Raw genomic sequence first — 63,839 nt, 5'->3', positions numbered from 1 at the left:
AAAACTAAAACACGTTCTTCAAATGCATGCCAGTGCCACTCATGATACACCTTCCTGATAGTCATCCTCACCCAATGCACTGTATTCATCAGATGCACACATGCCTCAGAGCCACTCATAGGCTTGTCGTGCCACTTTGCAGGAGGGGAGAGCACAGAATGTCAGTGGAAGGGTGAGGACCAGAGATGGAGCTTTACACATCAGAAGAGGCTGTGGAGATTATTCACATATCTGTGAATACAGCATCAAGGATGGCGAAATTATAAGTGCATTGGAGCAGGATGACAGCACTAATCTCTCAGACTCACATTTCCTACAAGATAAAGTTATCTTGAGTTAAATTCTGCATTTTATCAAATAAGATCACTTTAATCATATGTATATCAACATTTGTAAAGTTCCATGTCTAAACCTTATCTGTTTCTTCTCTCCTGTAGTGCCACCATGCAAAGAAATGAAGCATGTACCCAGAAATCATGAGGGCCCCTCAGAGGACCTCATTCCCACAGAGGGCACGCCATCAGAGGTCACATGCTTTGTGAACACTAGCACAGATATGAGCACGTCAGTGGGTTTTCTAAAGCAGTTAGGTGGGATGTCACCTCTCGCACAAAGTGAGCACGAGCAGAGAGTGATGGCAGGTACAAGTGTGGAGAGTCTGCATTGATGGGCGCAGCCCTCTAGAAACTCTGCTCAGCCGGACAAAGATGCTGAACCCAGGAGGCCATGAATTAAAAGGAGAATTTTAGATGCTCAGCAGCAAATGTGCAAGGTACTGGCACGACTGTCAGACACACTTTCCACAATGGTATAGATATATAGAAGGTGGCCAACTTGAAAATTTCGAAGATACAATCTTCCATTGAGAGTGTGGCTTCCTCTATGGAAATTGTGTAACAGTGTAATAATGAGTCCTTGCAGGCCTTGCAAACTGTGAACACCAGCATGTCACAGGCTAACAGATAGATTAGAAATGGGCTTCCAAGGTGTTGCTGATCTCCTCCAAGCTGCTGCAGAGAGGCAGGGGTGATGTGCCACTGGCCCAGGGGAGGGAGGATGGTGATAAAGGAGATGAAAGTGCACATTATACTCATAGTGTCTGCATGTACCTGCATCCCACTCAACTCAACCAGTACCCGACATGCTGCCTTCTCTCCCACTGGCCCAGTCTGCCCTGCAGAAGTGCAGGTGGAGCAGTCATTACCAGAGCCCTTGGGCTCCAATACCCACATCGTCCACAAACACCTCAAAAGACAGAACAAGGAACGGAGCAGATTGCCACTACCTCTGCTGAAGCCACAGGGATTGCATCATGTAGATGCCAGAGAAATGGAAGGGTAAGCACATGGCTGTTTTTGAATATTTAACATAAGCACATAAGAAATAGGAGCAGGAGTAGACCATTTGGCCCCTCGGGCCTGCTCCACCATTCCATTCAGTTATGCCTGATCTTCTGCCTCAACTCCACTTTCCCGCCGATCCCCATATCCCTTGATTCCCTGAGAGATCAAAAATCTGTCTTTCTCAGCCTTGATGATTAAGCATCCACAATCCTCTGGGGTAGAGAATTATGAAGATTCACTACCCTTTGAGTAAAGAAATTTCTCCTCGTCTCAGTCCTAAATGATTAACCCTTTATCCTGAGACTATGCTCCTTCCCCCATGTTCTAGTTAATTTCTTACACCACATTAAATGTATTATTTTGCATCACTTACCCCATTCTTGAATGAGGTGTACCAACTCTGCTTTTCATTTGTTTGGTGTTGAATGTGAAGACATTAATTGATTGATACCAGTTTGTGAATGAGTGGATGGATAGTTACAGGACGGCTTTCTGTAATTGGGGACAGAAGGATGTGCTAATTACTTTGCTACAGCTTGCGTGACTAACTGAATCCCTGAGCTATTAGGGTATCTCTGGCATCTTGAGCAACAATGTGATTGGCTGCTCTAGCATTAGATTCCCAATCATCCTCTTCATCCTCCTCCCCCTGACCATTGAAATGCTCATCAGCTGAGGAGTGTTGAGCGGCATGTATCTCCTACACCTTTACCCCTCGGTGCTATGCTGTGTTGTGCAGAACGCTGCACATCACCATTTAGTGGATGGAGCCCCTCACTGGTGAGTACTAAAAGGCATCCCCAGATCTGTCCAGGTACTGAAACATATTTTTACCTAACCTTCAGCCCTGGCAGACAATCCAACCGCTACCACTTATGTGTAGCTGACTGTGAGACCCTTGATATGTCTCTGGTAATGCCCTGGAAGGAGCAAGAGGCAAAGAAATTGAGGGTGGTGGTGACTTGCCCAGCCACAGATAACACATGGCCACCAGCTCCAGCAGGCAGTAGTAGGTCTTCTTTTAGCGGGCTGCGGATGTCTACAGCCACCTGATGTGCCAACCTCAGCCTGCGGTAGCACTGCTCTTCTGAGGTCAAGAAAGGTGCACCTCTGTCTGTACACTCTTGTTGTGCCTTCAGTGAACCCTTCAGTGCTCCCTTCTCTGCTGGCCACTTGCAGCTCCCTCGCCGCTGATGCTCATTCTCTTCCTTGTCCAAAGTCCAGTCAAAGTCTGATGGTGCCACCCATTGTAATCTTCTCTGTCTAAATAACCCATTCCTAAATAAGTCTCTCACAATAAAAGTACTTCCATCAAACAATGTCCTTCAGAGAACTGAGAAAGGACCTGTGAATGCTGCACCTTTAACAACAGCGAGCCTTCTGACCTTTAACCGTCCAGATAAAAGTACAGGTAAATCTCATTTTGAGTTTCTGACGAATTTCCCAAACCCCGGGAAACAAGTACAGCAGCCATTAATTCCATATCAGGCTCCCAATACTATAGGAGCCTAATTTTTCCTTTTCTTTGGCCTCCTTATCTCGAGAGACAATGGGTAAGCGCCTGGAGGTGGTCAGTGGTGTGTGGAGCAGCGCCTGGTGTGGCTATAAAGGCCAATTCTAGAGTGACAGACTCTTCCACAGGTGCTGCAGAAAAATTTGTTTGTCGGGGCTGTTACACAGTTGGCCTAATGGACATTTATTAATGTCTGTGCCACCCCTCCATGGCGGGATACTCTGATGCCCCAATGTACACCACTGTAACAAAGCCAGAAGGCGCGTTTGCAGCAGGTTGAGGCTGCTCCCCCGACACCCCTCGCCCTTTGGAGGGTGAATATCGGAGTATTTGTGTCAGTGTGAATTAAATGTCAAAACTCTGATTGACTTTGAAAGGAAGCAGAGTCAGAATGCCATCTTCAGGGATTCGTCCTGCTCTTTCTACAGGTGTTAGATCAGTCTCTGATTCCACTTGTAATTTACATTGTATAAAAGCAATCTGAAATAAAGACAGAAAGTGCTGGAAATACTCAGCAGGTCTGGCAGCATCTGCGGCGAAAGAAACCAAGTAACGTTTCAAGTCGATGACCTTTCGTCAGAACATTATTTCCATTGTAACTGCAGCATTCATGTGAAGCAAAAACTGCTTTGTGCTGACCGTTTAAATACACCCATAAACTGGTCATGCCGACATGCGTAACATGAAGAGTTTCGTGTGGGCGATTGCGGGCCACACAACAGTGAATCATATTATTCTAAAGAGGGGAAAAAAGTTTTTCAAACTTGCATAACCCAAGAACGTCAGAGTGTTTTCAGCATTTTTATGTTTTTACATCAGCTGAATCTGCTTTTGCCGTATTTGTGGATTTTTTTTAAATTTTCACACGTAGGTATAAATGCAACCCTAGCGCTGAACTATCTCCTAAAAGTATGTAAACACGATGATTACTAATATAGCAATGCGGATGTGGCCCGGTTGTCACGCACAAGCAGGTTAAGACATTGGAGAACTTTGCTGTCAATCATGTAGATTTGCCTTGTTTCCACCTCAGCAAGTGGATGTTGATTAGAAACGGTGCTTCCGCTTGTGGCGATGACAGTGTGAAAGTATCTCAGCTCCACAGCGAGGGTTAACTTGTAGATGGAGTGAAGAGTACAAAGTGCTTTCGGTATACTTACACCTATAGACACCGACGAGGGCACAACCACATATTATAAGGAAAGTTTGGAGTGTGAAGTGTACAGACATAGTGCGCACTGGAGGAAAACGTTAACCGCGTAAAACTTATCCGAAACAAGGCATCCTTCCATCTACAAAAGATGATCGACACATTAGTGAATGAAAATCAGGGGAGAATGCAATTTGTAATGCAGTTTTAATGATTCATTTTGGTCTCCTCAGCCTGTTCAAACGTAAGTATGTCGATTGTTCCACGTAAGTACTATAAGACTTCGGATTCTGGCCTGTGTTTGATAACTTTATTAATATCCGATATTATTAGATATCTAATATCTTAGTTTCTTTAAGGAACAAATACTAGGTTCCCTTAGGTGGAAGTTTTATTTGGTTATAGGCAATACAAGGGCAGACCATACTTGCATTTTTATAATATTTTGAAAATCCTGTTACAACATTTAAGACATTTGAAGACCTGCACCATGAAGGCCAATTCAGTCAGCACTTGGATCCAGCTCTAGTCTTCATTCCAACAACCCTCTGCCCTGCTACATAGATTGTCAAGAGGAAGTATCACCGATTTAATCCAGCTGTTCCAGGATGCCTTGGTAGTGTTAAGTTGGCCCAGGTACATGAATTGTTGGAATTCCAGAGGAAGCATACAGATTGAGAAAGCGGTTTATTAATCATACAGAATCCTGGCCTTTACAAATACAGGCAGTATTGTGTCAGTATTCTGAGCACCATACTTTAGGAAGGATGTGAAGGCATTGGAGAGAGTGCAGAAAAGATTCACGAGAATGGTTCCAGGGATGAGGAACTTCAGTTACGTGGATAGGTTGGAGAAGCTGGGGCTGATCTCCTTGCAGGAGAGAAGATTAAGAGGAGATTTGATAGAGGTGTATAAAATCATGGGGAGGTGGGGTGGAATCTGGACAGAATAAATCGGGAGAAACTTCCTGTTGGAGGAACGATCGAGAACCAGAGGACAGCAATTTATGGTGATTGAAAAAAAATCAACGTTGACATGAGGGAAAAATTTTTTTACAAGTGATTAGGATCCGGAATGCACTGCCTCACAATGTGGTGGAGGCAGATTCAATCGACGCCTTCAAAAGAGAATTGGATAATTCCATGCAGAGAAAATATTTGCAGGACTACAGGGAAAAGGTGGTGGAGTGGGACTAGGTGAGTTGTTCTTGCAGAGAGTCAGCACAGACATGACAGGATGAATGGTCTCCTTTTGTGTTGTAACTATTCAATGATTCGATTCTGTGAACTTGCATGATTTAAAGATTGTGGCCACATACAATCTGTGCACCAAGTAGTGCGAACCCTTTTTATTTATGTGCACCATTGTTGGACAGTGCGTGATTGGCAAATTGAATGCAGCCAATGAACCTTAGGGAGCCAAGCAAGTCAGTGGACGACTGACTATATTTGAAATTGCAGGGTGATATTTACATTTCAGAGTTTTAAGATTAATCTTGTAAATTAAAGAGAATTTAACACCATTATACAGAGGCAAAATCCTTGTGAATTAGAAGGTTTTACAACATTTCAGAAAATGCTTTGGTCTGTTTCATGCTTAATTTTATTTTAAAGTAACACACTAAATGATGAAAATTAAGATTCTCTACCTTTCCCTCAACTCAGGTTTATTTCTTTAGTTCCTGAAATTCTCGGCTCCTTAAGAAGAAGTGATTCACACCAGACCAAGTGTTGGCTAGTATGATGGAAGTTGTCCTGGTTGACTTCTCAGATGTTCACTATAATTACATTCAGAAGTGGCTGTGCAGTGCTGTGGACGTAATGAGCATGTGCAATCTGATCGAGTGTCCATATGTGTTCATAACGTACAGCCAAAGAAATACAGACATTGTGAATAATGACTTCCAGAGCTATTTGTATCAGTTGTCAGAGCACGTTGAAATGCCAAAAGGAAATGTTGAGGTTTTGGTACAATCCAGTTTCGCTGGAATCTTGTACACTATCAAGCAGAAGATTGATAAATGGAGCCTCAGCATCATTAAGGTCATTGTGTCCACAGAGAGGAGGGCAATACTAGAGCTCTATATAGAGCAGCTCTTTACTGCAATTTATAAATTCACCTTTGAGACACTTGTGATCGAAGGTGAAGGAGAAATAAAACTACAGTTGCCGGTACCTACCATTAAACAGCATTTTCTCTTGAGTCAACAAACAGCTGATATCTGGAAGGACATCTGGGCATTCTTGGCACAGCTCAAAGGAGTTATGGGACGGATTGTCATTCTCAAGTCTCTGCTAATCCCAGGTAAACTTTTATAAATATCAAAAAAAGGTAAGAAAATGTCAGCCGTGCTACCTAGCATTTTTATATGTGAAGCACTGTGTTGTAGTATTATTTTGGGTTATCGCATTATCCTCAATGATGTGGGAGCCAAGCATGTCAGTGCAAAAGACAAGGCTGAAGCATTTGCAACCATCTTCAGCCAGAAGGGCCGAGTGGATTATCCACCTCGGCCTCCATCTGAGGTCCTCACCATCATAGATCCCAGTCTTCAGGGAATTCGATTCACTCCACATGATATCAAGAAATGGCTGAAGACACTGGATACAGCAAAGGCTATGGACCCTGATAACATTTCAGCTGCAGTACTGAAGGTTTGTGCTCCAGAACTAGTCGCGCCCCTACCCAAGCTGTTCCAGTACAGGTACAACACAGGCATCTATCCGACAATGTGGAACATTGCCCAGGTATGTCCTCTCCACAAAAAGCAGGCCAATTACCACCCTATCAGTCTACTCTTGATCATCAGCAAATTGATCAAAGGTGTTGTCGACAGTGCTATCAAGTGGCGCTTACTCAACAGCAACTTGCCCACAGTGCTTAGTTTGGGTTCCACCAGGGCAACTGAGCTCCAGACCTCATTACAGAAACACAAAAGCAAAATACTGCAATTGCTGGAAATCTGAAATAAAAACAGAAAATACTGGAAGTGCTCAGCAGCTCAGGCAGCATCTGTGGAGAGAAAAAACAGAGTTAACATTTCAGGTCTATGACCTTTCATCAGAACTGGCAAAGATTAGAAATGTAATCGGTTTTGAGAAGTGAAACGGGGGAGGGACAAAAGAGAACAAAGGAGAAGGTCTGTGATTGGGTGGAGGGCAGGAGATAATTAATGACAAAAGGTTTCATGGTGCCAGGCCAAAGGGATTGGTAATGGGAAAAGTAAAGAGGCAGAAGATGTGGCTGTATGAGGTGTAAATGGCAGGGTAGCAGGTGTCTGAACACAAAATAAAGGGATTAAGAAAGAAACAAGGGTGGGCGGGGGAACCAGCTAACACGAAAAAAGAAAAGAAAATGGGGCAGAAGTTATGTTCTAAAATTATTGAACTCAGTGTTGAGCCCAGAAGGCTGTAAAGTGCCCAGCCGAAAGATGAAGTGCTGTTTCTAAATCTTATGTTGAGCTTCTTTGGAATACTGCAGCAGGCCAAGGACAGAAAGGTCAGAATGGGAGCAAGGTAGAGAATTGAAATGACAAGTGACAGGAAGCTCAGGGTCATGGTTGTGGACTGAATGCAGGTGTTCCACAAAGTGGTCACCCAATCTGCATTTGTATTTCATTACAGCTTTGCTCCAAACATGGACAAAAGAACTGAATTCCAGGGGGGAGGTGAGAGGGATTGCCCAAGAGTTCAAGGTAGCATTTGATCGAGTGTGGCATCAAGGAGCCCTAGCAAAACTGAAATCAGTTGGGAATCAGGGGGCGAACTCTCCAGTGATTGCAATCATTGAGTCATTTACAGCACAGAAGGAGGCCATTTGGCCCATCACGTCCATGCTGGCTCTCCATGGAGCAACCCAGTCAATTCCACTCGCCCAGCACAAAGGCAAATGGTTGTGATTGTTGGAGGCCAATCATCTCCGTGCCAGAACATCATTGCAGAAGTTGCTCAGTATAGTGTCCTAGGCCCAACCATCTTCAGCTCCTTCATCAATCACCTTCCCTCCAACATAAGGTTAGAAATGGGAATGCTTGCTGATGATTGCACAGTGTTCATTGCCATTAGCAACACCTCAGATACTGAAGCAGTCTATGCCCATGTGCTGCAAGACCTGGACAACATTCAGGCTTGGGCTGATAAGTGACATTTGTGCCACACGAGTGCCAGGCAATGACCATCTCCAACAAGAAAGAATCTAACCATCTTCCCTTGATGCTCAATGGCATTATCATTGCTGAATCCCCCATTATCAACACCCTGAGGGTTACCATTGAGCAGGAACTTAACTGGAGTAGCCATATAAATACTGTGGCTACAAGAGCAGGTCAGAGGCTGGGAATTCTATGGCGAGTAACCCATGTTCTGACTCCCCAAAGCCTGTCCATCATCCACAAGACTCAAGTCAGGAGTGTGATGGAAAACCCTCCACTTGCCTGGATGGGTGCAGCTCCAATAACACTCAAGAAGCTTGACAACATCCAAGCCAAAGCACCTGACTTGATCGGCACCCCATCCACCACCTTAAAATATTCATTCCCTCCACCACTGGCACACAGTGGCTGCAGTGTGTACCATCTATAAGATGCACTGCAGCAACTCACCAGATGCATGCGAACACCACCAGCTCCAAGTTCCCCTCCAGGTCGCACACCATCCTGAGGTTGAACTATATCATTGTTCCTTCACTGCCGCTGAGTCAATATTCTGGAACTTCCTTCCTAACAGCTGTAGCTGTTCCTACACCAGATGGACTGCAGCGGTTCAAGAAGGCGGCTCATCGCCACCTTCTCAAGGACGATTAGAGATGGGCAATAAATGCTGGCCTTGCCGGCGATGCCCACATCCCAAGAACAAATTTTAAAAATTATTAAATGGTAAATTGAGGGGCACTGACTCTGAGACATTCTTGTGTAGCTTCAGTTGTAAAGTGAATTTGGAACAGACTGGGAAGCAGGTTGCCATCCTTTCCTGTAGGTTATGGAAGTGGCCTCTATTGCGAGGGAAAAATCTAGATGTGTGTTAATGAATGCAAATGTCTTTTTCTAACCAATCTTTTCAGTGGAGCATTTAAGATTTAACTGATGAACCAAATTGATGTAAAAGCTTCACATTCTGAGATTATTTTATTAGATAGGAAGTGACTGATGTGGTTGAGAGTATGTAAGGAGGGCACAAATAGGTACCCCAAGCTATTGTACATGGTTTGGGGCGGATGGGAGGTGGTAGTGGAGGGGGGTAGATATTAACCCCCAGCAGGCTTCGTGCAGATTGAGGGGTGAGTGCAAAACACATCCATAGGCCTAAATTTGAGACCTGGGGTATTTTAACCCACTACCCGTTCTCCTGGCCCCACTAAGGAAAGTTTTTAAACTGATGTTGGAGGCTCTCTTTGTACCCCTGACAGCTGTTGACCTGGTTTTACTTGACGGAAAAGTACAGCAGCTTTCCCACTTCGACTGTAGTTAAAATGCAGTCGGGTTCTCATTGACATCATAGAACTCTGATTTTTCTTTTCTATTAATACATGAGGCCTGGGTCCAGTGGGTGCCTCATCCACCACCAAAAGCAGCAGTGTTCAAATCCAGAACTGGTGGAAACAGAATGCTGCCTGCTTCATTCTCACCAATCAGCAAGAGTTAATGTTTCCCTCTGGAGTTTCAAGCCAGGTGTAGTGTTCAGGTAAAGTGAAATTAGAGGGTGGGCGAGAATTGAACCAAGGTGTGCAGATGTAGCTTAGTTCTCATTTTAAGGTCATACATTCTCACCATGGACTGGTTGGGCCTAATGTGTTAGAATTTGTCTCAATCCTCAGGGCAACAGCTCATCCTGTAGGTGTTATCTTTACAACACACATGTTTATTTGCTTTTCTGTGTAATAAATTCCCTATTACTACTGTCTCTCTGTGACCTGTAGTTTGTGTCTTTGTTCAGGCTCTCCGACCATCCCACTTTTTATAGATACAGTTCATTCAAAGGTTTTCAAACTGAGTCCAGAGGCCCTTAGCATAATGTTTTGAATTTCTATCGCTATTGTGTATCCTTAGTGGTGAGTGTTCCCACATTCTAATGTTACTGCACTGTAAACATAAAGTTATGTGTCACATCAGACATACTGGGATGACATTTAGTGTTCTGTAGGAACCTTGTACTGAGACCCCTTTAGTGCAGAATCATCTAACATCTGGAAAAAATTGTTTTCCAGGAATAGTCACTGTCCGCAAGCGCAACACCCACCCTGCCAATGGTGAAATGTTCCCCTGAAACTGGCCCACTAAACCAACACAATCCCACTGAATCAGAAGTTGTCTGTCACTTCCAGGGGCAAGTAACCTGGTGACAAATCCCCAGCTCTGGTTGACAAACATTGCCTTGTCCCCTCCACCTTCCCTCCCTTCGTCTATTCCCCCCCCCTGCTGTCTCCCCTCCCATGGATCTTGCCTCTTATTCTTTAGTCCTCCCCAGAAAGGTGCCCTTGGTCTTCACTCCCCATGTGGAAAGCCATTGGAGATTGACCAGTTTTAAAAATAAATGCAATGAGGCTACAGTTTTCCTTTGCATAACTTGTGTTGTTCTTTGGAGGTTGGAACAGGTGAGGGGTCCATGGTTGTGTAGGGATAAGGTCACCCCTACTGAGCACTTAAAATCAGCCAGAGGACTTACCTGCTAATGTCCCACCTGAATCCCACCACTTTCATTTTAACCTACTCTTCTGAGCTGGTGTTGTGACTGGAATAGGTGCTGGGTGTAGTGGCTGAAGCAAATCTGAAATTGGAAACAGTGAATAATGGCACAACATGGAAGTGAGTGGGCTCAGGACACTGCACTGGAGGAGGTCCTAATGGAGGAGAGATGTCCTGTGCCTGCAGAGGGGGAGGAGGCCCTCCAGACACATGGTCAAAAGGGAATGGGACCACATCGCTATGGAGGTCAATACTAGGAGTCTAGCTCAAAGGGCTTGGATCCAGTTCAGTGATCTCACCCAAGTCGTCAAGGTCAGTGAATGCATCTTCAAATGCCATATAATACCAACTGCACTACGATCCTCAGCCACTGCTCAAATCACCATACCCCCGTCACTCACATATCAACAATCAGGCCACAAACCTAATATTCATATGCTCCACCTCACCCGCACCCATGTTGCACTGTTGCAAGCCTCACGCCCATATCTCACAGCCTGCACGCATTGGCAGCTATTCAACCATGATGGCCCCATCAGCCAAGCAGATTGCATAGCACTCACTGACATGTTTCCCTTTTCTTAAAGGACACTTCCCTTTCTCATTCAGGACAAGGTGGCGCACAACTGGAGACAACAGGAGCTGAACAGAGGGTGGTAGGCACACCTGCATGTCCTAACCCCCGTGGAGGAGATGGCACAGGTCATTATTAAAGTGGCCATTGCTGAGGCCATGGCCAGCAGCGGAGCTGAAACCATCAAAGATGACAGTATCCTTAAACGTATCCTCTCCTCACATCCTACCTTCCCCTCATCCCACACACTCTTCTGATTTACAAGATGAAGATGGTGTAAGCATATACCTGTTACTTTCCACCCTCCCTACACCAGCACCTTACCCTAGTGCCTTTCTTCTCTCAGATACTTAAGAGTTGCAACCTGACCAGGCAGTGGAAGAACACCAGGAAGATAGTGATGATGAAGACACAGCACCATCACTCTATGATAGTGGTTTTCAAACTTTTTTGTCCGTGGACCACTTAGGCGGGTCAGAAGACCCTGTGTCCTACCCCACCCACTTTTGCTTGCCACTGCAAAAAAACTCATCAGAATTAATGGGAAGAATAGCCACTATAGTGTATATGCTAATGGCACTATAAATATTTTGCTGCTTTTTCACTACTAAATGTAATAAATTATACATTTTTAAAGATCATAAGTAAATTATTAATTCATGCCAGAAATAAAAGTATTAACATTTTCATATGATAAACATTAATACTACAAGGCTTTAAACTAAATAGTGGGGGGAAAAGAGTTCAATTAAAGGGAAGTTTAAAAAGTCGAAAAGTAACGAGAGAGCAGAGGTGCAGGGTAGTGAAGGGACATAGATTAATGAGAGAGTGACAGGAAGGAACAGAGAATACAAGCATAAGTGTACAGCAGAAATTAGAACCAGAGTAGGTAAAAATGGTAAAAAGTCAAAGCTTAAGGCTCTTTGTCTGAATGCACCTAGCATTTATAACAAGATCGATGAGCTGACAGCACAAATAGAAAGAAATGAATATGGTTTGATAGCTGTCACAGAAACGTGTTTGCAAGATGACCAGGACTATTCAAGGATATTCGATGTTCCGGAAGAATAGGCAGAAAGGAAAAGGAGGTGGGGTAGCTTTGTTATTAAAGAAAGGGATGTGAGTAATGATATAGGTATAATAGATCGTGATGTACAATCAGTTTGGGTGGAAATAAGGAATAGCAAGGAAAGAAATCATGCGTAGGAGTCATCTATAGGCCCTCGAGGAGTTGCCTCTCTGTAGGGCAAAGTATTAATCAGGAAATAATGGAGGCATGTAAGAAGGGCACTACAATTATCATGGGTGATTTTAATCTGCATATAGACTGGACAAATCAAATTGGCAAGGGTAACATGGAAGACGAATTTGTAGAGTGCATCAGGGATTGTTTCTTAGAACAATATGTTGCCGAACCTACCCGGGAACAGGCTGTTTTAGATTTGGTATTGTGTAATGAGGTAGATTAATAAGGGATCTCATAGTTAAGGATCCTCAAGGGGGAAGCGATCATAACATGGTAGAATTTAAAATTCAGTTTGAGGGAGAGCAACTCGGGTCTCAAACCAGTGTCTTCAACTTAAACAAGGGCAATTATGGAGGTATGAATAAAGAGTTGTCTAAAGCTGGCTGGGAAAGTAGATTAAAGGGAAAGTCAGTAGATGAGCAGTGGCAGACTTTTAAGCAGATATTTCATAACACTCAGCAAACATTTATTCCGATCAGAAAGAAGGACTCGATGAGAAAGATGAACCACCTGTGGATAACAAAGGAAGTTAAGGAGAGTATCCAATCAAAAACGAAGGCGTACGAAGCGGCGAAAGCTAGTGGTAGGCCAGAGGATTCGGAATTATTTGGGAACCAATAAAGAAAAAACTAATAAAGAGGGAGAAAATTGATTGTGAGAATAAATTGGCAAGAAATATAAAAACAAACAGCAAGAGCTTCTACGGGTATATAAAAAGGAAGCGAATAGCTAAAGTAAGTGTGGGACCCTTAGAGGATGAGACTGGGGAATTAATAACAGGGAACGGAAATGGCAGATAATTTAAACCAATATTTTGCATCGGTCTTCACGGTGGAGGACACTATAAACATCCCAACAATAATAGATGAGCAAGGTGTAAATGGGAGGGAGGAAATTGTAACAATCTCTATCACAAGGGAAAAGGTGCTGGACAAACTGATGGGACTAAAGGCAGACATGTCGCCAGGACCTAATGGCCTGCATCCAAGGGTTTTAAAAGAAGTGGCTGCAGAGATAGGCGAGGCATTGCTCGTAATATACCAAAACTCACTGGATTCCGGTAGGGTACGAGCGGATTGGAAAACCGCTAACGTGATGCCCCTATTCACGAAAGGAGGCAGAAAGCAGAAAACTATAGACCAGTTAGCTTAACATCTGTCATTGGGAAAATGCTACAGTCCATTATTAAGGAAGAAATAGCAGGACATTTAGAAAAACATAATGCAATCAGATAGAGTCAACACGGTTTTATGAAGGGGAAATCATGTTTGACATGTTCGCGCGGCACAGTGGAGCAGTGGTTAGCACCACAGCTTCACAGCTCCAGCGATCCGGGTTCAGTCCTGGGTACTACCTGTGTGGAGTTTGCAAGTTCTCCCTGTGACTGTGTGGGTTTTTGCCGGGTACTCCAGTTTTCTCCCACAGCCAAAGACTTACAGGTTGATAGGTAAATTGGCCATTGTAAATTGCCCCAAGTGTGTGTAGGTGATAGGAGAATGGTGGGGATGTGGTAGGGAATGTGGGGTTAATGTAGGGTTAGTATAAAATGGGTGGTTGTTGGTTGGCACAGACTCGGTGGGCCGAAGGGCCTGTTTCAGTGCTGTATCTCTAAATAAATAAAAAAATTGCTAAAGTTCTTTATTTTATTTATTTTTTATTTTATTTAGAGATACAGCACTGAAACAGGCCCTTCGGCCCATCGAGTCTGTGCCGACAAGCAACCACCCATTTATACTAACCCTACAGTAATCCCATATTCCCTATCACCTCCCTACACTAGGGGCAATTTACAACAGCCAATTTAGCTATCACCTGCAAGTCTTTTGGATGTGGGAGGAAACCGGAGCACCTGGCGAAAACCCACGCAGACACAGGGAGAACTTGCAAACTCCACACAGGCAGTACCCAGAATTGAACCCGGGTCCCTGGAGCTGTGAGGCTGCGGTGCTAACCACTGCGCCACTGTGCCGCCCTTGTTCTTTGAGGATATAACTAGCAGAGTGGATAAAGGGGAACCTGTAGATGTAGTGTATTTGGATTTCCAGAAGGCTTTCGATAAGGTGCCACATAAAAGGTTATTGCACAAAATAAGAGCTCAGGGTATTGGGGGTAATGTGTTGGCATGGATTGAGGATTGTCTAACACACAGAAGACAGAGAGTCGGCATTAATGGGTGTTTTTCATGTTGGAAAGCCGTAACTAGTGGGGTGCCACAAGGGTCGGTCCTAGGGCCTCAACTATTTACTATCTGTATTAATGACTTGGAGGAAGGGACAGAATGCAGTGTATCCAAATTTGGGGATGATACAAAGGTAAGTGGGAAGGCATGTTGTGATGAGGACACAAAGAATCTGCAAAGGGATATAGGTAGGTTAAGTGAGTGGGCAAAAACTTGGCAGATGGAGTTCAATGTGGGAAAGTGTGAGGTCATCCACTTTGGTAGGAAGAATAAGAAGGCAGATTATTATTTAGATAGAGAAAGACTACAAAGTATTGCAGTACAGAGGGATCTGGGTGTTCTTGTCCATGAAACACAAAAAGTTAGCTTGCAGGTGCAGCAAGTAATTAGGAAGGCAAATGGAATTTTGGCCTTTATTGCTAGGGGGTTAGAGTTTAAAAATAGGGAAGTCTTGTTACAACTGGACAGAGTGTTGGTGAGGCCACACCTGGAATACCAAAACTGACCAGTTTTGGTCCCCCAATTTAAGGAAGGATATACAAGCATTGGAGGCAGTTCAGAACAGATTCACTGGACTGATTCCTGGGATGAAGGGTTTGTCTTATCAAGAACGACTAAGCAGGTTAGGCCTTTACTAATTGGAGTTTAGAAGAATGAGAGGTGATCTTATTGAAACATATAGGATTCTAAGGGGATTTAACAGGGTCGATGTTGGGAATATGCCTCCACTGGTGGAGGAATCTCGAACTAGGGGACATAATTACAGAATAAGGAGGCACACATTTAAAACTGAGATGCGAAGGAATTTCTTCTTATGTTCTTACACGAGAACACGAGTCAGGATACTCAAGGAGCAAGGATGAAACGTCATCTTCAGTCTTGCAGCCATATGGGTACACCCAATGAAAGTGTGAACGCATGCTCAGTTGATGCTGAATGTGAGTCTGTTTGTGTCTCCACTGCAGGTGCCTGCACGTGAGTGTCTGAACGGCGCAAGGCCCAAGGCTTCTCCTCTGGGGAGGAGGATGATGCCAATGTCCCAGAGGGTGCATTGTTGCATTGTCTCCTGCCTCTTCCACCTCCACTAGTGCAAATACATCCATATGGTCTGCAGCGGGTTTAAGATTCGAATCAGGGTCACAAGCTGATGGTCATGACACAGACACATTCCAGCAGCTGAGGGAGCATGTTCCAGCTGGGTCCCCTGACAATCGGAGGACTGCTGGGGACACCTCCCTGCGCAGCCCCACACTCATGATGATCCTCTGTTTGTTGCTATGAGAAGTCTGCTGGATGTGCAGCAAAGCCACGTGGAAAATATATCAGAGATGCCTGAGCTCATGTATGGCGAACAGGTGTGCAGTAAGTGTCTGCGGCTCGAGGAGCTTCAGCTCAGAGTCAGTGAGCTGGAGGCCGAGTTACAAACACTGCAAGGCATCAGGGAGGGGGAATGTTACCTGATCACTTTGTTCCAGAAGGCAGTCACACCCCTTAGGATAGGGTCTTCTGATTTGGTCAGTGGTCAGGGACAGGAGGGTGTGTCTGCGATTGAGGCAGGTAAGGGGATCGAGAAGGCAGAAATGGAGGACGCTAAGCCCTTTAATTGACCAACAGGTTTGAGGTTCATACTACTTGTATGGATGAGAGCGGGGTCTGCAAAGTGGATGAGCAAACTGACCATAGCACTGTGGTACAGGAAACCATTCAAGCAGGGGGAGTAACTAGGAATGTAGTGGTAGCAGGGGACAGTATAGTAAGGGGGATAGACACCGTTCTCTGCAGCCAAGAGTGAGAGTCCAGAAGGCTGTGTTGCCTGCTTGGTGCCAGGGTTCGGGACATCTGCTCAGGGCTGGAGAGGAACTTGCAGTGGGAGGGGGAGGATCCATTTGTCGTGGTCTACGTGGGTACTAATGACATAGATAGGACTAGGAAAGAGGTTCTGAAAAGGGAGTATGAGCAGCTAGGGGCTAAATTAAAAAGCAAAACCTCAAAGGTAATAATCCCTGGGTTATTACCTGAGCCACGAGCTAATTGGTGTAGGGTAAATGAGATTAGACAGTTAAATATGTGGTTGAAAGATTGGTGTGGGAGAAATGGGTTTCGATTTATGGGGCACTGGCACCAGCACTGGGGAAAGTGGTGGCTGTACCGTTAAGGACGGTCTACACCTGAACCGTGCTGGGACCAGTGTTCTGGTGAGTCGTGTCACTCGGGCAGTAGAGAGGACTTTAAGCTAAATAGTGGGGGTGAGGGATCAAGTGAGGGAAGATGTGATACTTTGAAGAGAGAGGAGAAGACAAGAGAGCAAGATAGCAATGAGGATAATGATAATCAGTGTGTGACAGGAAGGGACAGTGTGTACAAACTCAAGAGTGAGCCAGCAGGTAAGACTAGAAGTTGTGAACTAACAGAGTGGGGGGAGGGTTCGGGAGAGGTGAGATTTAGAAATCCAAAGAGAAAGGCCAAGGCATTGGAACAGCATAGCATTGTGGGTAAAGACAAGCAGAATGCATCAACAAATAAGATAATTGAAGGGGATAGAAGCAAGAAAATTAAGTTAAAGGTTCTATATCTGAATACACAGAGCATCTGCAATAAGATAGATGAACTAGTGGCACAAATAGAGGCACATGATTTAGATCTAATCACCATTACAGAGACTTGATTACATGGTGATCAAAGTTGGGAAATAAATATTCCAGGGTACACAATATTTCAGAGACAGACAGAATAGCAAAGGAGGAGGAGTAGCACTAATGGTAAAGAATGACATAAGGGCATTAGTGAGAAAGGATTTGGCCTCAGAAAATCATGAAGTAGAATTAGTATGGGTGGAAATAAGGAATAGCAAGAATCAGAAAATACTGTGGGAATAGTTCATAGGTCCCCTAACAGTTGTTATACCAATTGACGGAGCATTAAACAAGAAATTATTGGAGCTTGTAACAAAGGCAGTGTAACAATTATGGGGAACTTTAATCATCGTATAGATTGGGACAATGAAATTGGCAGGAGTGGTGTAGAAGATGAGTTTGTGGAATGTTTTCGGGACAGTTTCTTGGTGCAATACATTGTGGAGCCAACAAGGGATAAAACTGTCGTAGATCTAGTATTGTGTAATGAAGCAGGGTTAATTAGCAATGTCATAGTACAAGATCTACTGGGAAACTGATCATAATACCATTGAATTCCATGTTAAGTTTGAAAATGACATGCTGCAATCACAAACAGGAATCTTAAGCTTAAACAAAGCCAACTATGTAGGTATGAGGGGAGAACTGGCTAAGGTTAATTGGATAAATAGCCGAAAAGGTATGGCGGTAAATGAACAGTGGGAAATCTTTAAAGAAACAATTCAAAATGTTCAACCAAAATACATTCCTTTGAAAAACTAAATCTCAGCCAGAAAGACCCACCCATGGCTCACTCAGAAAGTTAAGGATAGTATTAGATTAAAAGAAGAGGCTTATTATGTTGCTAGTCTGAGGGTTGGGAGTGTTTTAGAAACCAGCAAAGGTCCACCAAAAAGTTATGAAAAAGGAAAAAATAGAATGAGAGTAAACTAGCCAGTAACATAAAAACAGATTGTAAGAGCTTTTACAGGTATATCAAAAGGAAGAAAGTAGCTAAAGTAAATGTTGGTTCCTTAGAAGCAGAGTCAGGAGACATCATCATGGGGAACAAGCAAATGGCAGAGGCATTGAACAAATATTTTGCATCTGTCTTCACAGTAAAAGACACAAGTTCCATACCAGAAATAAATAGTAACCTGGGGTCTAAAAAGAATACATAAATTAAGGAAATTTATATCAGCAGAGAAACTGTATTAGAGAAACTTAAAGGACTAAAATCTGACAAGTCCCCGGGACCTGATGGCCTACACCCTAGGGTTCTAAATGAGATAGCTGCAGAGATAGTGGATGTGCCAGCTATGATTTCCCAAAATTCCTTAGATTCGGGAACAGTCCCAGCAGATTGGAAGTTGGCAAATGTTGCACCGCTTTTCAAGAAAGGAGGGAGAGAGAAAACAGGGAACTACAGGCCAATTAGCCTAACAGCAGTCATTGGGAAAATGCTGAAATCTATTATTAAGGAAGTCTTAACAATGCACTTAGAAAAGCACAGTATAATGAAAACAAGTCAACATGGTTTTACTAAAGGGAAATCCTGTTAGACAAATTTATTAGAAATTTTTGAGGATGTGATAGTAGAGTAGATAAAGGGGAACCAGTAGATGTAGCATATCTGGATTTCCAAAAGGCATTCGATAAGGTTCCACACAAAAGGTTAATTAACAAGATAAGGGCTCAGGTTCCCATGCCCCTGCCATTCTAGTTTAAACCATCCCCAACAGCACAAGCAAATCTTCCTGCAAGGATATTCATCCCGGTCCTGTTCAGGTGTAGACTGTCCAGCTTGTACAGGTCATACCTTCCCCAGAACCAGTCCCAATGTCCCAAAAATCTGAAGCCCTCCCTCCTGCACCATCTCTCCAGCCATGCATTCATCTGGTGTATTTTCTTATTTCTATGCTCACTAGCACGTGGCTTTGGGAGTAATCTGGAGATTGCTACCTTTGAGGTCCTGTTTGCTAATCTCTTTCCTAATTCCCTAAACTCAGCCTGCAGGATCTCATCCCTTTTTCTACCTGTATCGTTGGTACCAATGTGGACCACGACCTCTGGCAGTGTATCCTCGCCCTCCAGAATGCAGTGTAGCCGCTCGGGACCTCAGCTATTTACTATCTATATTAATGACTTAGATGAAGAGACAGAGGGTAATGCATCTAAGTTTGCTGATGAAACAAAGGTAGATGGAAAGGTAAGCTGTGGGGAGGACACAGAGAGGCTGTAAAGAGATATAGACAGATTAGGTGAGTAGGCAACAAGATGGCAGATGGAGTATAATGTAGGGCAGTGTGAAGTTATGCACTTTGTTTGTAAGAATAGAAAAGCAGAATCTTTTTAAAAGATGTGAAACTTGTAAGTGTCGATGTTCAAAGAGACTTGACTGTGCCTGTACAAGTAATGCAGAAAGTTAGCAGGCAGGTACAGCAAGCAATTAAGAAGGCAAATGGCATGTTGGCCTTTATGGCAAGGGGATTGGAGTGCAGGAATAAGGAAGTATTGCTACAATTGTACAGGGTTTTGGTGAGACCACATCTGGAATTTATGGTCCCCCCCACCCCCGCTTTACTTATAACCTTTTACATTTCTAATATTTGCTAGTTCTGAAGAAGGGTCACTGACCTGAAACGTTAACTCTGCTTCTCTCTCAACAGATGCTGCCAGACCTGCTGAGTATTTCCAGCATTTCTTGTTTTTATTTCAGATTTCCAGCATCCGCAGCATTTTGCTTTTATTCTGGAATATGTGTGCAGTTTTGGTCTCCACATTTAAGAAAGGATATACTTACATTAGAGGCAATGCAGCGAAAGTTCACTAGATTGGTCCCTGGGATGAGGGTTTTGTTCTATGATGACAGACTAAGTAAATTGGGCCTGTATTCTCTGGAGTTTAGAAGAATGAGAGGTAATCTCATTGAAACATATGAGATTCTAAAAGGGCTGGATAGGGTAGACACTGAGAGATTATTTCTGATGGTCAGGAAATATAAAACAAGGGGGGGTACAGTCGCAGGATAAGAGGCCGATCATTCAGGATTGAGATATGGCGAAATTACTTCACTCAAACGGTTGTGAATGTTTGGAATTCTCTACCCCAGAGGGTTGTGGATACTCCGTCGTTGAATACATTTAAGGCTGCGATAGACAGATTTTTGTCAGGGAATCAAGAGATTTGGCCAGCGGGCGGGAAAGTGGAATTGAAGCCTTAGATTAGCCATGATCGTTTTGAATGGCGAAGCAGGCTTGATGGACCATATGATCTAGGAACATCGGAGCAGGAGTAGACCATTCAGCCCATCGAGCCTGCTCCGCCATTCAATACGATCATGGCTGATCATCCACTTCAATGCCTTTTTCCCCCACTATCCTCATATCCCCTTATGTCGTTTGTATTTAGAAATCTGCCAATCTCTGCTTTAAACATACTCAATGACTGAGCTTCCACAGCCCTCTGGGGTAGAGAATTCCAAAGATTCACAACCCTCTGAGTAAATACATTTCTCCTCATCTCTGTCCCCCTTATTTTGAAATTGTGTCACCTGATTCTAGATTTCCCAACCAGGGGAAACACCTTAGCTTCATCTACCCTGGTTATCCCTTTACGTATTCTGTAGGTTTCAATAAGATTACCTCTCATTCTTCGAAACTCTAGAGAACACTGGCCCAGTTTTCCCAATCTCTCTCCATAGGACAGTCCCACCATCCTGGGAACAAGTCTGGTGAACTTCCCTCTATGGCAATAATATCCTTCTGAAGATAAGGGGACCAAAACTGCACACAATACTCCAGGTGCGGTCTAACTAAGGTTCTATACAATTGAAGCATGTTTTCACTACTCCTGTACTCAAATCCTCTTGTGATAAAGGCTAACAATAAGGCTAAACTTCAAGATGGCTCCTGGGCTGGAAGCTCCCTTGCTGTTCAACTCTATCCATGGCCATCTGCTCCCATCCCTAACGTTTTCTCCCCCAATCTGCCCTCTTAAACTGTTTAAATTCCCCTGGCTCTTTAAATCAGTTCATTTTAGCCCTATCTAAAAGTTAACAGTTAGTTTAGTGTATGTTACCTGGGCCCACTGCCCTCCCCCAGCCACACCTGCTCTTTGTTTTCTCAATGAAATTGATCCGGATGAAACTGACGAGAACAGCTGCCGATACTTTAATCTCCGATCCTGCTGTCTTCACAGTCCAGAGTGTCTGCAGCCACGGCATGCGGTAAGTCCATTGAGGTGAAGAAGGAGCTGCGGGACCCGAGAGAAGTCCTGTGAAAAGGTGCCCCGAACACCCAAAACATCCACGAACGGCCCCCCCGGCCGCAACTTCAAAGCGCCCGCGGGAGATGGCTCGGAGAGCATCTGCAGCGCACTGTCGGCAATGCTGCATGCCTTTATTTAAACCACTGCAAAAAAAAAACCCTTAACAAATGAAATCACCTCTAAGTCTGCCAAATGATGCTTCACCTCCCGAAGGACGTGGATGAGCTTTCCGGACGTCGATGGTGGGCACTGAGGAAATGGCTTATTACCTGCACCAGATTCCACCCCCCCTCCCCCCCCCTTTACCCCCCTTCCACCCCCCCCCACCCCCGTCCCCTTCCCTGCTCCACCCTCTCAGCTCACCCCCTCACAACCCCGTCCCAGCCCGCCCCCCCCTCGCACCATCTTCACCCCGCACCCCCTTCCCCTGCACCCCCCCCCCCACCCCCTCCCTCTACCCCTCCCCCTTGCATCCCCTCCTCCCACCGGCACCATCCTACACCTGTGTAGGGGCCCCAACAACCCCACTGCTTTGTGGGCGTCTCGGGAGAGACCAAGGCTAAGGGAGTAAACCCTAACAGAAAATCCGGAGCGGAACCCCGTAGGCGGTCATGTGTCACCTTTGGCATGTTTCCGGCAGTTCCTGCAGCCATACTGGTGCCAAACGTCGTGTCCTGCACTCCTTTGGACCCCACCAGAAAGGCCGAGAGGGGGGTTTTGACGACTGGGCAACTCTCAACCTCCATAAATTTGCCCAGGCATGCGCCATGGAGAGGTCACTCCATAGTTGCCTCACAGCGACTGAAACAACACGGAAGGCAGCAGTTACGGGTTATAAGTCCAGATAAATTGGCGTAGAAACTGGGCGCCACGGGTTGCCTTTGTCGGTGGGAGAGGTCATTGCACCTCACTGGACAGCTACCGCCCGCCTCAAACCGGGCAGCCCCCGGTCAATAAGGTTCTGTCCCGCCACAGTCTGCCTGCTTCAATGGGTGCTTGGAGCTCAGGGTCATTGCCCGAAAGGTGGACTGATACACCGCACCAAACAACATGAAAAAAGGAAAGAAGGTACCAGCCCTTCGCTTTGCAAGCTGGAACGTCAGAACTATGTGTCCTGGCCTGTCGGAAGACCTTACACAAATCAACGATTCTCGGAAGACCGCCATCATTAACAACGAGCTCAGTAGACTCAATGTGGACATTGCAGCACTTCAGGAGACTCGCCTCCCCACGAGTGGCTCTCTAGCAGAGCAAGACTACACCTTCTTCTGGCAGGGCAGGGATCCTGAAGAACCAAGACAGCATGGAGTGGGCTTCGCCATCAGAAACTCCTTGCTCAGCATGATAGAGCCTCCCTCAAATGGCTCGGAACGCATACTGTCCATCCGACTGCTCACCACCTCTGGTCCAGTACACCTACTCAGCATCTATGCTCCAACACTCTGTTCCGCACCTGAAGCTAAAGACCAGTTCTATGAACAACTCCATAACATCATTAGCAGCATCCCCAACACCGAACACCTATTCCTGCTGGGGGACTTTAATGCCAGGGTTGGGGCCGACCATGACTCATGGCCCTCCTGCCTTGGGCGCTATGGCGTTGGAAGGATGAATGAGAACGGGCAGAGACTGCTTGAGTTGTGTACCTATCATAACCTCTGCATCACCAACTCGTTCTTTCACACTAAACCCTGTCACCAGGTTTCATGGAGGCACCCAAGATCACGTCGTTGGCACCAGCTAGACCTCATTGTCACAAGGCGAGCCGCCTTAAACAGTGTTCAAATCACACGCAGCTTCCACAGTGCGGACTGCGACACCGACCACTCCCTGGTGTGCAGCAAGGTTAGACTCAGACCAAAGAAGTTGCATCATTCCAAGCAGAAGGGCCACCCGCGCATCAACACGAGCAGAATTTCTCACCCACAGCTGTTACAAAAATTTCTAAATTCACTTGTAACAGCCCTTCAAAACACTCCCACAGGGGATGCTGAGACCAAGTGGGCCCACATCAGAGACGCCATCTATGAGTCAGCTTTGACCACCTACGGCAAAAGTGCGAAGAGAAATGCAGACTGGTTTCAATCTCATAATGAAGAGCTGGAACCTGTCATAGCCGCTAAGCGCATTGCACTTTTGAACTACAAGAAAGCCCCCAGCGATTTAACATCCGCAGCACTTAAAGCAGCCAGAAGTACTGCACAAAGAACAGCTAGGCGTTGCGCAAACGACTACTGGCAACACCTATGCAGTCATATTCAGCTGGCCTCAGACACCGGAAACATCAGAGGAATGTATGATGGCATGAAGAGAGCTCTTGGGCCAACCATCAAGAAGATCACCCCCCTCAAATCTAAATCGGGGGACATAATCACTGACCAACGCAAACAGATGGACCGCTGGGTTGAGCACTACCTAGAACTGTACTCCAGGGAGAATGCTGTCACTGAGACTGCCCTCAATGCAGCTCAGCCTCTACCAGTCATGGATGAGCTGGACATACAGCCAACCAAATCGGAACTCAGTGATGCCATTGATTCCCTAGCCAGCGGAAAAGCCCCTGGGAAGGACAGCATTACCCCTGAAATAATCAAGAGTGCCAAGCCTGCTATACTCTCAGCACTACATGAACTGCTATGCCTGTGCTGGGACGAGGGAGCAGTACCCCAGGACATGCGCGATGCCAACATCATCACCCTCTATAAAAACAAAGGTGACCGCGGTGACTGCAACAACTACCGTGGAATCTCCCTGCTCAGCATAGTGGGGAAAGTCTTTGCTCGAGTCGCTCTGAACAGGCTCCAGAAGCTGGCCGAGCGCGTCTACCCTGAGGCACAGTGTGGCTTTCGTGCAGAGAGATCGACTATTGACATGCTGTTCTCCCTTCGTCAGATACAGGAGAAATGCCGTGAACAACAGATGCCCCTCTACATTGCTTTCATTGATCTCACCAAAGCCTTTGACCTCGTCAGCAGACGTGGTCTCTTCAGACTACTAGAAAAGATCGGATGTCCACCAAAGCTACTAAGTATCATCACCTCATTCCATGACAATATGAAAGGCACAATTCAACATGGTGGCTCCTCATCAGAGCCCTTTCCTATCCTGAGTGGTGTGAAACAGGGCTGTGTTCTCGCACCCACACTTTTTGGGATTTTCTTCTCCCTGCTGCTTTCACATGCGTTCAAATCCTCTGAAGAAGGAATTTTCCTCCACACAAGATCAGGGGGCAGGTTGTTCAACCTTGCCCGTCTAAGAGCGAAGTCCAAAGTACGGAAAGTCCTCATCAGAGAACTCCTCTTTGCTGACGATGCTGCTTTAACATCTCACACTGAAGAATGCCTGCAGAGCCTCATCGACAGGTTTGCGTCTGCCTGCAATGAATTTGGCCTAACCATCAGCCTCAAGAAAACGAACATCATGGGGCAGGATGTCAGAAATGCTCCATCCATCAATATTGGCGACCACGCTCTGGAAGTGGTTCAAGAGTTCACCTACCTAGGCTCAACTATCACCAGTAACCTGTCTCTAGATGCAGAAATCAACAAGCGCATGGGTAAGGCTTCCACTGCTATGTTCAGACTGGCCAAGAGAGTGTGGGAAAATGGCGCACTGACACGGAACACAAAAGTCCGAGTGTATCAGGCCTGTGTCCTCAGTACCTTGCTCTACGGCAGCGAGGCCTGGACAACGTATGCCAGCCAAGAGCGACGTCTCAATTCATTCCATCTTCGCTGCCTTCGGAGAATACTTGGCATCAGGTGGCAGGACTATATCTCCAACACAGAAGTCCTTAAAGCGGCCAACATCCCCAGCTTATACACACTACTGAGTCAGCGGCGCTTGAGATGGCTTGGCCATGTGAGCCGCATGGAAGATGGCAGGATCCCCAAAGACACATTGTACAGCGAGCTCGCCACTAGTATCAGACCCACCGGCCGTCCATGTCTCCGTTATAAAGACGTCTGCAAACGCGACATGAAATCGTGTGACATTGATCACAAGTCGTGGGAGTCAGTTGCCAGCATTCGCCAGAGCTGGCGGGCAGCCATAAAGACAGGGCTAAATTGTGGCGAGTCGAAGAGACTTAGTAGTTGGCAGGAAAAAAGACAGAGGCGCAAGGGGAGAGCCAACTGTGCAACAGCCCCAACAAACAAATTTCTCTGCAGCACCTGTGGAAGAGCCTGTCACTCCAGAATTGGCCTTTATAGCCACTCCAGGCGCTGCTTCACAAACCACTGACCACCTCCAGGCGCGTATCCATTGTCTCTCGAGATAAGGAGGCCCAAAAGAAAGAAAAGGCTAACATACCATTAGCCTTCTTAATTGCTTGCTGCACCTGCATGTTAGCTTTCAGTGACTTATTGACGAGGACACACAGGTCCCTTTGTATATCTACACTTTCTAATCTCTTACCATTTAAGAAATACTCTGCACATCTTTTCCTCCTACCAAAGTGAATAACCTCACATATTTTCCACATTATATTCCATCTGCCACGTTCTTGCCCACTCACTAAGTCTTTCCAAATCCCTTTGAAGCCACTTTGCATCATCTTCACAACACACATTCCCACCTAGTTTTGTGTCATCCGCAAACTTGGAAATACTACATTTAGTACCCCCATCCAAATCATTGATATATATTGTGAACAGCTGGGGCCCGAGCACTGATCCCTGCAGCACCTCACTAGTCACAGCCTGCCAATGTGAGAATGTCCCGTTTATTCCTACTCTTTCTTTTCGATCTGTTAACCAATCCTTAATCCATGCCAGTCCTAAGCCATATGCTTTAATTTTGCTAACCAACCTCCTGTGGGGGACTTTATCAAAGGCCTTTTGAAAATCCAAGTATACTACGTCCACCGATTCCCCTTTATCAATTCTGTTAGTAACATCCTCAAAAAGCTCCAACAGGTTCGTCAAACATGATTTCCCATTCATAAATCCATGTTGACTATGCCCAATCAGATCATTAGTATCCAAGTATCCATTTATCACATCCTTTAGAATAGATTCTAGCATTTTCCCAACAACTGATGTAAGGCTAACAGGTCTATAATTCCCTGTTTTCTCTCTCCCTCCCTTCTTAAATAGTGGAGTGACATTTGTGACCTTCAAATCTGCAGGAACCACTGCAGGATCTATAGAATTTTGGAAGACGATCACCAATGCATTCACTATCTCCATCGCTACCTCTTTCAACATTCTGGGATGTAGAATATCAGGTCCTGGGGACTTAACAACCTTCATCCCCATTAATTTCTCCAGTACAACCTTCTTACAAATACTAATTTCCTTCAATTCCTCATTCTCCCAAGACCCTTGGATCTCTAATTCTGGGAGATTTCTTGTATCTTCCCTATTCTAAATTCTCCTGACTCTGCCTGTAATGGACCCACATTTGTCTTAGCCAGTGTTTCCTTTTTACATACCCAGAGAAGCTTTTACAGTCTGTTCTTATATTTTTTTGCGAGCTTACATTCATATTCTATTCTCCCTTTCTTTATCAGTTTTTTCATCCTCCTTTTCTGTATTCTAAAATCCTCCCAATCCTCAGGTTTACTACTATTTCTGGCAACTTTATAGGCCTTTTCTTTTAATCTTATACAATCCTTAACTTCCTTTGTTATCCACGGTTGACTGCCTTTACTTTTGGGGTTTTTGTGCCTTTAAGGAATGTATAGTTGCTATAAACTATGTAATAATTCTTTAAAGACTATCCATTGCCTATGTACTGTCATACCTTTTAATGTATTTTCCCAATCCACCTCAGCCAGTTTGCCCCTCATACCTTCATAATTACCTTTGTTCAAATTTAACACCCTGGCTTCAGATTGAACTACCTGACTTTCGAACATAATGTAACATTCTATCATATTATGGTCACACATCCCTAAAGATTATTTTACAACAAGATTATTAATTAACCCTTTCTCATTACATAACATTAGATGTAATATAGCCTGTTCTGTAGTCAGTTCCTCAACATACTGCTCTAGAAAACCATCCCTAACACACTCCAGAAACTCGTTCTCCACAGCATTAGTGCTCATTAGGTTTACCCACTCTATATGCAGATTGAAGTCACCCATGATTACTGTATTACCCGTGCTACATGCTTCTCTAATCTCCTGATTAATGCCATGCCCCACACTACCACTACTGTTTGGCGGCCTATAAACAACTCCTACCAAAGTTTTTTGCCCCTTGCTGTTTCTTAGCTCCACCCAAACAGATTCCATATTTTGTTCTTCCAATCTGAGATCCTCCCTTACTAATATACTGATTCCATCCCTTATAATTAGTGCAACACCACCTCCTTTTCCTTTTTGCCTATCCTTCCTAAATGTCGAATATCCTTGAATATTCAGTTCCCAGTCTTGGTCACCCTGTAGCCACATTCCTGTTATGACAATTAGATCAGACTCATTTACCTCTATTTGGGCTTTTAAGTCATCTACCTTGTTGTGAATGCTGTGTGCATTCAGGTAGAGTACCCTTAACCTTGTCTTCTTGACATTCTACATTCTAAGCCTAGTTGATTCTCGCCTTTGTTTCGCTTGCCATCTAATGTCACATGCTCCTTTTCTACCTCCTGTTACCAGCTTTACTTCCTTCCAATTTGAGCTACCCCTCAGGTTCCCATCCCCCTGACAAGCTAGTTTAAACCCTCCCCAACAGCACTAGCAAATCCCCCTGCAAGGATGTTAGTTCTGGTCCTGTTAAAGTATAGCCCATCCATCTTGTACAGATCCCACCTGCTCCAGAACCGGTCCCAATGCCTCCGAAATCTGATGCCTTCCCTTGTACACCAATTCTCCAGCCACGTGTTCAATCGATCAATCCTCCCATTCCTATGCTCACTAGTACGTGGCACTGGGACTAATCCTGAGATTACTGCTTTGGAGGCCCTGCATTTTAATTTCCTTCCTAACTCCCTAAAATCTGCTTTCAGGACCTCATCCCTCTTCCTATCTATGCCATTGGTACCAATATGGACCATGACCTCTGGCTGTTCGTCCTCCCCCAAAAGGATGTCCTGCAGCCGTTCTGTGACATCCTTGACCCTGGCACCAGGGAGGCAACACACCATCCTGGAGTCACGTTTACTGCTGCAGAAACGCCTGTCCGATCTCTTTAATATCGAATCCCATATCACTATTCCTAACTGTCGAATCCCTTGTCACTATTCCTGCCTATTGAAGCCCCTGGCACTATTGCTCTTCCACTCGTCTTCCTCCCTTCCTGTGCAGCTGAGCCACCCATGGTGTCACGGACTTAGCTCTGGCTGCACTCCCCCAAGGAACCATTGCTCTCACCAGTATCCAAAATGGAAAACCGTTTAGCAAGCAAGATAGACTCAGAGGAATTCTGCACTGCCTGCCTGGTTCTCTTAGACTGCCTGGTGGTCACCCATTCCCTCTCTGCCTGCATGCTCCTAACCTGCGGTGTCACCACCTCCCTAAACATGATTTCCACGTAGTCCTCTGCCTCGTGGATGCACAACAGTGACTCCAGCCGCCACTCAAGTTCCAAAACCCGGAGCTCAGGCTTCTGCAGATATGTTCATGACTTCCCACATCCCGCAGGAGGTACGTTCCACATAACCAGGGCAAGAGTAGGGCCCATTAGGGACCAAAGTGGCAATCTGTGTGTGGAGCCGGAGGACATAGGTGAGGTTTTAAATGATTACTTTTCATCAGTGTTCACTATGGAGAAGGACATTGTAGGTGTAGAGATCAGGGAGGGGGATTGTGATGTACTTGAACATATTAGCATTGAAAGGGAGGAAGTATTAGATGTTTTAGCGGGCTTAAAAGAGGATAAATCCCCAGGCCCAGATGAGATGTAACTCAGGCTGTTATCTGAGGCAAGGGAGGAGATAGCAGGGGCTCTGACACAAATTTTCAGATCCTCCCTGGCCACTGGAGAAGTGCCAGAGGACTGGAGGACAGCGAATGTGGTACCATTATTCAAGAAGGGTAGCAGGGATAGACCGAGTAATCACAGGCTGGTGAGTCTAACATCAGTGGTTGGGAAACTATTGGAAAAAATTCTGAGGGACAGGATTAATCTCCACTTGGAGAGGCAGGGATTAATCAGGGATAGTCAGCATGGCTTTGTCAGGGGGAGATCATGTCTAGCTAACCTGATTGAATTTTTCGAGGAGATGACTCGATGTGTAGATGAGGGTAAAGCAGTTGATATAGTCTACATGGATTTCAGTAAGGCTTTTGATAAGGTCCCGCATGGGAGATTTGTTAAGAAGATAAGAGCCCATTGGATCCAGGGCAATTTGGCAAATTGGATCCAAAATTGGCTCAGTGGCAGGAAACAGAGGGTGATGGTCGAGGGTTGTTTTTGCAAGTGGAAGCCTGTGACCAGTGGCGTACCACAGGGATTGGTGCTGGGACCCTTGCTGTTTATAGTGTACATTAATGATTTAGATGTGAATATAGGAGGTATGATCAGTAAGTTCACAGATGACATGAAAATTGGTGGTGTCATAAATAGTGAGGAGGAAAGCCTTAGATTACAGGACGATATAGATGGGCTGGTAAGTTGGGCGGAGTAGTGGCAAATGGAATTTAATCCTGAGAAGTGTGAGGTGATGCATTTTGGGAGGACTAACAAGGCAAGGGAATATACAATGGATGGTATTATCATAGGAAGTACAGAGGGTCAGAGGGACTTTGGTGTACCTGTCCATAGATCACTGAAGGCAGCAGCACGGGTAGATAAGGTGGTTAGGAAGGCATATGGGATACTTGCCTTTATTAGCCGTGGCATAGAATATAAGAGCAGGGAGGTTATGATGGAGCTGTATAAAACGCTAGTTCGGCCACAGCTGGAGTACTGTGTACAGTTCTGGGTATCACACTATAGGAAGGATGTGATTGCACTAGAGAGGGTGCAGAGAAGATTCACCAGGGTGTTGCCGGGGCTGGAGCATTTCAGCTATGAAGAGAGACTGAAAAGGCTAGGGTTGTTTTCCTTGGAGCCGAAAAGGCTTAAGGGGGACATGATTGAGGTATACAAAATTATGAGGAGCATTGATAGGTTAGATAGGAAGGGTCTTTTTCCCTTAGTGGAGGGGTCAAAAACCAGGGGGCATAGATTTAACGTAAGGGGCAGGAGGTTTCGAGGGGATTTGAGGAAGAAAATTTTCACCCAGAGGGTGGTTGGAATTTGGAATGCACTGCCTGAAGGGGTGGTAGAGGCAGGAACCCTCACAACATTTAAGAAGTATTTAAATGAGCACTTGAAACGTCATAGCATGCAAGGCTATGGGCCAAGCGCTGGAAAATGGGATTAGAATAGTTAGGTACTTGACGGCCGTCACAGACATGATGGGCCGAACGGCCTGTTTCTCTGCTGTATGACTCTATGACTGAGCCGACCTGCCATAACATAACTTTAAAAATCTTTTTATTACATTGAGAAGGGCGGCACAGTGGCGCAGTGGTTAGCACCGCAGCCTCACAGCTCCAGCGACCCGGGTTCAATTCTGGGTACTGCCTGTGTGGAGTTTGCAAGTTCTCCCTGTGTCTGCGTGGGTTTCCTCCGGGTGCTCCGGTTTCCTCCCACAGCCAAAAGACTTGCAGGTTGATAGGCAAATTGGCCATTATAAATTGCCCCTAGTATAGATAGGTGGTAGGGGAATGTAGGGACAGGTGTGGTAGGAATATGGGATTAGTGTAGGATTAGTATAAAATGGGTGGTTAATGGTCGGCACAGACTTGGTGGGCCGAAGAGCCTGTTTCAGTGCTGTATCTCTTTAAAAAAAAATCTAAAGTAAAATAACAACAGTTAGTCACCAATCAACTTCTTCCCCTGTACCGAAGAGAGAGGCTGCTAATGGAGGCTGAAAAAAGGTAGAAGAAAGAAAGAAAGCAGCCCTTCCCTCACACACCAAATTCCCACTTTACACTCTGTGCACTCAAATTTATTTTCCTCTTAATTTATAATTCCCCTCCTTATCAAACTCCCTGAATTACCAAACTCGCTGCTTCACACCCTGTGCCTTCAGCAACATTCTATGCAGACAAGCAGCACTGAGAGTCCCTTGAATTTATACTCTGAAAACAATGCTGTGTCAGCTCTGCTAGAGCTCAAAACCTAGTTTAAGCTAGCTACCTAATTAACTGCATACAGCTACTCTCAGGGTGTTAGTATACCCCTGTTTAAAACTTCAAGAAAGCTAACTTATCTCTTAACTGAAACAGGAATTTCAGTTAATAGCTAGATATAAACAAAACAAAAACCCTTAAAATTCGCTCACTTACCAAACCCACTTCTTCACACTCAGTGTCTACTCCTCTTATTTATTGTGTTCATGTGAGTTTGGTTCAGCACACAAGCCATATGCGATCTGACCTGCACTCCATCGCTGTTGCTGGACATGCAGCAGAGTCTTAAGTGAGAGGGGGATGAAGAACCTGGACCTCCCTAACCTTATGGAGATAGGTGCCATCGTGCACACAGATAGAGGAGGAGCACATGCCAGCTGCCCCAGGGCCTTCCTCTCAGGACACCCCTAGGGTAAGTGGTGTCTTGTCCTCCCCACCCCCCCCCCCCCCCAACACCCCCCCGACATTTGACCCCCTTACTTTCAGCAGGCGAACACACAGAGGAAACCCACCGGTGCTGCAGATCCCCAGAAGGATAGAGCCGTCAAGGCCCGCCACGGTCATCCACAGCAGCAGGACAGAGCACTGAGCATACTGCCTTCACCTCAGCTGCTAATGGAGGGGTTGCACCTTGATGTAGTGGGAGAAAATGGAAAAAGAAAGTTTTGAACACCAAGGTGGCACTGGTGCTGCAAATATTGTGCAAATCTTGCAGAAGTTTAAATACATCTTTATTTACTTTGATATTTGATGCGCTCTCGTAAATCATATGCTTAGTTTCAGATGAAAAGGAAAATGTTTATTGCAGGCCTATGGAAGGAACGCATTGATGCTTTTATGTCCTTTTATCATTGCTGTTTGAGCCTTCAGTCTTTACTGATGGCTGTTTATCGTTTGATGATGATTCACTTTTTTCACTACTGACATGCCTTACATTTTTGATTCTGCGGTCACACCTTTCCTTGCAGTGGTTTATTTTCAGTTCCATCATAGCTCAGAGAAAATTTCATCTGCCAGTCACATCAAAGTGCACTAAACCTTCTTTTAGATTACAGCAATGAATAAGACCTCAGGCATATGTGAACAGATTTGAGGAATTTTTATTTTTCTCCTACCAATGTTCCTTTATTTATTTTATTTTTTATTTCGAGATACAGCACTGAAACAGGCGCTTCGGCCCACCGAATCTGTGCCGACCAAGAACAACCATTTATACTAACCCTACAGTCATCCCATATTCCCTACCACCTACCTACACTAGGGGCAATTTACAATGGCCAATTTACCTATCACCTGCAAGTCTTTGGCGGTGGGAGGAAACTGGAACACCCGGCGAAAACCCACGCGGTCAAAGGGAGAACTTGCAAACTCCACACAGGCAGTACCTTGATGAGGTGTCTTATTGTTGGCTGAAACATGCAAATATGAGGTTCTCCCTGATGTCCTTTGCATTCTCTCCATGGCCTTCACATCTATAATAGCATTGTTGTCATTGTTGTGCTCCTCCTCACCCTCTTCATAGCCAACCTCATCCGAGGAGGACTGGTGTTCCTCCTGTAGAATGTTGTCGCGTCTAATTGCAAGGTGTGCAAGGCACAGCGGACAAGGATTATTCATGACACCCTCTGTGGCGCATAATGAAGAGCCCCTCCAGACCGGTCAAGGTGGCGGAATCACATTTTCAGCATGCTAATTGTGTGATCAATGATTGCTGTGGTGGATGCATGAGCAGCATTATACCTTTCTTCAGCAGTGTTTTGGGGAAGCTGCACTGGTATCATCAACCATGTACAATGTGGGTAACCCTTGTCACCTAGGATCCAGCTGTTTACTTTGGCTGGTTCCTCAAAAACTGGCAACTGAGAGTTCCTCAAAATGTATGAGTTGTGACAGCTCCCTGGGAAATGTGCACAAACCTGCATTATTATTCTCCTGTGGTCGCAAACCAATTGTACATTTAATGAGTGGAAGCCTTTGCGACTCACAAATACAGCAGGCTGGTCCCAGGGAGCTCTAATGGCCAATTGAGTACAGTCGATCACCCCTTGCATTCTGGTGCCGAAGGCCGCAGACCTTGCTGCATGGCTGTCCTCATCTACAGATAAGTAGATGAAATCATTGGCACATTGACAATGGGCATTGGTCACCTCTTTGATACGCCTATGGGTCGCAGACTGTGATATGCCACTTATGTCACCCATTGATCCTTGGAAGGCCCGCTCCCAAAATATTGAGTGCAGCAGTCACCTTGAGGGCACCTGGCATGGGATTCCCACCAAACCCAAGCGGTTACAGGTCATGCCGCAGGATCCTACAAATTTCTGTGACCATTTCACGTGACATCCTTCGGCATCTCTGGCATTGTCTCTCTGACATTTGAAGGTCATTTGTCCTTGACCTGAGGATGCGATGATGTGCCAGTGCCTGTCTTCAATAAGGCCATTCCTGTATGTTATCATTCGGAGCATCATCACCTTGTTTTGCCTGTTGCTGGCGTTCAAGCATCATGTATTGAGGAAAAAGAGCCCTCCTTAGTCGCTCCCTCTGCTCTTTTTCCCATGGTATTGGACAAATTGGGCGTATGAGACCCATGTTGCTGCCATTTTTCTGAGCAATAAATAAGCAGAGACTGCCAATTCAGCCCTCTCTTGCCAGTCAACTAAAACATTGAGGCAATGAACAGTTCATTTTTAGGTGTCTTAGAATTGCAACCAGATGAAAGACACATCCACTATCATTTGTCTCCTCCCACTCTTATTGTAATCCTTGAGTGGCCATGTGGTTTGCATTAATATTGGAGAAAATACTGCACGTAGAATTTAGGGCAAGTCTCCCCACCTTCCAACCTGAACCCATCACCCTTGACCCATCCAGTGTAACCGTAACCCTTCCCTCTGTTACCATTGAATCTCCCCCCATTATCGTGCACAGTGCCCCCCGCTGTTCTTATTACCATTAACATGTTGACTCTGACCCTTGATGCTCTTCAAACCGACCTTAATATTGTTGCCAAGTCCTGTTCCCCTCCCTATGATGTTGTAGAATACCCAACCATAAGTCTTGCCCTTCCCCCTATTTGCCCCCCTTGATTGTGAACATTTCATCTGCTAGCCAGTACCCTCAATTCGCCCCACAAGTCCCTGGCGTTGACAGCATTCATCCCTCCCTTTAGGCCATTCCTGAACATCTATTGACTAAACTCAAATCAACCCACCACCCTGCAGCTGCCCACATCTGGCTTCAGCAGCACAACAACCACTACACACCCTGGAGCTCTGTTCCTCCCTCCCCTGCTCCTCCATGCACTCAATCATCCTACCCTTTCCTCCCTGAGTACCGTCTCCTGCTCGTCCATGCACCCGAAAACCCCACCCTGTCCTCCGCTCCTCACACCCCTTTTCCTCCATGTACTCACCTCCATGCCTTCGCTGCCATCCCCTGAGAAAAATCCCCTTGCTGGTGTTGAGCCCAGAGGCAAACATTCATTCCAATGCTGGCCTGGAGTCAAACGTCCATTCCAATGCTGGCATTCATTTTGCCGCTGAGTTAAAGCGAGAACAACACAGACTCAGACTCAACTGTACAAAGCCGACTGCTGCACGCCACATTGAAACAAACATGAACCGGGTGGCATGGAAATAGCGCTCACTGTTCACTTAATCTGGCAGGTGGGACTTAATTGTAACTAAGTGTAGGGTAATGAGTATTCATGGCATCTAAATGAATGCAAAGCTGCAATCCGCCACTGTGCAGGGGGAATCCCCAGAATGCCGCAGACACGCCGTCGACTTCATTTTAGAAAAAAATCATGCCATTAGGAATCCAAAACAACACCTCCTGCCTAATTAAATCACCCCGCCACCAAATCTGCCATTGCAGGGCCCAAAACATTCCACCCATTATGTCAGGTCCCTGCCTCCATAACACTGCTGCAGAATGACTGGGTATCCTGACTGGGTGGAAATGGGGCTGTGCCTGCAATATGCCTGGTGGTATTGTTAAAATGAAGTTTGCGAGAGAGTTGCTGCCCCTTCCTCTGCATTGGTAAATAGAGAGGTAGCAGTGGGGCTTAGATCAGGAAACCCCCTCCCGATCCCCAACTCCAGAGGGTTCATGGGGATCCGAAGAGGACTTTAGTGATCCAAGGTTACTGCAGGATGTTCAGGCCTTGGACTGCTGTGCTTCACTTCCTGCAATGCACGGCCCTTCCAGGGACAGCCAGTGCTGGGAGAGCAGCCGAGTCATTCACACGGCACAGATTTGGCTGCATTGCTTCCTCAGTAGATAGTAAAGCCTCCATTACACTGACCTGTCTGGTTCCCAGCACTGGGTCTGAGAAGAAAATCCACCCTTGTATATTTGATGATCGGATTATTAAATTTCCCAATATAATGTTTCTTTTCTGGTTTGTAGTTTAAAGTTTCAGCCTCTCTGAAAATTGTGAGACTGCAGTAAATCTGTTTCCCACAGCTATCACTCTGAACCTTCAATTCCTGGCCACTGCAGTTTGAACTTGTGCAGTTTGCCAGTATGAAAGCAAATTGATTCTCACTGTATCATATTAAATATTGCCATCCCTCATGAGTTCCTTTTAAAACAAACAACAATGAGATAATAAAAAAACAGAAAATGCTGGAAATACTCAGCTGCTCAGGTAGCATCTGTGGAAAGAGAAACAGTTAACGTTTCAGGTCGATTGTCTTTTATCAGTTCTGCTGAGTATTTCCAGAAATCTCTGCTTTTCTTTCAGATTTTCAGCATCTGCAGTATTTTGCTTTACCAATGAGATAATGACCAGATAATCTGCTTTAGTGATGGTGATTGAGGGATAAATATTGACCAGGGCGCTGGGGATAACTCCCCTGCTCCTCTTCAAAATAGTGCCATGGGATCTTTTACAGTCACCTGAGAGGGCTGACAGAGTTACTCTTTAACATCTGATCTGAAAGACAGCTCCTCTGACAGTGCAGCACTCCTTCCGTACTACACTGAAGTGTCAGCCTTGATTTTATGTTCATGTCTCTCGAGTGGGACGTGAGCCCATGATCTGCTGACTCTGAGACTTGTAGCAACCAACTGAACCACAGTCATCACCTGTAAATAGAAGCTGATTCACTACAGCCCCGATTTCTGCACCATCAAAAATTTTTAAAACAAACTGCAGTGAGATAATTGACCAGATAATTTGTTTTATTAATGTTGGTTGAAGGATAGATATCACCCAGGATACCAGGGAGAACTACACTGCTGTTCAAAATATTGTTTTGGTACCTTTTACATTCACTTGAGAGAATAGTAGTTTAAGATATCATCTAAAAGACAGGACTTACTGATAGTGATGCACTCGCTCAGTGCTGCACTGGAGCTTTAGCCTTGACTTTATGGTTAAATCACTGGAATGGAAATTGAACCCACAACCATCTGGTTTCAGGAGCAGGACCGCCACCCACTGAGCCACAGCTGATACATGGGACACACTTTCTTATGTAGCCAGGTGAATCAGGGCTGCCCTGAGCTTTCCCTCCTGAAACTTCTCTCCCAACATATTACCATACGAGCCTTTGCTTTCCATGGAAAGTCCTGTTCACCCATCGCCCTGCACTCGCCAAGCAACATTGGCTTCTGGTACAGCAATGATTTGAATTGAAAATTCTCATTATTGTGTTCAAATCCCTTTTTGCTCTTGCCCCTCCAGATTTCTCCAATCTCCTTCAGCCCTACAACCATATGACATCTCTGCACAACCTTGATTTCCATCACCCTACCATCAGTGGCTGTGTCTTTAACTGCCTCGGCCTTAAGCCCTGGAATTCCCTCACTAAACCTCTTCACTTCTCTCTCTCTCTCTCTCTTCTTCAAAATGCTCCTTAAATCCTACCTCTTTGGCCAAGCTCCTGGTTACCTGTCCGACTGCTTCTTTATGTGGCTCTGTGTAAAATTTTGTTTGATAACACTCCTGTGAAATGTCTTGGAGGCATGTTACTCTGTTTAAGGTGCTATATATATGCAAGTTGCAGTTGTTTATATTTGCAGGGGTTCCCTGGGAATATACAGAACTGTTGATATTTGCAGGAGGTTCCAACATGGTAACGTCTGAAACCAACTCAATTAATTTCTCAAGTAACAGATCACGTGCTTGCAGTACTTCTTTTAAAGTAACTTGCAGGTTCATATTTTAGCTCTCCTGCTGAAACTGAAAGTTAGAGTTTGGATATAGAAAAGAGAGATCAGGTAGCACCTCAGTGGTGGACTAAAAATAAAGTGGGTGAAATTGGGCGTGGGCTTGGACATAAAACAGATGATATCGCATTGATCACCTGTTATAGACCACACCTGATATTTAATTCCATTGACTTCATTAGGTGTTAAAAGCAGTTTTGTCTGCCATGTCCAATTTCACCCCCAGTATCTATCGTTTATTAAAACTATAATGACTAAGTTCAGGCATATATTGTTTATAAAGCTTTCTTGTTTTTAAAGCTTGTTTTAATTCAACAGATTTATTTCTTCATGGCTTTACTACCAGAACTGGTGGTATATCCTACTTACCAGGCCTCAGTTCCTTAAATCTCTTCAGTAGTTTGAAACGCAGAGACCCAAAGGCTGTGGTTACAGAAAATGTGCGACGCTTGAGCACATGTGCAGGATTTAACCCAAAGACCTTCTACCTCGCAAAGGTAAAACTTTCATATTTGTATTTGAGAATTATTGTTGTGAAAGGTATCCAGCACTGTACCCTCATAATATTTAATGAAGAGGAGAAATGTTTAAAATACAATGGAGGTCATTTTTAACTTCAGTGGGGCTGGAAGACTGGCGATAACAGATTGTCTGCATGATATACACCCCGACCAATTTTCCACTAACTTCATTGTCCCAATGTTTCCATTCTGGGTGATTATCCAGAAACTCCCACTCGATATGCACATCTGGACATTGGATAAACAACAACTTGTATTTATATAGTGCCTTTAAAGAAGTAAAACATCCCAAGTCTCTTCACAGGAGCATTATCAAACTAAACTTGACACTGAGCTACATAGGAGATATGACCAAAAGCTTGGTCAAAGAGTCAGATTTAAAGAGCATCTTAAAGGAGAAAAGAGAGGTTTAGGGAGGGAATTCCAGAATTTAGAGCCCAGACACAGTGCCAATGGTGGGGTAATAAAGATTGGTGATGAAGAGACCAGAATTGAAGGAGTGCAGAGATCTTGGAGGTTTGTAGGGCTGGGGGAGGTTAGAGAGATAGGGAGGGGCAAAGCCATGGAGGGATTTGAAAACAAGGATGAGAATTATAAAATTATGATGTTGCTAGACCGGGAACCAATGTAGATCAACGAGCACAGGGGCGATGAATTAATGGGAAGGGGAAGCAGAGATTTGGCTGAAGGTAAGAAGTAATGTAGCTGTGATTACCCTTCTCTTCCTGCAGTTCCGTAATCCGGTGCTTGCTGTCAATGTTCACATGTACGTAATAATCACATGGACGGGGTACTGCTTACACAACATGCCCCAACAAGGAGTTGACATACAAGCATTAGATGTGCCTCATATGGAGACACCCTGATAGTTCCTTTAAATGTTGAATAGTTTATGTTGATCGCCCCACTCTGTTTCGGAAACATCAGGAATCCACAATGACTAAAACACAAATTTGAGAGCACTCCAAACCTGGTGCAATTCTGGCAGTGCACAGTGATGTCACTGAGGACGAAACAGCCTGTGGACCAAACTAAATTAGTCCTCATGCCTCATCACAATAATTCAGACCAGCTAAGGGTGCCAGTCAGGTGCCCCAATGCAACTTGCCTATCGGACCTTACCACTAGCACCCCACTTAATCTGGGTCAGGGCAGGAACTTAAAACTTTAAAAAAAAAAGCTTAAAAATGTGTCACTTAAAACTAGAAAAATTACTCCTGCTCTCTCTGACTAAATTACCACATGTCAGCTGTGGCTTAGTTAGTAGCAGTCTTGCCTCTGAGTCAGGAGGTGTGGTTCAAGTCGTCCTCAAGACCTTGAGCATGCCAATCTAGGCTAGTACTCCAGCACAGTATTGAGGGAGTGCTCCACTGTCAGAGGTGTTGCCTGTTGGATGTGACATTAAACTGAGTCCCTGTCTGCACGCTCAGGTGTAAAAGATCCCATGGCACTATTTCAAGGAAGAGCTGTTGTCCTGGCCAATATTTGTGTCTGAATCAACATTGCTACAACAGATTGTCTGGTCATTATCATATTGCTGTTTGTGGAAGTTTGCATGCATGAATTAGCTGCTGCATTTCCTATATTAATTACAACAGTGACTACACTTCATAGAGTGCAAAATGCTTTGGGATGCTTTGTGGCCAGGAAAGGCGTTATGTAAACGTAAATCATTCTTTTCATTTCTGGAAGCTTTGGGTCCTTTTTTTGAGCTTTGCTTGTTAGGCTGCTCAAGACCTGGAAATGCCAGTTAGTGCTACTTATAACACACTCTGACTGCTCCAAACTAATTTAACAATCTGAGGCTAAAATAGGGCCTATGCTGAGGGCCAGGGCTGCCTAAAGTAAAGACCTTGACCAATTTAGCGGTTTAAACATCCATGCGCTGACCACTACCCCACTAAATTGTTGCACTTAACTTAGGCTCATAAAATGATTTTAAATTTAGGCCCCATTGAGAGAAATAAACAACTTCTCACTGGTGTGAGGGTAGATGGATTAATCAACACAATATCAGAAACCCCAATAAATTTATTTCTACCTATTCATTAATGTTAAATCAGCTGTTTCCCCCATCATTGGAAGGTGTTGTAATTCGATAGCCACTCCTCAACATTTGCTGTTTTAAATACGTGTTTTGTGATACAAATTAGAATCTTTACTACACCAGACTTAGGTTTAATGTTGTAAATGCATTGCGAGCAGTTGGATGTGTTGTACTTGTTATCTTTACTTATGGTCACTTGGTAATAGGTAAGCCACGGGAACACCATCTGGACTTTGGGGAAATCTGAACCCAACAATTATGATGGAATTGTGACTAATTGGAAAAGTGTCACCATAGCAGCACCGGGAGCAGACTGCATTCCTTTACTGTTTGCCGATCCTGTCCAACAAGTATGTGGAGTAGCTCATGCAGGTAATGAGAAGTTTTAAATTCCAATCCATCCCTTGTTCTACCTTTATTGATTCCAAGCTAAAATGCTTGCCCCCATATAGCATACTTCCCTGTCAGGAGTCAGAAACCTCCCTCCCATCACTCTACCTAAAGTCTAACCTAACATCTCTGAGGATGTACTGCCATTGGGTTAAAATGTTTTCTATTGTTGGTATTCCCCATTGCTGCCATGTATTGAATGATTGGTCCAATTATATTCTTTACAGAAAGTAGCTGGATGCAGGGGTACTTTCACTATTTGTGCATTGTGCTTCACAGTTGGCAAAACCAACTTTAAGCGTAGTTTCCAACAATAAACACCTTTGAAAGACTGCCCAATAAAGCATTTTCACCTGATAGTTCATTAAAGCAGTTATCCTATGCTGACACTTGCCAAAAGTCTTCATGGAGCACATGTGAGTCACTACTGAATACTGTACATGTCGTCGATGTAGAAGATGATTAAGGAAGTTGACAGGATATATAGAGAGAAACTATTTCCTCTGGTGGAGGAGTCCAGAACAAGGGAGGCATAATTTTCAATTTAGAGCAAAGCTGTTCGAGAGTTGATGTCAGAAAGCACAATACTGCAGATGCTGGAAATCTGAAAGAAAAATAAGAAATGCTGGAAATTCTCAGCAGGTCTGGCAGCATCTGTGGAGAGAGAAGCAGAGTTAACGTTTCAGGTCAGTGACCCTTCATCAGAACTGCTCTGATGAAATGTCAGTGACCTGAAATGCTAACTCTGCTTCTCTCTCCACAGATGCTGCCAGACCTCCCATGTAGTTTATATAGCCTGCATAGTTACTGGTTACTTCAAGCCCTGTTTTAATTCTAAAACAGTCCCTGCCAAGGTTTTTCTGTGCCGATAGTTGCAAATCCACCCAAGGGGCGCACACAAGACTTTCCACTTGGGTTTCTTTTCAATACAAATTTAGAAATAACAGTATTGCATTCGTGCCGCTGTTGTGTATAGTATGTTCGGGACAGAGGAACAGGAGTAGGCCATTCAGGCCCTCAATTCTGTTTCCATTCAATTAGATTATGGCTAAGCTGCATCTAAACTCCATCTACTCACCTTGGTTCTATAATCCTTAATACTCTTCACTAACAAAAAACTATCAATCCAGGTTTTGAAATTGTCAATTGACCTCCCCACCCCTCGCCGCCAGCCTGAAAAACCTTTTGAGGGTAAGGATTCCAAATTTCCACTACCCTTTGTATGAAGAAATGCTTCTGGACATCAACTCAAACAGCTTTGCTCCAAATTTGAAACTATGCCTACTTTGTTCTGGACTCCTCCGCCAGAGGAAATAGTTTCTCTCTATGTACCCTGTCAACCTCCTTAATCATCTTCTACACCTCAATTAGATCACTGCTCAATCTTCCTTATTCAAGGGAACACAAACCCTAGACGATAAAACCTATCCATGAAATTTAACTTTTAGCTCCAGTATCATTCTAGTGAATCTGTGCTACACCCTCTCCAAAGCTAATATATCCTTCCTGAAGTGCGGTGCCCAGATTTACACACATTACTCTAAATGGGGTCTGACGTGTGCTTTATACAACTGTAGCGTAACTTCCAGCCCACTTCAGATAATGCCAACATTTCTTTAGTCTTTTTAATTTTTTTTGTACCTGTCCATTAGTTTTTAGTGATAACTGCACTTGGATCCCCGTTTCTTTCTGCTCCTCCACAGTTCCTAACCTCACACCATTTAAAAAATACTCTGAATTATCTTTTAGGCCCAGAATGGATGAGTTCACACTTTCCCACACTGAACTCTATATGCCACAGTTTTACTCACTTACTTAATCTATCAATGGCCTTTGCAACTTTCTGCTCCCACCTACACTATTTACTGTGCCACCTAACTTGATATAGTCAGCAAACTTAGATATATGACTCTCTCTTGCTTCACCTTCCAAACCCGCGACCTCTACCAACTAGAAGGACAAGGGCAGCAAATACATGGGAACACCAGCACCTGCAAGTTCCCCTCCAAGTCACACATCATCCTGACTTGGAACTATATCGCCGTTCCTTCACTGTCGCTCGGTCAAATTCCTGGAACTCCCTTCCTAACAGCACTGTGGGTATACCTACCCCAAATGGACTGCAGCAGTTCAAGAAGGCAGCTCACCACCACCTTCTCAAGGGCAATTAGGGATGGGCAATAAATGCTGGCCTGGCCAGCGACACCCACATCCCATGAATGAATTTTAAAAAATGTAAATCATTGATTGATATAGTGAAATGCTGAGGGCCCAGTACAGATCCCTTAAATTCTATCTGGAAAATCAAATTCACGGAGAACTAAAGATGAGGATTTTCTCTGGTTAAAATTTATTTTCAAAAGCCAGTCTGAGGAACAGTGCAACAATTACAGCTGCCAAAGAATAATTTTTCATAGATAAAAAAGTGGGCCATCTTACAGTGCTGACCTTATTTGCACTGGAGTATTGACTTGGGTTGCATTAGAGTGTTAAAGTGGAAGTTTGGTGACTGAGGATAATTAAGGGTTAATTTTTATCTTAAGTCTAGTCTGTCTTTTATTTAGCAGATTAACTTAACAGTTGCTGTTTGGGTTGGAGAAGGTGAGTTTTAGACCAGCTTTAAACAGAGTTCACACAGGCTCTGCTTGCAGCTGCACCTTGTTAATTAGAGAATTGGCTTAAACCAGTTTTCAGGGGCTAGAGTCAGTCAGTATAAAAGTGGGCCATCTTACAGTGCTCACCTTGTTTGTACTGGAGTGCTGACTTGGGTTGCATTAGAATGTTAAAGTGGAAGTTTGGTGACTGAGGAAGTTCGGTGAGGAGGGAGCGAGGAGCTCCTTTCATTTCCTACCTGTCCTCAGAGTGAGGGGAGTCGAGAGTTTCCAAAGAGCACAGCTGACTGGTGAGTAAGTCCTGGTGGGTATTTTTCAAAGTGGATTGATTTGTAAGTCATTGTTTTAGCAAGACTTAGTTGTTTTTTTTAATTATAATCTTCTAAAGTTTTAAGTTTAAAGGATTTAGTCATGGCAGGAGAGCTTGAAGCCGTGGTTTACTCCTCTTGCTACATGTGGGAATCCGGGAACATTTCCAGTCCCCGGGACCAGCATGTGTGCAGGAAATGTGTCCAGCTGCAACTCCTGGAAGCTTGGGTTTCAGAGCTGGAACGGCGGCTGGAAACATTGTGGAGCATCCACGGGTCTGAGAGTATTGTGGATAGCACGTACAGAGAGGTGGTCACACCACAGTTGAAGGGACTTGAGGAAGGAAGGGAATGGGTGACCACCAGGCAGTCCAAGAGAATCAGGCAGGTAGTTCAGGATTCCCCTGGGGTCCCGCTTGCAAATCGGTATTCCATTTTGGAGGCTGATGAGGCTGGTTCCTCCAGGGAGTGCGGACAGAGCCAAGCTTCTGGCACCACAAGCAGCCTGTCTGCGCAGGAAGGGGGAAAGAGAGGAAGAGCAATAGTAATAGGGGATTCTATAGTCAGGGGAACAGATAGGCGCTACTGTGGTCTTCAACGTGACTCCAGGATGGTGTGTTGCCTCCCTGGTGCCAGGGTCCGGGATGTCACTGAACGGCTGCAGGGCATCCTGAAGGGGGAGGGTGATAAGGCAGAGGTCATGGTACATGTTGGTACCAATGACATAGGTGGAAAGAGGGTTGAGGTCTTGCATCAAGAATTCAGGGAGTTAGGCAGTAGACTAAAAAGCAGGACCTCTCGAGTTGTAATGTCTGGATCACTCCCAGTACCACGTGCTAGCGAGTATAGAAATAGGAGAATAGCACAGATGAATGCGTGACTTAAGAGTTGGTGCAGGAGGGTGGGTTTTAGATTCCTGGACCACTGGGACCGTTTCTGGGGAAGGTGGGACCTGTACAAGCGGGTCGGTCTACATCTGAACCAGAGGGGGGCTAACATCCTTGCTGGCGGGTTTGCTAGTGCTGTTGGGAGGAGTTTAAACTAATTTGGCAGGGGGAGGGGATGCAGACTCCTAGCAGAATAGGGACACAGCTAAACACAGGAAAGCGAACAAGTCAGAGGAAATACAGCGGAAGTAAGTTTCAAGGGAGTAAGACCAGGATGGAAGGCCTCTACTTTAATGCCAGGAGTATTGCAGGTAAAATGAATGAGTTAAGGGCAATGATTGACATGTGGAATTGGAGACATGATTGAGGGAGGGGCAGGATTGGCAGCTCAATATCCCGGGATATAGAATCTTCAGACGAGACAGGGGAGGGGGTAAAAAAGGAGGGGGCATTGCAATATGAGTTAAGGAGTCAGTTACTGCAGTAGGGAGAGATGATTTCCTGGAGGGGCATCAAATGAAGCTTTATGGGTAGAGTTTAGGAATAAAAAACGGACAGCCACATTGCTAGGTGTTTATTATAGACCCTCAGATAGTCAGCGGGAAATTGAGGAGCAAATATGTGCGCAATGTGCAGAGGTGTGTAAAAATAATAGGGTAATTATATTAGGTGATTTCAACTTTCCCAACATTAATTGGGATAGTCATCATGTTAAGGGCTTAGATGGAGTGGAGTTCTTAAAATGTATACAGGAGAACTTTTTAGCTCAATATGGAGAGGATCCAACAAGGGAGGGTGCAGCGCTGGACCTAATTCTGGGGAATGAAGCCGGACAGGTGGTTGATGTGTTGGTGGGGGAGCATTTTGGTGATAGCAACCACAACATGGTACAATTTAAGCTTGTGATGGAGAAAGAAATAGACAAGTTGCAAAAAAAGGTTTTGGATTGGGGGAGAGCGAATTTTAGTAAAATAAGGCAGGATCTGGCCAAGGTAGACTGGAAGGAGTTACTTGTCGGGAAATCTGCAGAAGAGCTGTGGGGGGCATTCAAAAAGGAAATGGGGATGGTACACACCCAACATGTTCCCTCTAGGGTAATAGGTAGGAGCAACAAGCCCAGAGAACCATGGATGACCAGAAACATTCAGGGTACGATGAGAAGGAAAAGAGAGGCTTTTAGCAAATACAAGGAGAGCAAATCAATGGAAGCATTAGTGGAGTACAGAAAGTGTAGGATGGAGCTGAAGAAAGCAATTAGGAGAGCAAAGAGGGAATATGAGAAAGCTCTGGCTGGTAAAAGTAGGGAAAATCCCAAGATATTCTATAAGTATGTCAATGGGAAGAGGATAACCAGGGAAGGAGTAGGACCCATTAGGGACCAAGGGGGAAATTTGTGGGTGGAGCCAGAGGACATTGGTAGGGTGTTGAACGAATACTTCACATATGTCTTCATGCAAGAGAATGAGGATGTAGATATGGAACTTAGAGAGAGAGACTGAGGTTCTTGAGCAAATTGTCATAGGGAGCGACAAGGTATTGGAGGTTTTGGAAGGCTTAAAAGTGGACAAATCTCCAGGTCCGGACGATTTGTGTCCAGGATGCTGTGAGAGGCGAGGGTGGAGATTGCAGGGGCTCTGACCCTAATTTTTAATTCCTCTCTGGCCACGGGGGAGGTGCCAGAGAACTGGAGAACAGCTAATGTGGTCCCACTATTTAAGAAAGGTTGTAGCGATAAGCCAGGGAACTACAGACCAGTGAGTCTCACGCCAGTGGTAGAGAAACTATTGGAGAAAATTCTGAAGGAGAGAATCTATCACCACTTGGAGAGGCAAAATTTGATTAGGAATAGTCAGCATGGCTTTGTCAGCGGGAGGTCATGCCTAACAAATTTGATTGAATTTTTTGAGCATGTGACCAGGTGTGTAGATGAGGGTAGTGCAGTTGATGTAGTTTACATGGACTTCAACAAAGCTTTTGACAAGGTTCCACATGGGAGACTTATCAAGAAAGCAAATGCACATGGGATACAAGGTAACTTGATAAGGTGGATTCAAAATTGGCTTAGCTGTAGGAGACAGAGAGTGATGACAGACGGCTGTTTTAGTGACTGGAAGCCAGTGTCCAGTGGCGTACCACAGGGATCTGTGCTGGGTCCCCTATTGTTTGTCATTTATATAAACGACATAGATGACTATGGGGGGGGGGTAGGATCAGTAAGTTCGCGGATGACACAAAGATTGACCGAGTGGTTAACAGTGAGGTGGAGTGTCTTAGGTTACAGGAAGATATAGACGGGATGGTCAAATGGGCAGAAAAGTGGCAGATGGAATTTAACGCTGAAAAGTGTGAGGTGATATACTTTGGAAGGAGTAATGTGACACGGAAGTATTCAATGAATGGCCTGACACTGGGAAGTTCCGAGGAACAAAGGGACCTTGGCGTGTTTGTCCATAGATCTCTGAAGGCAGAAGGGCAGGTTAACAGGGTGGTGAAAAAGGCATATGGGACACTTGCCTTTATCAATCGAGGCATAGATTACAAAAGCAGGGAGGTCATGTTGGAGTTGTACAGAACTTTGGTAAGGCCACTGCTGGAGTGCTGTGTGCAATTCTGGTCGCCACATTATAGGAAGGATGTGATTGCATTGGCGGGGGTGCAGAGGCGATTCACCAGGATGTTGCCTGGGATGGAACATTTAAGCTATGAAGAGAGGTTGGATAGGCTTGGGTTGTTTTCACTGGAGCAGAGAAGATTGAGGGGTGATCTGATCAAGGTGTACAAGATTATGAGGGGCATGGACAGGGTGGATAGGGAACAGCTGTTCCCCTTAGTTGAAGGGTCAGTTACGAGCGGTCACAAGTTTAAGGTGAGGGGCGGGAGATTTAAGGGGGATTTGAGGAAGAACCTTTTTACCCGGAGGGTGGTGATGGTCTGGAATGCCCTGCCTGGGAGGGTGGTAGAGGTGGGTTGCCTCACATCCTTTAAAAAGTACCTGGATGAGCACTTGGCACGTCATAACATTCAAGGCTATGGGCCAAGTGCTGGCAAATGGGATTAGGTAGACAGGTCAGGTGTCTTTAATGCATCGGTGCAGACTCTATGGGCTGAAGGGCCTCTTCTGCACTGTATTATTCTGTGATTCTGTGAAAAAAACTTACAAAACAGGAGCATGAGTAGGCCATTCGGCCCTGCTCCACCATTCAATAAAGATCATGGCTGATTGTCTAATTCAGTACCCTAATGGTGTCTGAACAGACATGTAATTTTATGTGATGCAAAATATCCTCTCAGACCTTGGATCAAAAAGTACTCTTTGGAATGTGCCTGATAGATATGGGCCGAGAAATTAATTGGGAACTAAACAGGATCTTATTGAGGCCCATCGAAAACACTAATATGCAGGGCAGGAATGACATACAGTTCTGGCTGGAATTGCACTGCAATGGGGAAAGACAAAAAAAAAATCATCATGCAGTGACCATGCCCGATACAGGAATTATCCTTTTGCGTATGAAAATAAGAGGCTTCAGGCCTGTAAGGCCCCACTCCGAGACTAGATTGCCCTGCAGAAGCTGACACTGGGTGCACTCAGTAAAACCTCGGGACTGCATGCTGCCAACAAGTTAAACTGTTGAAATATACTGACCTGAATATGGAGCTAGCAGAAATACTTCTTTTCACAATCTCACATTTAAAGACTGCTGTGTCTCCAGTCCACACCTGTCCTGCCCTTCGAATGCTCCCTCCTCCTCCCCCCCCACCCCACCCCGCACCTATAGTGTTGTGCTATGTTCTTAAGTCTTCATTAAATGATAGCCGCAGGCTTCATATTCAGATTCAACACAAACTTTATTTATTGTCTTACTTACCTAGTACAAAGGAAGATGGTTGTTGGAGACCAATCATTTCAGCTCCAGGACATCACTGCAGGAGTTCCTCAGGGTAGTATCTTAGGCCCAACCATCTTCAGCTGCTTCATCAATATTGGAAAAAATTCTGAGGGACAGGATTAATCTGCACTTGGAGAGGCAGGGATTAATCAGGGATAGTCCACATGACTTTGTCAGGGGGACATCGTGTCTAACTAACTTGATTGAATTTTTCGAGGAGGTGACTAGATGCGTAGATGAGGGTAAAGCAGTTGATGTAGTCTACATGGACTTCAGTAAGGCTTTTGACAAGGTCCCCGCATGGAAGATTGGTTAAGAAGGTAAGAGCCCATGGGATCCAGGGCAATTTGGCAAATTGGATCCAGAATTGGCTTCGTGGCAGGAGGCAGAGGGTGATGGTCGAGGGCTGTTTTTGCGAGTGGAAGCCTGTGACCAGTGGTGTACCACAGGGATTGGTGCTGGGACCCTTGCTGTTTATAGTGTACATTAATGATTTAGATGTGAATATAGGAGGTATGATCAGTAAGTTCGCAGATGACAGGAAAATTGATGGTGCCGTAAATAGTGAGGAGGAAATCCTTAGATTATGGGGAGTTATAGATGGGCTGGTAAGATGGGCGGAGTAGTGACAAATGGAATTTAATCCTGAAAAGTGTGAGGTGATGTATTTTGGGAGGACTGACAAGGCAAGGGAATATACAATGGGTGGTAGGACCCTAGGAAGTACAGAAAGTCAGATGGACCTTGGTATACTTGTCCATAGATCACTGAAGGCAGCAGCACAGGTAAATAAGGTGGTTAGGAAGACATATGGGATACTTGCCTTTATGAGCCGAGGCATAGAATATAAGAGCAGGGAGGTTATGACGGAGCTGTATAAAATGCTAGTTAGGCCACAGCTGGAGTACTGTGTACAGTTCTGGTCACCACACTATAGGAAGGATGTGATTGCACTGGAGAGGCTGCAGAGGAGATTCACCAGGATGTTGCCTGGGCTGGAGCATTTCAGCTATGACGATAGACTGAAAAGGCTAGGGTTGTTTTCCTTGGAGCAGAGAAGGCTGTGGGGGGACATGATTGAGGTATACAAAATTATGAGGGGCATTGATAGGTTAGATAGGAGGAAACTTTTTCTGTTAGCGGAGGAGTCAAGAACCAGGGGGCATAGATTTAGGGTAAGGGGCAGGACATTTAGAGGAGATTTGAGGAAAATTTTCACCCAGAGGGTGGTTGAAATCTGGAACGCACTGCCTGAAGAGGTGGTGGAGGCAGGAACCCTCACAACATTTAAGAAGTATTTAGATGACCACTTGAAATGCCATAGCATGCAGGGCTACAGGCCAAGTGCAGGAATATGGGATTAGAATAGTTGGGTGCTATATGACCGGCACAGACACGATGGGCTGAAGGGCCTGTTTCTATGCTGTATAACTCTATGACTCTATGATCAATGGCCTTCCCTCCCTCATAAGGTCAGAAGTGGGGATGTTCACTGCTGATTGAATGATATTCAGTACCATTTGCAACTGCTCAGATACTGAAGCACACCATGTCTAAATGCAGCAAGACCTGGACAACATTCAAGCTTGGCTGATAAGTGGCAAGTAACATTCGGGCCACACAAGTGCCAGGCAATGACCATCTGCAACGAGGGAATCTAACCAACTCTCCTCATCATTCAGTGGCATTACCATCACTGAATTCCCTACTGTCAACATCCTGGGGGTTACCATTGACAAGAACCTGATCTGGAGCAGCCACAAAGACTGTGGCGACAAGAGGGAGTGTGATGGAATACTCTCCACTTGCCTGGATGAGTGCAGCTCCAACAACACTCAAGAAACTCAACACCACCCAGGACAAAGTAGTCTACTTGATCAGCACCTCACCCACCACTTAAAACATTCACTCCCTCCACGACTGCACACAGTGGCAGCAGTGTGTACCATTTACAAGATGCACTGCAGCAACTCACCACACCTCCTTCAACTGCACCTTCCAAACCCACAACCTCTTCCACCTAGAAGGACAAGGGCAGTAGACACGGGGGAACAACACCACCTGCAGGTTCCCCTCCAAGCCACACACCATCCTAACTTGGAAATATATCGCTGTTCTTTTACTATCACTGGATCAAAATCCTGGAACACCGTCCCTAACAGCACCGGGGGCGTACCCGCACCAGATGAACTGCAGAAACAGTTCAAGAAGGCTGCTCACCACAACCTGCTCAAGGACAAATAAGGGTGGGCAACAAATGCTGGCCTGGCCAGCAACACCCACATTCCATAAAAACAAATTTTAGAAAAAATCTACATTGCATGCTCTCATGTCCAGGTCTTTTCCTCACCAGTGTATATGTGCTCTCAGTAAGTCATGTGTTGAGTGCACCTCTCAAAATGGTGTCTTATATATGTATGATGATGTCATCAGTTGCATCAGTGGCCTCATCTCTTAAAGGCACTGTTTCTTAAAGGTGAAGTCACCACTACGCTACATTATATTACCCCCTTTTAAGTTTAAAGTTTCCCCTTTTTCTTTAAAGATTAACAATTGCAATCTAGCTGCTTAATCATGCAAAATTACATTGAGCAAAACTTGGCTGGACTGAAGTTTGAAAACTAGGGGATAGGTTTCAGGCACATTACCCTTAATACCAGACTTTTTTTTCACTTGGCTTCTTTTGTCATCGATGCATGACATGGTCTTTAAATTGTACAGGTAATCGATGCGGTCTCGATAATCTTCTCAGTTGATCTCAGCTGTGCTTGATTTGGCTGAGCTGCTTCTTGAATTATCTTCATTCGTGGCTGCTTGGCATGGTATACATTCTCTTACTGCTTCTTCTACCATTTTGTCAATTCCATGGAACCATATCTTCTTCCACAGAAGGCTTTTGTCTTTATGATTCCTTGATGCTTTGCATGCACATTTGCTTTTCTCCTTAAATATGTAGGAAGGACAAGTCTATTGCCTTTGAGTATGAGTCTGTCATGTGCTGTGAACTCATCCTTGCATGATTGGTATAGTTTTACATCAGGGTGTTTCCAATTGTCATGATTCTGTATTTGTCAGGCTTTCATGAGGAGTTGTAGCATTTCATCTTTCCCTATTTTTTTCCTTGCATCGTCTACGTCATGACGTGAGGTACGTCATGACCACATATATAATTTAGGTAGCCAGTGAATCGTTCAGGCTCAGCAGATTTGTTTTTCATTGGATTTCTATATAAAAAGTCGACTGGGTTCTCTTTGTCTTTGCCTGGTTTGTATACCAGTTGACAGTTGTACGGCGTGAGTCTCGGTCTCCATTTCTCAATTCTTGCGGATATTGATTTCTGTTTTGTAAAAATGGCCAGCAATAGCTTGTGATCTGTCACAACATTAACTTTTGCTCCGTATAGGTATAGGTGGAAGTGCTCTACTCCCCATACAACTGCAAGTACTTCTTTCTCTATCTGTGAATATCTTGTTTCTGTGTCCGTCAATGATCTGTTTGTGTATATATTGGTTTGTTGTCTTGGCAGAACATGGCTCTAAGACCCACTGGACTGGCATCTACTATAAACGCAGTGTCTTCTGGGATCGAAATAAGGCATTGTTTGTGTTTTTGTCAAAGTTTTCTTTAAGTTATGAAATGCCTGTGCCTCTGCCTCATTCCATTTCCAATTGATATCTTCTCAAGTGAGCTGTCAGAGTGGGGCTGTGACGGAGGCATACTCTGGGATAAATCTTGTGATGTACAATGCTAATCCTAGGAAAGATTTGTTCTGAAGAAGGGTCACTGACCTGAAACGTTAACTCTGCTTCTCTCTCCACAGGTGCTGCCAGACCTGCTGAGTATTTCCAGCATTTCTTGTTTTTATTAAAGATTTGACCTGTTTTGTATTCATGGAAGGATGCGCATTCAAGATTGACTTCGCCTTCTTAGAGTCTGGAGATAAACTTTTCTCGTTAAGTATGTGCCCGTAGAACTTCACTTGCATAGCTGAAAAGGTTCAGTTGTCTTTATTCAGTCGCAAATTGTGCACTTGGAGTCGAACCAACACTGCTTGTAATTGAAATAAAAGCAAAATACTGTGGATGCTGGAAATCTGAAATAAAAACAGAAAGTGCTGGAAATGGTCATCAGGTCTGGCAGCACCTGTGGAGAGAGAAACAGAGTTAATATTTCAGATTTTTGACCTTTCATCAAAACTGGCAAGTGGAAGTGGGGAGGGGGGAAAGAACAACAAAAGGGAAGGTGTGTGATAGGATGGAGGGCAGGAGAGATTAAATGACAAAGATGTCATGGAATAAAAGGCAAAGGGAGTCATAATAGTTGTAGTAAAAGACAAAGCATTAGTCCAGAGAGAGTATTCATGCCAGAATAATGAACAGCTCTGTCTGAAAGCAAAGACATGGAAAGTAAGTTTAATACAGGCACATGGGTAAAAAATAAAAATTAAATAATTTTTTTTAAAAATGGCAGTCATTCTCTGAAATTGTTGAACTCAGTTTTGAGTCCAGAAAACTTTAGAGTGCCTAATTGGAAGATGAGGTGCTGTTCCTCGAACTTGCATTGAGGTTCACTGGAACACTGCCAGCAGGCCAAGGACTGAAGTGTGAGCATGAGAGCAGGGTGGTGTCCCCTCCTTATATATGTATGATGATGTCATCAGTTGCATCTTTGGCCTGCTCTCTTAAAGGTACAATCTCTTAAAGGTGAAGTCACCACTATATTATACCGCTCCAGACTCTAATCCACCCCTGCCCTGACCTGGCCACTGATCCTCCTCTCCCCTCCCTTTGCATACCGCCCCCGCCCCCTGCCCCCACCGAGCCTCTGATTATCCCCATTCCCCTCCCGACCTCCCTCCGATCTTCCTCTCCACTATTCCCCCCCCCCCCCCCAACCTCCAATCACCTCCCCCCACCATCCCAGCAACAAATGAAACTTTGTTTTATTGAACTGGAATAGTGTTTGCTCGTTCCTCTCAGGGTGGAAGGGTACGCTGGCAGGAGTTGCTATGGCTACAGTGAACGTGATGATGACTGAATTTGGCTGCAGTGAGAAAAATATTCTGGTGGTGATGGGTCCTTGTGTGGGCCCATGTTGCTTCACACTTCACCAAGAGGCAGCCAGAGAGTTCATTAAGATCGACACCAGCTGTGTGAAAGGGATCAACGCTTCCAGTCCTTTAATTGATCTCAGGCGAGCAACGAGGTAAATGTTGAAACTGCAATCCGTTACCAAGTCAAACGAACCCCTAAAGTAGCAAAGCCCATATTTTTGTAAGCATTTGTTTCTTATTTTCTTGCTTTGATTGATCAAAAATGAGATGCAAAAGAGAATTTTAAACAGTGTTTTAAGGACAGTTTGATTTGTTTTAAGTGGAGCAGATGTGAAATTTTAAAATTTATATATTTAATATGTCTATTTTAAATGATGGATGAAGGAGGAAAGCATTCTCTAAAATGTTGAACTTTTCTTTCCTAAGAGTTTTACTGGAACGTGGAGGGATTCTGTCTGAAAACATAAGTGATGGTTCCACAGGCAGTAAATGCACTGAAGTGACTCTTTGCACCGTCTGCCACCCAGACATGTTCTTTTCATATAGCCGGGATGGAAGGAACTTTGGAACTCAAATTGGATTTATCTCTGTCAGAGATTAGTTGTAAACCTCCAATCTCATACGGGTAATTAGTTTCTCTTGATACAGACAGACAGATGGTAATGTGATACATCACTTTAGATTATGATACTTGTGTCCAGGACTGAAACTGGAGGTGTGTTTTCCAGAAGTCGTGCTGTGGAGTCGATGGATGTGCAGCCCTTCTGGTAACTATCCTACACTACCACATACACCACTGAATTCAACAGGGTAGTGAAATCATCCTTGATGCCTCATGGGCTGCCTTCAAGAAATGTTCTTTCACACAGATAAGCTGTAGTAAATTGACTTTTTAAATCATATTTATAAAACAGATTCATGTTTTGCCCAAATTTTAATATGTACAGAAGAAGAAAGAAAAATATGTATTTATATAGCATCTTTCAAGAATTCAGGACGTCCTAAATCTCTTTACAGCCAATTAAGTCGTTTTGTAGTGTAGTCACTGTTGTAATACACCCTTATGCGTCCTGGCCCATAAATAAACTCGAAATAAAAATGTTCGAACTTGCCTGCTGGGCCTCTTGTGACATCGCAGGTATCGATCTGCGTATTTAAGGAAGACCCATTGCCTTCCTTCGGGTGTCCCGTTTACCTGATCTAAAGAGCTGGTTAAGGCTGGCATACGGCAGGAAGACAGTGAAATCAGAGTGGGTAAGTGGCTGGCCTCCTTTTAACTGCCCCACCTGGTGGTGACCACTGGTGGGAAAGAATGAAAGAGGGTGTAAAACTGGTTGTCAGTTTGCTATCATACATTTTGAGCTACCACCCAAGACCAGTTTCCCTCTCCCCCAAAAAAATTCCTTAAGCTGTGTGCTATGATGTCATGTTTTATGATTTTTATCTGTTTGCCTTGAACTTAAATTTGGACCTGAAGGAGATTCAATCCCCCACCCCCCAACACCACGCAAGGTATCTGAAAATTAAAAACTGAAAATGCTGAAATACTCCAGTCTAGCATCATCTGTGGAGAGAAACAGAGTTAACATTTCAGGTCTGTGGTCTTTCAATGGATCGGTATCTAAGAATGTTGATTGAGGCACTTTAACTGAGATCAGCTGAAATAGCCAACAGAAGTGTGTTTCTCACATACTGGGCTGGATTTTACAGGGCTCTTGACGCGGGCTCCATAGGGGGGTGGGGGAGCGAAAGATCATTCTGACAGCGGTCGGCCACGACGCCTGACGCCAGGAGGACCGGGCCCAATACTCCCGGCAGCGGCGAGGCATGGTGGCAGGCCCCCCTCCCCTCTCCCCACCCTCCGCTGCTGGGCAAGGGGCCCCAGATTACCATATTGAAATGAGCACAATGCATACATTTAAATAAACTTACCAGCAATTCCACATTCGGGCTGTGACCTTCAGAGTGGCAGCCGGCCCTCCCCCACCTTCACTTTCTCGTCGTGAGAAACATCGCCACAGTGGTGGGGAAGGGGGCGACGTGAGGTTTTCAGTGCGGGGGATTGGGGAATGGGGTCAAACACTCGTCATTAGTGTAGGGGATGGTGGGAAGGGGTGAACTGCAAACTTCATACAGTTTGTGGGGGGGATGGTCATCTTTGTAAGGTAAGTGTTTTGAGGAGGGGTAAGGGCAGATACTTAATTTTATTGTTATTGGGGGGGGTGGGAAAGGGGCGACAGAATTTTGATTTGAACAGTGGGAGTTGGTTCTCTTTAAAAAAAAATTTAAATTAGCCAGCAGAGGTGGCTGCGCTTTAAAAATGTTGCCAGCGCCTGTGCAGAGGCAGCTGACGCCATTGCCGGCATCGGAGAGCCCGCCCACTCCACGTGATTGGGTGGGCGGGCTGAGGGGGGTATTTAAATGAGTCACCGCATGGGAGATCGCAGCCGCATGGCGTCGTGCGGCCCGTGCATGCACGGGTGCATAAAATCCAGCCCACTGTGACACACCGGGGCTCATTACCATGCTCTAGAGAGGTTCACACCTCTAATGATTAATTTGTTTCATTCATTATGACTGGCATGGCCCCCCACACCAAAGCGGGAGATGGTAGTTTGATTGCCAATACGGCGAGTCTCGCCCTGAAAAAGTAGAGGGAGGGATAAAGGTTAAACATTTGGCTCTCTCAATATGTATTTATTTCTCTTGTCTCTTGCACTCGGTTGCCCTTTCCTCAAGCTCAGTCAGTCTGAAGCCTGTGGGAGATAAGAGAGAATTCTGCCTGAGATATGAACATAGCTGGCCCCGATGAGAAAAGTTAATGCTGGCTATATACAGGGATCACTAACCCTCACAGTGACTTTAACCCATTAACAGGTGTAAGGAGGCATACTTTGGAGTATTTCCGTGGTATATTTACCATGCTTTGAGGAGTGATATTGTGAGAAAACTGTATTCTTTTTATTCATGTATTAAAAGTAAAATTCACCGGTTTGTTGGCTTACAGTTGCTCTCGCTAAAGGTTATCAAGGTGAACTCTGAAGAGGTCAAGCTTGGAAGCTTTTCAGTCTGCCTTCTGGGAGACAGACAAAGTAGATATAAGGCATGTACAAGATTGATATATCCGCAAAGAGGCACCTTAGTGTTAAAGCCCCTGGGTTATGTTATTGTATGATTGAACACTGGGCAGTAAAATATTCTCCTGATCATAGGAAGTGAGAGTGACTGGTGCCACTCAACCTGAGCAAATATCTACTCTAGACCTGAAATTTGTAACACCATGCAGCATCAAAAAGTTAAACCATCAATGATGTTAATGTGTGCTGCAAGAATAATAGCACTTTGCATTTGTATAGTACTTTCAATTGTGACAGAATTTTACAAGATGGGATTCAGACACTATGCAGGAGATAGGGAGGAGGATTGGGATAAATGACCAAGCATGTGGTTGAAGGGATGTGTTTGAGGAGGTTTCTGAAAGTGGGTAGCCAGGTGATAGGGTTTAGGAAGGGGATTCCAAATTGCTGACTGAATACTGTGCCACCGATGGTGAAGAGAAAGAATGTGGGAAATGCACAGAGGTGAAGGGAGTGAGCTGGGAAAATAAGGATGGAAGAGGTTATAAGGTAGCATGGGGGGACTTAGAAAAGGAAAAGTATTTTGAAATGGATATACTGGTGGACAGGAGGTTAATGAGGACAGGGTGATAATTTTGTGTGGGTTAGAATTGATAGGAATCCAATGGCGGAATTCTGAGATTAGTTGGAGTTTAGATAGAGTAGAGCTTGGGAGATAATTGAGGAGAACTTTGAAGAAGTCAAGTCTAGAAGTAATAAAGATTGTGGCTGAGGAATGAGGATATCAACAGTGTTGGCAATGAAGTAGGAATGGAGGCGGGCAACAGTAGAGATGAAAGTAGGTGGCCATGGCGATCAACTGGATCTCCAACAGGACACCAAAGTAGCACAATGTCTGGTTCAACTGGAGCCAGGAGCCAGCAAAGGGGGAAGGAATGGGAGCCAAAATGTGAAGCTGTTGATGGGAAGTAGAAAGGACTATGGTCTTGCAGTGCTGAGCTGGACAAAGTTCCAATTCATCTACAATTTGATATCAGACTCTAAGTTGGGCAGTGCTACACCAATAACAGCTAGAGCAAAAACTCCAACTCCAACATGGGAAATATGGGATAAAGACATATTTTAATATAATGTATGAATGTACTTACTTAAGACGCAAGTACTTTGTTCACCCTCCACCTCCCATGAGCCAGACCATGGCCATCCTTTTTAGTTCCACCCTCATCAAAGTGTTCCTGTTTTTCTGTCATACAGGCGATTTTTATTTTTAACTCCTTGCCTCCCATGGTGAAGTTGGCATTCTTGCAGGAACTGTCATTGGTGTAGTTATTCCCGGGGAGGTTTTTGCCCACCATTTCCATTAACCAGCACCTGACCAAATGGACAGTTCACTCTTGTATGGGCCTGATTGACTTAACAGCACTAGCTGCAATGTCTGAGCTCATCATCGAAGTGCCTCAGGGACATCTTCTCTGGTCCCAATAACAACACAAAACTATCTTCATCCCAGGGAGGCAGAGCTGTGTCATCTGTTACAGCACTAACAGCAGCCCAGCACCAGGTCATAGTTGCCTGAGGCTTTGAAGGTGACTGTGGCCCTGAGTTTCTACGCCTCAGCGTCATTCCAAGCTGCAACACATGAAGTTAACAACAATCTCAGAGTGCTGCTGCATCAAACGCCTGGCGGATACATCCCTCGCGAAGCTCAGCATGTACATTCACTTCCCAGAGGAGGCAATAAAGCAGAAAGAAAGAGCTGTGAACTTCACCAGATTAACAGGCTTATTTCCCACAGGTACAGGACATCATTGATTCGATCCGTTGTTACGGCCCTGTGGTGAGGGGTGTGGGTGGTCCCCACTGTTTAACGCTCAATTGACCGCAGCAAGTATTTTTGTGCCTAGGGTTTTAACTCTTTGTGTTTTATTTGTCAAATAAACAGACAGATGTTCTTGTAGTAAAAACAAAAAGTGCTGGAAAATACTCAGCAGATTTGGCAGCATCTGTGGAGAGAGAAGCAAAGTTAAAGTTTCAGGTTAGTGACCTTTCATCAGAACTGGCAAAGGTTAGAAATGTAATAGGTTTTAAGGAAATTAAGTGGGGGTGGGGCAAAAGAGAACAAAAGGGAAGGTGTTGATAGGACAGAGGGTCACAGAGAATAACTGACCAGGAGGTCATGGAGCAAAAGTAAAGAGTGTGTTAATAGTGTACTACCTCTCCTTGTTTGACCACAACAAATTTAATTCTTTTTTTAAAGTGGATGTACTGGCCAATTCAGTAGGTGTTTGATTACTTACTTGCTATGATCATAACAAGAACCCATCAGTCAGGTTTTCTTGAGTTTAACAAAGGTTAACTTTATTGTGCTTAAACGGAACTAATTAAAATAATAAATCACGTGCCAACTTTTACATGCACACACACACAAATAGGTTACAGAGTGGGGAAGGGTAGATTGGTTGAGTTAGACTCCATAGAAAAAAGGGTATACAATCTGTGAAGTTTGGTGATTCGTCTGGCTTCTAGCTAAATTCACTGGTCCTGAGGCTTTTAGTTTGAAGAGATAGATGACGGATTCAGTGGGTCTCTTGGAAACAGTGATGCGGATGTTTTCCTCCAAGAGGGTTTCTGGTTGTAGCTGGAGTATGCAAAGGTGGTTAGTCAACAGGGAGGATTCAAAGCTTGCACGCTGGAATGGGGAGAGAGAGAGAGAGAAGGGACCCCCACTTGCGTCTGCACTTGTCAGAGTCCAGATACTTTTCAACCTGCTGCAGAGAAACACCAGCTTAAAAACATAGAGGGGAATGCTTGTCACATGACAGTCACCCAGTGATTCAATCAGCTAGTTAGCAATGTATTTCTTGCTAAAATGTCCTGGGTCTTGGTTCTTGCTGAGATGAGTAGACATTTCGTCTCCACCTCACAGGCCTTGCAATGTAGGATACAGTGTTGCAAATTAAGTGGCCTTCTTAAGCTGCTAGTTTTTACCTTTCATCTGATCCTTTTTAAATTTCTTCAAAAAATATAAATTCAGTCTCCAGCCAGTGGATTAAAGAAAATTATCATTCAACAAAGCACGTTGGTGTGACACCTCCACACCATGCGAAATGAAATGTGACGACAGGAGCATTTCATTATGAGGTCACAAATTACAAAGTAACTGTACACACACACTCATCCTCAAACGCTCACTCATCAGTCTTGCACTGGCATAGCCAGGCTCTGGTTCAGCTTTTTTAAGAATCCGGGATGATTCTGTGCTGAGTTAGTTGACACGTTATCTAGAGTCTATCACATTATTTTTCCCAGCAATGACTTGGATGAGGAAGTGGAAGGCTGGGTTAGTAAGTTTGCCGATGACACAAAGGTTGCTGGAGTTGTGGATAGTGTGGATGGCTGTTCTAGGTTGCAACGGGACATTGACAGGATGCAGAGCTGGGCTGAGAAGTGGCAGATGGAGTTCACCCTGGAAAAGTGTGAAGTGATTAATTTTGGAAGGTCGAATTTGAATGCAGAATACAGGCTTAAAGACAGTGTTCTTGGCAGTGTGGAGGAACAGAGGGATCTTGGGGTCCACGTCCATAGATCGCTCAAAGTTGCCACCCAAGTTGATAGGGTTGTTAAGAAGGCGTATGGGGTGTTGGCTTTCATTAACAGGAGGATTGAGTTTAAGAGCCGCGAGGTTATGCTGCAGCTCTATAAGGCCCTGGTTAGACCACAGTTGGAATATTGTGTTCAGTTCTGGTCGCCTCATTATAGGAAGGATGTGGAAGCTTTAGAGAGGGTGCAGAGGAGATTTACCAGGATGCTGCCTGGACTGGAGGGCATGTCTTATGAAGAAAGGTTGAGGGAGCTAGGGCTTTTCTCATTGGAGCGAAGAAGGATGAGAGGTGACTTGATAGAGGTGTACAAGATGATGAGAGGCATAGATAGAGTGGATAGCCAGAGACTTTTTCCCAGGGCGGAAAGGGCTATCACCAGGAGGCATAATTTTAAGGTGATTGGAGGAAGGTTTAGGGGAGATGTCAGAGGTAGGTTCTTTACACAGAGAGTGGTGGGTGCATGGAATGCACTGCCAGCGGTGGTGGTAGAAGCAGATACACAAGGGACATTTAAGCGACTCTTGGATAGGTACATGGATGATAGTAGAATGAAGGGTATGTAGGTAGTTTGATCTTAGAGTAGGTTAAAGGGTCGGCACAACATCGTGGGCCGAAGGGCCTGTACTGTTCTATGTTCTTCTATGTTCAATGTGGATGATATTTAGGTGGTAAGGTTGCAGAAGCAGGCTCCATCTAAAAAGCCTTGCCTTCTGGGTTTTGAATTTCTCCACAAAGGTCAAAGGATTGTAGTTGGTATAAGCTATGGTCTCTCTATATCCATTTTGAACATATACCTCAAAGTTTTTGAGAGCCAGCAACAATCCTCGGGCTTCCTTCTCCACAGTAGAGTATCTCTTTTCATATCTACGGCAGCGAGGCCTGGACAACGTATGTCAGCCAAGAGCGACGTCTCAACTCATTCCATCTTCACTGTCTCTGGAGCATCCTTGGCATCAGATGGCAGGACCATATCTCCAACACAGAAGTCCTCGAGGCGGCCAACATCCCCAGTATATACACCCTACTGAGCCAGCGGCGCTTGAGATGGCTTGGCCATGTCAGCTGCATGGAAGATGGCAGGATCCCCAAGGACACATTGTACAGCGAGCTCGCCACTGGTATCAGACCCACCGGCCATCCATGTCTCCGCTTTAAAGACGTCTGCAAATGCGACATGAAATCCTGTGACATTGATCACAAGTCGTGGGAGTCAGTTGCCAGCGATCACCAGAGCTGGCGGGCAGCCATAAAGGCGGGGCTAAAGTGTGGCGAGTCAAAGAGACTTAGCAGTTGGCAGGAAAAAAGACAGAAGCGCAAGGGGAGAGCCAACTGTTTAACAGCCCCGACAACCAATTTTATCTGCAGCACCTGAGGAAGAGTCTGTCACTCTAGAATTGGCCTTTATAGCCACTCCAGGCGCTGCTCCACACACCATTGACCACCTCTCGAGACAAGGAGGCCAAAGAAGAAGAAGAAGAAATTTTTTTGAGAAATACCCACTGGTCTCAATGCCTGAATCATCATCTTGCAACAGGACAGCACTACCCCAAGGTCACGAGCATCAATTGCCACTTTAAATGGTTTGTTAAAATTTGGAGCTGCAAGCACCGGTTCGTTGGTTAAGATGGCTTTCAGCCTCTCGAAAGCTGTTTGGCACCTCCCTGACCTCACTACCTCCACTCTTTTCTGTAACAAGTCAGTCAGTGGGGCGGCTATAGTGCTGAAATTTGGGACAAACTTGCGGTAAAACCTACACATCCCCAAAACTTGCATTATTTCCCGTTTGGTCGTGGGGATGGGAAAATCTATCAGCACCTGTACCCTTGCTTCTCTGGGCAGCACTCGCCCTTGACCCACAATATGCCTGCGGTAGGTTACTAGAGCTTCAGCAAACTCGCTCTTTGCAAGATTTACCACAAGGTCAGCTGACTGTAACCTTCGGAAGAGGGCTTCTAACTGATTTAGGTGGTCCCCCCAGGTGTCACTGTACACTAACAGATCATCCAGCTACACTACACAGTTGGGCAGCCTTTGGAAAATGACTCGGGCATTTCTTAATCTAAAGGGCATCACCCAGCACTGGAATAAGCCGTCTGGGGTGACAAAAGCCGAGATCTCTTTAGCTCAGGTGGTTAAGGGAACCTGGCTGTACCTTTTTAACAAGTCTATTTTGGTTATTTAGGTGGCATTTCCGACTCTACTATACAATCTTCCAGGAGGGGAATTGGGTAGGAATCAGCTCTGGTCATTGCATTAATCTTCCTGTAATCAATGCAGAGCTTTGTTGAGTCATTGGGTTTGGGTACCAGCACAATTGGGGAACTCCAACTGCTCTGACTGCGCTCAATCAGCTTGTGATCCAGCATATACTGAATTTCCTCCTCAACCTGGGTCAGTTTTCTGGGACCTAGGGATAGGAATTTTGTTGGATGGGAGGGGTCTCTCCTACATACACATCATTTAGGTGTAGGGTTGTGCACCCTGGTTTGTCCCTGCAGATCCCTTAAAAGCCATGATCAGCCTTGTTAGGTCTCCTCTCTGTTCTGCATTTAAATAGGAGAGTACGGTGTCTAATCTCCCTAACGTTTCAGTGTTAGTTAATTGGACGGTAGGGGATTCGATTTGGGAATCCTCCAGGTCTCCCTCTAACTCGTCCTCATTGTCTCTTCCAACCTCCTCTTTGCTGACTGCCTGACAGACCTGTGCTTATTTGTCTCCTTCCCGGCTGTGATACCGTTTGAACATATCGATGTGGCACAGCCTTTGTTTTTTCACTTGGTCTGGGGCGTCAAATATATAATTCACCTTGCTAATTCCCTTTACTACTCTGTACGGGGCCACTGACCAGGCTTTCAATGATTCACCCTATATTGATCTCCGGGCTGAAATGTTCTGGCCTTGGCATAATTATCTGCCTGCCTTTTCATAGTTGCCTGAGAGGTTTTTAGGTGTTCCTGAGCCATCGCACAGGCTCTTGTGAGGCCATTTTCAGAACAAGGAGATGTAATCTAACAGGGAAGGTTCATCCTTGCATCCTAAAAACTTCTCCTTGATTAGTTTGAGAGGGCGTCTTACTTCATGTCCATAAACCAATTCAAAGGGACTAAAGCCAGTAAACTCATCGGGCGAGTCCTTGGTAGCAAACAGAAGAAATCCTAGCCCTTGGTCCCAGTCATGGGAATACTCAGCAGTATGCCCTGAAGATTGTCTTTATTTTATTTATTTAGAGATACAGCACTGAAACAGGCCCTTCGGCCCACCGAGTCTGTGCCGACCAACAACCACCCATTTATACTAACCCTACAGTAATCCCATATTCCCTATCACCTACCTATACTAGGGGCAATTTATAATGGCCAATTTACCTATCACCTGCAAGTCTTTGGATGTGGGAGGAAACCGGAGCACCCAGCGAAAACCCACGCAGACACAGGGAGAACTTGCAAACTCCGCACAGGCAGTACCCAGAATTGAACCCGGGTCGCTGGAGCTGTGAGGCTGCGGTGCTAACCACTGCGCCACTCTGCCGTCCAGGGTCTGGTGGTGTCGTTCCAAAGCCCCTTGTGACTGTGGGT

At 45.0% G+C, this 63,839-nt stretch overlaps 1 protein-coding gene across 2 annotated transcripts; it reads left to right on the top strand.

Moving 5' to 3' along the window:
* Positions 1–3,931: 3,931 nt before the first annotated feature.
* On the top strand, positions 3,932–55,770 carry lacc1 (laccase (multicopper oxidoreductase) domain containing 1). 2 transcript variants are annotated; one of them, XM_068040196.1, is made up of 7 exons: positions 3,932–4,250; positions 5,671–6,310; positions 38,196–38,374; positions 40,652–40,817; positions 53,512–53,737; positions 54,012–54,210; positions 54,314–55,770. In XM_068040196.1, exons 2-6 carry the CDS (start codon positions 5,746–5,748, stop codon positions 54,184–54,186), a joined length of 1,311 nt encoding a protein of 436 aa, XP_067896297.1. In that variant the 5' UTR covers positions 3,932–4,250; positions 5,671–5,745; the 3' UTR covers positions 54,187–54,210; positions 54,314–55,770. The 2 variants fall into 2 exon arrangements, with proteins under 2 accessions (XP_067896297.1, XP_067896296.1); XM_068040195.1 differs by having other exon boundaries at positions 54,012–55,769.
* The last annotated feature ends 8,069 nt before the right edge of the window (positions 55,771–63,839 follow it).

This window comes from Heterodontus francisci, chromosome 10 (genome assembly GCF_036365525.1).
Source record: "Heterodontus francisci isolate sHetFra1 chromosome 10, sHetFra1.hap1, whole genome shotgun sequence".
Taxonomy (NCBI): domain Eukaryota; kingdom Metazoa; phylum Chordata; class Chondrichthyes; order Heterodontiformes; family Heterodontidae; genus Heterodontus; species Heterodontus francisci.
This window is presented reverse-complemented; position numbering and strand designations above follow the sequence as displayed.

Bases quoted from the DNA above. Each gene is read 5' to 3' on its own strand.
- lacc1 (XM_068040196.1), top strand. From the start codon at position 5,746: ATGATGGAAGTTGTCCTGGTTGACTTCTCAGATGTTCACTATAATTAC. The intron at 6,311-38,195 runs GTAAACTTTTAT...TTAATTCAACAG, and splicing joins CAAGTCTCTGCTAATCCCAG to ATTTATTTCTTCATGGCTTT. The intron at 53,738-54,011 runs GTAAATGTTGAA...TTCTTTCCTAAG, and splicing joins GATCTCAGGCGAGCAACGAG to AGTTTTACTGGAACGTGGAG.